We start from the raw sequence: 72,089 nt of genomic DNA on the forward strand, positions 1-72,089 counted from the left end.
ATGACTGAGAACCGAACGTGGGACAAAATGCTGTTGGTCAGGTGGGAGTTACCACGAGGCTCTGAAGGTTTGAAAGTATGCTCGCCCAGAAGAAAAATTTACTGACCTGGGTACTACGTGTTTTTTAATTGCTCCCGAACAAAAATAGAAGTATTTATTTTGAACGTGTTTTTGCAAGGTTTTAGCTTTACAGATTCTGCGCTTATCTAGAACACTCTTAGCTTTCAACTAACTCAGTTTTTCGCTCTTTACTTTTCGATTTTTGCGTGATCTCAGATGCTCTCAATCTGAAATGTGTTTATTGATAGGATGAAAGCGATTTTGAGAAACGGTGGTTTGTAGTGGTTATAGCGCCGTTGAAAGATTGAGGACTGCTAATCTGAAGTTTTGAGCAGTTTTAGTGATATTGTTTTAAATATCAGTTTTATAGTAAATATCAGTCGCAATTGAGCTCAATGGTCAACGGCGCTCCTATCGTAACATGTTTGAGGGGTCCTTTTTTATGCAACCTAGCATAAGATATGCTTTTTGAGACACGCTTTACCATCATATTTTAGCTCCAAATATGCACATTTTTTGCGCTCATTAAGCATGCCGTATAGCAAAAACAAGCAGGTCACAAACTCCATCGTTCAGAAATTTGCTGCAGAAAGAGCAAAAGACAAGCGCAATACGCATAGATAGCGTAAGTGGTGAGACCTATGGCTGTTAAAGGAAGGGCATGGTTTCAAGCTCGAGTCGGTACAAAACAGAAACCTCAAGTTCTTTTAAAACTTCTATTCGTGTAAGTGATTTTCTTGTTATGGTTTTGCGGGCCTGCTAGTGGTCATCCAAAGAATTGGATGGTGTTATTGCGTTTTCGGAAGATCTATGCAGTTCTTGTAGAAATATAAATTCAAAAGAATAGCAATGAACAATAGTGCGCCCTGGCAGTATTTCGAAGTACTGCATTCTAATTTTGGCCTCTGTGTAACATCATTGTAGTGTTATAACTAGTCACAGGGCTCCTTCTTTGTTATCGTAAGGTTGCATAATGTCAGTTTACGTCAACGGTGATTTCTCGTCATAGGAAGCCCAAATTTTAATTATTTTCTGTCTTTTCTAGACGTATATGAAATTTATTCTCATTTTTCAGGTAGAACTCGAAACGTGGTTGAGCAAGATGCATTTTGTGTTTAGGTTTCGTGTAAACCAGAAGATCCACATAGTTGGTCTTGCTCTTTATGGCTCTACTCAGCTGCCCATGGAATACCAAGTCAGCATACAAGTACGTGTTAACTCAACTTACTTCGGAAGTTGTTTACAGTAGATCGCAGGATAGAGGACACTTTTATACCAAATTAATTATGATACAAGAGGAATCAAAAACCGTGTTCTACTTTATTTAGTCATCATTTTTCTAAGCTATCGAAGGCATCAAATAAATTGACAAAATAGAGTATTTAAGGTTTCGTCCCCAAACGTACGCTCAGGTGTTTTTTTAAAAAACTTCTTTTTTGGAAATTTGATGGTTTATGAATTTTTTATTGATTTTTTTCAGTGACTGTTAACGTTAATTGATGATATGAGAAACTCAGTCCTCATTATTTGCATAGAATTTACTTTTTGGCTTGTTAATAGTAAATGTTTCTCGGACCATTTGAGTTTGTAATCGTTTTTCCCCTAGATCACTCATGACGACAGTGGAAAAGTGTGCGGAGACAATGACACAAGTTTCGCTTCTGATGGCTCTTCGAACACTTTCCGAGTCATGTTCAGGGAACCAGTGGAAGTCAGGCCTCACAACTCATACACTGCATCCGCCACCATTGCTGTCAGTATAGTGATAACTGATAACAATCATAACACACAATAAATGGTTTTGATGTATTACTGCGCACTAGACGGCGATCAGGGAAAATCCTATATATTTTTTGCATGTCGTGGGTCACATGTTTAATATGGGTCACCTTTTTGAGCGCACTGAAAGCCATAGCCTTTTTATCAGCGTGGGTTAGAATTAACTTTACTCGAGTCTCTAGTTTTACGATTTTGCCTCTTTTGCCTGACCAGTTGTCTGTTTTAGAGACAATCACAAAAGTTCTAAAATTCTTATAGTTTGTGTTTTTTTCGTTATTTGTTTTTTCTTCTGATTTTGGCCCTTATAAAGAGTTCACGGGTTTATTTTTTTTCAACATTTGCAATGGTTTACCTCACTATCATTGTTGTCCGCGAAAGCCTATAATGCCTAATCTTAAAACATAGGGGAGCGAACAATGCTTAAATTTGCTTGCTCAAAATGAAGGGTTTGACAACGTAATGAATTGTTTAGTTTCTTGTAGATTTGAGATACCCAAATAATGACATGTTAAAGCAATGAAGTAATAGCTTAAATTGTCTGGCCGATTTTCTCATTTTTTGTCGTCTTCGTGTCTCAATCCGGAATTTTTGCACAGCCTTTGGTTACTCAGTCGAATTTTAAACTAAAATGCCTCTATCTGTATGAAATGTAGTTTCTGATGACATTGATTACGTCATTGGGATCTTTTGTTACAACTAAACCGAGGCTGTACCGGTTGCAATTTACAAATAAGCTCCATCATTTTGGTCTCGAGAATCAGGATTCCAATGTTTCGGTCTCCCTCATTACTTGGCAGTTGTCCATTTTCGTGTGTTAATTTACTCGCTCTTAACACTTTTTCCCGACTATGTTTTCAGATTAGCGGTATAAGCGTTCGTGGAAATTGGTTACAGTAAGCAAATTCCATTCAAGTTTGCTTTCGGTTTGGATATATCCGACACTAGTTTTAACGATGAGTGTTTTTGGGGCTAGAGCGAAGAGTATTGACAATATTTCGTCACTAATTTCAACGCCTTAAGTAACGGATCCTCACGCGTCACGCTTTCCACGGTTGCAGTATCCAATAGCTAAGGTTGTTTGAATTAGACCGAACTGAAGAAAGCCTAATTGGTAAGCAATTTCAGAAATGTCCTCGATACTAATTGTGGATTAAGAAAGTTTTTCGACGAGAACAACAGCCATGTAAGTTTCAACTCAATCCGAGGCCATCTTTCCGCTTGTGCAAAAAAGTTTGGGCCAGAGACATTGGAGCCGAAAATACCCTTGTGCAGGCTTAGGGCCACGAGAGCAGTTAAACCTTTGAGTTTGGTCTCAATTAATTGTTAATAAATACCATGAATAAAAGCTTCAGGCTAATTACATGCTCAAAATGGTGGAATTGGGTAACTTTCCGTGAGTGCTAGTTACATAATGTTTGCCGTTTCCACCATATAAGTAACTTATTTCCACGTTTTGAGTAACTAAATTACATGAGAAATGATTATGGTTATTGTCACTCGTTTCCTCAAAACGCCCAATTTTATTAAATTTACCTCTTCGGACATGACACGCAATGATATTTTTTTCGTTTATCGGAAATTTTTCATAGTTGCATATTTTTTCAGTTAGCAAATAAAAATAATTTTTAGTTGTGAATTACATGAAAAGCGTTACACCAGTTATTTTGTCCTTAGTTTTTTATTCTGAGTTTTACACCTGCAAATCGTTCAGGCAGCCATAGACCCCCCTCCCACCTACGACTCCAAGAAGAGTATGGTATTCTGCAGGTTTTTACAAGCTGAGGCAAGTTTGTTCATGACTTGAATTTTAACTTCTTACTCGTCGGCCATTTCCCTGAGTTTTTGAATTTTGACTTCTTTTTCTGATATTTGGACTTTAACAGTAGCTAAGTTTTTAATGTAAAGCAATTAGGAAGTGCTGGTAATTTTCAAGGCGAAGAGGCCATTTTGAGAATTTTTGGTTCCATAAGTTGCTCCTTCTTATCTAATCTACAGACCCCCCTCCCCACCTGCCTACTGAACCCCTACCTACCCCCACCTCTCCTCTGCCTGCCTACCTCCACCCCACCTATCCCCCTCCTCTCGGGGCACCTACCTAAGTTTTTCCGTTTCCGGTATTCTTCGGGCTGTTTTTTAAGCTGAAGCAAGTTTGTTAACGACTTGAATTTCGACTTTTCTATTCGACTATCTACCTCTGTGTTTGAACTTTGGCTTCTGCTTTATAACATTGGATTAAACAGTAGCTTAGTTTTTAATGCATAGCAATTAGGTACTCCTCTTTGTAATTTTCAAGATGATGAGGTCATTTTGAGATTTTTAAAGTCCCCCTTCTTATCTAAACTACAGACCCCAAACCACTTACCGAACCCCCCCCCCCCCCCCCCCGACATACCGCACGCATCTCCCTGCCTACATACCCGATCCCCCTATCTACCTACTTACCCCCCCCATATGCCTTATCTATTTAAGGGCACCTAGCTACCTCTGCTTACAACCCCCACCCCCTCCACCACCTATACATTACCACCCCGCACGGTGCACCCCCGTACCTAACCGCGTTCATAACTAAAAAATGCGTCTAAGATTTTAATTGTTTATTCTTTTTATGGTTCTGAATTAGGTAATGTTAGTTATTATTTCACGAAGGTTCGAGTCGTTTCTGGTATTCTACCGACAATGAACTGATAACGCCTGGAGTCTTCTTAGAGCCTTGCTACTTACTAGTCTTTATGTATGCGATTCAACGGAACTGCTTTGGAGACATAAGTTTATGGTTCTCAGAGTATGACGCCCTCTCTACCTTGCCCACCTACCACCCCACCCCCCCCCCGCTACCTATCAACACAACTTGGACCCCAATCACCACCCCTGTACACCGTTATACTCGTACCACAGTGCGCTCGAAACCGACAAAGCTAGCAATAAACAAAGCCAACAGTTCGACTGTAGTTTGAGATTAATTTGCTCGACGTTAGTCGGTTATGTTTATGTTACGAGACATGCAAATACGTTGGAAATCTATTCAAAGTTCGAGCACAAATTTCAATCCTGTAGATTATTTATTCAATTTTTCGAAGCTGATCTCAGGAATGTATGGGATGATTTTTTATGCAAATTTTTGCTGGACGGTTTTGACTTTTCAGGTGACTTTTACGCCTTTCACTTTTTTGCTTTGCGTGATCTTAATTTCTCTCTCATCCTTTTAAGCAGCTGAACTCACGTGGCGGCAGTTTACTGCAAGAGGTCAAACAAAAAACGCGTCCAAATTGGCGTCATTTTAAAACTTTTTTAGTGGTTGTAGATAGTGGTATATAATAACCTCTCGTGACGCCATTTGAGGCCCGCCTCCTTTCTTATTTTGGTTAGAGCACAACCTCCTCCCCCCCCCCCCCCCCCGACTGAAGTCTGAAGCAGGCTGCAATAGATTCGAGCTCCCACCAGTGGTTCGAGAGCAATTCTTCCGGCGGTTGGCGATTATGTTCTGAGTTGTTTTCCAAATTTCCCAATTAGATCCATTTTTTTAATGAACTTTAAAAGACCACATCATTGAGTTTCTACGGTTCTATTAATTACCCTGAAATGGAAACAGCACATGTTCAAATGTCAATTACTTACTAAGCAGCAGCTTTTTAGCCGAGTATATATATATACCAACACTCGTCACTTTTTTAGCCATATATTTTGGCTAGAATTCAATAGAATTTAATAGCGAAATTCGCGAAAACTTGTTTTAGACCAAATGAAAGTTTTCATGCGGAAAACATATATTCTAGTTTTAATCTAAAACTGCTAGAAAATGATACGTGCAAGGCATTACTAGATTAGGCCAAATGAAAGGCTTCTTCAAAATATTAATGCTCCTTTTCGGTCAAAAATTTGAGTTTTGCTGCATTTCTGACCAGACCAAATATTTTCCAAAACTTGTCTCGTACTTCTGGAATTACTATGGTAGCAGCAAAAAGAGTAATGAGTACCTCTAATGTGGTCCAGTGAGATTTTGCATCTTGAAAAATAGTGTTTATTATGTCCGACCAGTATTGGGATTTTTATATCCATTTTTGGCCTCCAAGCTGCTGTTATCAATATTTCGTAGCGCAACAACTTTTCAAGCAGTGAAAGAACATAACATTTTAATAGCTCGACCATCTTTTTGAAAGTTGAGATAACGAGAATGACAACTGTTTGAAAACTTGACACAATTTTCAACTAATGTGAAAATAACTCCCTAATGACAACCAATCATTGTACGCAACTTTTTGCTACATGCATCAGTGTATTAATGCATGTACGCATGGTGTGTGTCGTTGAAGTAAGGTAGAAAAAACAACAAATTAACATCTGGAAATGAGGGTCATAAATTGAATTGTCTTTTGAGGCTTTAAGAATAATATTTGTTCATGGTTTTCAGGTTTGTTTGTCTTCAACTAATGTCTTAGTACCTACGCGACTCACTAATTTGGATTTAAATGATAATGCAATCTGGCGAGTTGAATCATAACTGTGATTAGCCCTCTTTGATCTTGCCTTGAATAGTTATAGCATTGGCGGAATGGTCTGATCACCGCGAATTGTTTACAATTTTTGGGCAAATGTAGGTGCAATAAATTCAAATTGTGTTTTTAATTGAGGGAATAATTTTTCAATAATTTGTGGTTTAAGACTGTTGGTTGTTACAAGAGAGTATCTTTGCTAGTTTAATGCTTCCCTGATCTGTTGGCCACATGCAGTTTGTAGATTTTCTTTATTCCATCTCTGATCTCTTAATACCACCGTGACTTGACTGGTGGGCAGTGGTGTGAGTTGCCCATTTATTAGTTGCTTAATCCCGTGACAACCCGCACCGGAAGTCAAGCTCCCGACCGTCTCTGCCCCTCGAACATAAAACGGGGAAGACGCAACAGCCAATCATGGCGTGCCTGTCAATTCAGGATACCTCATGTGCACTTTCAGACGAAAGAGGTCCTAGTCGATTCGATAGATAGTTACAGGCTTTCCGCATTAATTATGTATCTTTCATGTAATTACATTTTGGAAAACCAAAATGAATTCAGACTAAAAACTAATTGAATTAAATAAATACTAATCACGATAATGTATATTTAGTCTTAGGGCTCCTAATGAGCTCATTTCAAAGGAACTGCATAATTTTTGCTGTCGAAACTTGAGGGCTAATTATTTGGTTTCTAGGCCAACATCGGTTTCTAGGCCATGTGACTGTTAATCCCCAAATGAGTTTCAGTTTCCCTCTCTCCGATTGTTGATACTAGTGGGGATTAGCTCCCGGGCATTAAATTTGCGCAGCGTGCACTAATTGATTGCAGTTCTGAGGAGGAGGAGTGGTCTAATTTTGTGTATGTAGCTGGTCTAGTTGTGTACCTGTGACGAGACTTTGACAGGTGAAGTTTGATAACTTCTTCCTGTAAAAACCTGTCAACTTGGAAAGCTTTATTACAGCCTCGGAAACTTCTAGTCGAGATAAGCTGTACCGGATACGTCCGGAGAGATCAACTTCTGTCCAAATTTTACGACCAGTCTAGCGAAACTTGGGAACTCAGAATATTGTCTGTGTGTCCACTGTAATTAGATTACCCTGGTCGCTCACAGGCGCTGCAACTTGGAAACAAAAAAAGGGTTTTGTGAATTTTATACTCGAGCTCTTCTACTTGAGTTGAGTTTGAGAAAAATTGATTGTAAAAGAAATTTATGCGAACATTACTGTTGAAGTGATGAAGTTATTGGTGTAGAGTTGACCTTTTTGATGAGACCTTTAATCTTGCAATCCTTAGGAACCGTGAATTTGTGGTCTCAGATTTCTAAGATTTGGTCAGATTTCGTAGCGTTGCTAACAGTTAAGAAAGGAATGCAGCAGAGCAGTTATTTGAATCATATTGTTTTTTTGTACGTTCGTGCGGTTTCACGCTATAGCTATTTTTCAATTGAGCTCTAATGAAGTTTGAAGCGAATATTGTAGTCATATGCGTCTTTGGGTCTTTCCCATCATAGCCCTCCCATGAAGTTATAGCTCCTCATTTTGGTATATTTACCCTGATGGGGGGCTATAGGTTATATGACCACTAAGCTTGGGGGGGCTATAATGGGAAAGACCCGCGTCTTTTTATGCAAATTTTTTGCTTGAACGATTTGACTTCTTGATTGACGTTTTCGCTATAACATTGGGTATTGCGTTATTTAAATTGCTTCTGCTATTCACAATTTTAAGCAACTGAACTGAATTGGCAGCAGTTTATTGACCGTCAAAAGTCCACCGAAGTTTGTTTCCGGTTTAATAGCCGCCCTCATCTTCTCAGCCGGCTATTACAGCGCTCCTATTTTTTTTACAATTCAAAGAATTTGAATTGTATTGGGGCGCTGTCTTTTTTAAGATCTGTTCACACATTTTTATGATTTTTGAAGTCAAATTGGAGTAGTGATTTTGGTCACGCCGAAACAGGAAGTGGAGCGAAAAAGCGAGTGGTTTTGAGGCGTGCAGTTTTTTTGCTCTAAATTTGAAGTAGAAAGAGAAAACGATGTTTGAACAAAAATTCGCTTTCTCGCTAGTGGTTTTTTCTTCACATGCGGCAATTTCACTTTGACTGTTACTGTTTTTTTGATTTTTTGGATCGGATTTTTTTCTAAATGCTTTTTCCCAATCCATTCATAGGCCGTTCTAGGTCTAGCTTTTTGTTTAGTCAATGAAAATTCTTTGAATTGTACGTCAGGACTTGTCCTGCTGTGTTTTTTTTACTTCGTCGAACTTTTTTCGCTTTACCCATTTTACCGCTTTTTCGACATTTTGCGTGAAAACTTTTTGACTTTTCTAGGCTAGTTTCACTCTTCTGTCATTCTGCTCAAAGTCCTTTGTAATATACCTTTATCCGGCTATATTATCGTGTTAAGTTTGTTGAAGTAATGTTTCTCGCTAATTTAATTGACTACTTAGTAGCATAGCTTTTGTTGCCTAAATTATTCTTTTCGCTTGATTAATCATTCAGGGCCTGAGCGGTATTAGTTTTGCTTTGGAGCAGGGCCGACAGCCATAGGATTTGTCACTAAAGGAAAAAGATTTCAATCTAAGACTGAATTACTTGACTGCTGAATTTCAACTTGACAATTTTGGTTCTGTCGCTCTGGTTAATACATTTTAAGACCTGAGGTCCGTATTTATCAAGATTAACTCAATATAAATAGAGCTTCTGGCGCGTGCTGGCACGTGCCAGGCAAATAAGATGAACATAGTGAAGTGTACATTGTAAATATAAATACAGGTTAGCACTGTCACAAATTCCTCTGTTATGGGTAACTGAAATAACAAGAAGATAATTAAATGGTTTTTAGAACAAATATACTTGAAAGTTTACAGGATATTAATTAATTAAATATACATTTTCTCATCTTAATAAGGCAGAAAAATGAAGTCTTTATATGGCCTTGAGATTATAGCAAATATAGTACTAAATAAGGCGATAAGTGAAAATGGGGAAAAGATATATCCATTACTATATAAAACGTACATCCTTTTAAACAGCAGCTGCTCAGCAAAGCAGTTCAAAATGAAGAGATAGAAACGTGATAAACCCATAAAAAGCACATTTTTAGATGCCCGGTACTGGAACTTTGTTCTCATAAGTTTTAGTTACTATCTATAATGCTTATTGGTATTGATACTAGACCCTGTAGCCTCTCACTGAGAGACAGGAGTATGTTCATCTACGAAATGACATCAGAATAAATCGCACTTGAAATTTTTTTTTGTACAAATATCAATTTTTGTTGATATTTTTTTTCTTGCAATCCCAATAAAGTTATGGGAATCAACGGCGGCTATTTTCTGGCAATCTGCTGGGTATGTTTTAAATTTAAATCATTGCAGTTGTCTTTAACGAAAATCATTTGATGCTCTTTAGGGAAGTTATTGCTCTCATCCCCAGATAAAGATTGCTGCTATAAAATTGACCCCGTGCATGTTAGATAGTCTTGGGTCCGTCCAAAATCAGATATGTTGTGTCAAATACCATAACATTGCATGACAAGGAGACATCATTTTTGATCTTGTATTTTAAAGTGCTCTCAAACAAAGTTTTTAGCAGTTATATTAGTCCTGTTGGTCTTTTTTTAATGCGATTTTTGCTTAACCGTTTTTGCGTCTTACCCATTTGACTTTTCGTCCTCAAAAGCGGGATAAACAGAAAGCGCATTTTTTTCTGGTACCTGTCCTTTCATTATTGTTTTTCATTAAACCATTGTTTATTTACACATATTCTTTTAGTTTGTTTTACTTTTTTTGGTTTTAACTTAAGTCACCACTTTCACGTTTGACCTCTGACTTACCTCACTCTTATACCGGAGGCATCATTCGACTATGCGAAATTGCTTTTTGATTTCCTTGCAAGTTGTAGTCGTATTTTGGTTTCAAGCCAATAATTTTGATACGTACTTGGGGACAATTTATTATCATTATTATTACCAATTGAAAAGTTAAAAATTAAATAGGCGATTATTGAAATGGTATTTTGGAGGCGGTTAAGGTCAGGTTTTACTTCGAGTTGGCTCCAGAGTCTATTTTTACTTCGTCTTTTTCGATATAAGAAAGAAAAAATAACGTTCGATATAAGAAAGAACAATAAGAAAGTTAGTTTTTAACTAACTCTTTTATTGCACAATCCATTCCAATTTATAATAGTCTGCCTTCTAATATTAGACTGAAAACAACATGGAAAGCTTCCTTAAAAAAAGAACTGAAAGAATATTTTTGGAATGAATTTTTGAAGGACCCAAAAGTAACTGATGAATGATGACATTGAGAGCATTAGATTTTATTTTTATTTTTAATCTTCATGATGTACATATAAAATTGTTTTATGCTCCCATTGTAGGCCATTTTTTACTATTGTAAGATTAAATTTTTAGTTACGTAATTTAATGATTTTATTATTTAACGTAATGTTATATTCTTAACTTTACATTGCCTCTTTTACCATTTGCATTTTATTCTTATGTGTATCAGAGGAAATTAACAATGTTCCTTTTTTTCTAAGCTACTAGGTATAATTTTGTTTTCTTTCGGTTGTGATCACTACTACAATTTCTCTTATCCTTTCTTGACTCTGCTGGAAAGAGTTTGACCAGCGATTGAATCCCTGAGGCTAAGTAGCGTTACAGAAACAAAATTAATTAAGCTTTTATTGTCAATTCAAGTTTCTATAGAGATTGTTATTTTCCAGGGGGCGGATAGTCATTATGGGACAAAGGGCATGCGGAAAGTGCACATAGACACTCCAGATGGGAAGATCGTGTTCCACTTCCAGCACTCTCCTGGAAACAACAATGGCACTTCAGTCGAGGACGGCCAGATCCCCCAATTCATATTCTACACTTAGCCCTAAACTTTTGTACAATAGAAACAAAGGGCATTCTTAGAGGCTGTGATAACAATGCAGTTGTAAGTTGATTTCGTAAACTTGATCGACACTGTTGAAAAGCTAGGTGAATTTGGATAAGAACGAGGATAACTTTTCCTGATTTTGAGTTCACTCAAAAAAGACAGTAGCAATTGACAAAGTCTTTGTGTAACAATTGAAAAGTCAAGGTGATTTAGAGTTCGGGGCATTTTTTAGTCGGGCGAAGCAGTTTTGAGTTAACCTTGAGGAAAAATTTTAATTTTAAAAAAATCAGATTTACAGTTGAGGTTTTTTGAACGCAAGCTTACCTTAACTTTGCTTTGTGTGTTTTTGAGGTGACTGATGGTTGTTGTGACAATCGCTAAACGAAAGAAGCTGAAATAAAATTACCCTAGGCGTTTCCTTATAATTTCTTTTCTACAATTGTTTCCAAGTATTTGGGCCTTCTCGGTCCTTTCAAATTATCGTCTGGCCGAATTGTACTAATTTTTCGTTTTGCGTCTCTTGTAATTTTTGACGATTGGTCGACATTTTCTCATTTGGATGTGTGGCTCATTCTTTGCACGCTTATTAGCGGCAGAATTCTGGACAAACAGTTTCTCCTCGATGAAGCGAATTTTGCGACAATCTTTCACCCACAGCTTTTACTAGTTTACCTTGTAATGTAATCTCAATTGCAATGCAGAAACTTTAACGTGTTGGATTGATTGAAAGAAAAATAATTGCTTGAGGTTTTGGAACATCGTGGTTTTTTACGACTCGAAGAGGAGTATTGGTTTTCTTAAGGTTTTTTTTACCGGAAGTACTATTTGTTCAGACGGCGTTTTGACCTAAAAGCGAAAGAGAGTAAAAGTGTCTTGTGAACTAATTTTTTTGAGCGAGAGAAGTTTTTTGATCATGCGTTTCTAACAGTGAATGACTTTTCGACTTTGAAAAATGCTTTTTGACAGAATGCCGCATATAGATAACCATTTTTGGCAGTTTTTTCTTCCATTTGGCTCAATTTTTTCAATTAGTTATTTGGTTTTTTGTAGAGATAATTTTCGATTGATGCTACATTAATACATAGCTTTCTGAAATTGATACCATAAAGTTTTATAGAGTCTAATAATTATTAATAGCCGCCCTCATCTTCTCAGCCGGCTATTATAGCGCTCCTATTTTTTTTTACTTCGTCGAAAAAAAAGTGTTTCGCTTTACCTCATTTTGCGTGATATCTTTTTGACTTCTCTAGGCTAGTTTCTCTCTTCTCTCATTCTGCTAAAAGTGATTTTGAACATCACTTGCTCTGCAAAGCAATTCAAAATGAACAGAGTCAGTATAAAAAATTGAAGTCAGAAGTAGAAACGGGATAAACCCATAAAGCCCAATTTTAGATGCCCACTATTTGAACGTCGTTCCTATAAGTCTTAGTTACCATCTCTAATGCTTATTGGTATTGATAGTAGCTCCTGTAGCCTCTCTCTAAGAAACAGAAGTACGTTATGTTCAACTACAAAATGCCATCAAAATTAATCGGACTTAAAAAATGTTTTTGTGCAAAAATCTTTTTTTTTCAATATCTTTTATTCTTTCAATCCCAATCATGCTTATTGGAATCAACGGCGGCTATTTTCCGGCAATCTGCCGGGTATGTTTTTCAAGTTTAATTTGGGCTCATTTCTCCTTTTTGGACATTGGTCCGACTTTTTTTCTGAAAAATCAGTGTATATGGCAACTTTCGTTTGGCAATTCGTGCACTGAACAACTCTTTTTGGAGGGAGGTCTTTTTTGTTTAAAAAGTTGTACACAAGCTAATCCGATTTTTTTGCAATTTTTGTCCAATTTTTCTTTGTTTTTGTTTGTTTTTTGTTTAAATTAGTCGAAAAAGACCTTCTGTGAACAGCCAGTCGTTTAATTTTGTAACTGAAAATAGGTTTTCTTGTTGACGTTTAATCTTCCAGTGAAAATTGTATCTTAATTACAATTTTAATGTTTTTGTATAATTTTAATATTTTGACAATTGTTCTGCAAAGTATTTCAAATTCTGAAATCTCTGTAAAATGTTTTTAATTTTTAAGCGCGGAGAGAAGAAAGAGTGGCTGGCGTTTTGTTCAATTCGTTTTTGAACGCGAGCGAGAAAAATGTGTGACAAAATTTTCGATAAGCGAGCGCAATATTTTGATCACGTGTGGCTTTTTCAAAACATTTTTTTTTAGTTTTAACTCCGATGTTTTCATTCAAATTCGTTTTTAACAATTATGCAAACTATTAGTTTAATAATAGTTTACTATGTGTTTGGAAGCATATTTGACCATCTGAAGCAAATATTTAACTTTTAGATTTAAATTTCAACTTTTTTTACCCTATTGCCTTGTTTTAAGCTTTTCTAGCAATTTTTCGTCATTTTTATAGCATTTGCGGAGTTGTGTGGTTTAAATCTTTTGCTCTGGCAGTTTTGGGCATCTGTCGTTTCGACTGTTAATTAATTTCAAATATTTTTGTTGAAGGAAATTTGGGGCTTAATTCGAGCAAACGTTTTTCTGATTTCTCGGTGGTTTAAAGCTGTTCTCGACTGTTTCGTCTAACCTAACGTTTTTCGCTGTAGTTTTTCTTGGTCTTTTCTTATTCATGAGTTGTTGCTATTATGAGACAACCCATCAATTCTAGACATGACACTTTTCACTAAAATAAATCACTTAGATTTCAATAAATCACTTAGGTTTGATATTTTTCTCATGTTATATGGATGAGTGACTGATCTAGCAGAAGAACCTATAAAAACTTTTTGCCGAACAATGGTTGGGAAGACTCTTCAAAGCTAAACAGGGCACTTCAATTAAATAAATTTAACAATTTTCTCATGTTGTCAGATTATTGGTTCGGAATTTGCATTTAGCATTTGCAGAGAATTTTTTAGAGATTTTTTTTCGGTATTGTCCGTCATCGTCTCATTTTCCTTTCCTCAGATTTGTCTCTATGAACCCATTTCATGACGTTGTGTGCCAATTATTAGTGTTTGGTTGCAATCTACCTGTATTACCTGGTCTTTTACCGTTGTTTTGAGTGGCAGCTAAAATTATTTTTCAGATGCTATATCGGTTCGATTGTCAGTTTTTTTCATAATTTTCCTGTTATTTTTTCTCAAAATGCTCTGTATAATTATGTATAATGTGCATTAGATCAGCGAGGGTGGTCATTTTTTTTCTTCCGCAAGTTGGTTCCGGAATTCTTCCGGCTATGTTTTTAAATTCGTCGTCTCCGTCAATGATTCTTACGACCTGACTTCTTGGAATTGACTTTTCAATGACTGCAGTGACTTGTACTATTTTCTGTTAAAATTTGTATGTGTGACGTTATTTGTTCTGCTTTTAGGTCAATTGTGTGGCTTACCTCGCTCGACAAAATGACTTCTGAACTCACTTTTGGAACTTTAAAATTTATGAACATTTACTAGTTGAATGAAGATCAGTAGTGCGCTTCTAAGTAGTGCCAAACTTATATGCCCTAATTCTTGAAAATTAGTGTTGAGTTTTTCATTTCGAATAAGAACCTTGAAAATTCTCTTTTTTGGGTTTTTTCCTTATACAGCGTTCGTGTCTCTAAAAATGACAGTCCGAATCTAACCAAGAAGTAATGGTCTATTAAATTACTGGTTGTCGATCTGTTATCTTATTTCTTTAGTTGTTTCAGTTCCTGGAAGGCCACAAGCGTCTATCGCGGCTATTTTCCGGCAATATGACGGCTATGTTGAGAGAATAGAGCTTATCGATAACCGTTTTTAGCCATTTTTTGTACATTTGGCTCATTTTTTATAGCTGCGAAGCTGTAAGCTGAGCGAAGCTATATTGCGGTGCTCTTGGTTTTTTTTGTTTCGTCGTCTGACGCTCTTTTTTCGTTTTACATTTGTTCACACAGCAAAGCTGAAAGTCAAATTTTCTGAATGACTTCTCCCTCTCACTAACGGTATTTGCGCGCGTGACGTCATTTCTCACTCGCTTTAGCAAAAGTTTTTAGGTTATTTGCGTGATTAGATTTTGATCATACGTGACTTACCTCACTCAATAAAATGACTTTTGCACTTTAAGTTTGATTTGAATTTGTTCAAGGTCAAGGGAACTCATTTGTGCAGTAAAGGTCCCTAATAAGAGGCTTCTGCGGAATGAATTTTAACAAGCTTTATTAATTTATCGCTGAATGTTTTTTACCTAGTTTTTTGAGCGGCGTCGATTTTTTTTTCAATTTAGATCTGTATCTGTTTCTATCTCTATTATATGGCACGCAGGTCTATGCTTTCGCAGCTATTCCGGCAATCTGCCGGCTATGTTATTGTAATTTGTTTTGATCGATGTCGCAATAATGAATAACTATCGGACATTGCTACCACAAAGTTTTGCAGAGCCTAATGACGTCCTTCAAGTTTAAAATGGGCACGTATTGCTCAATTTTTAGTTATTTTTTTCATTATTTTCATTTTTGGATCATTAAGAGGATCATTAAGGGACGTTCCTTTGACAATTCATGAACACCTTTTTTAAACACGAAGTCTTGTTTTTGAAATTGTACACATACTAATCTGATTTTTGTGGTTTTCGCTCAATTTTTTTTGTTTTGTTTGTTTTTGGTTGTAATTAATAAAAGTTTATTTGTGCGCAGCCAGGGTTGAAATTCATTGAAAATTTATTCTCTAATTACAGTTTCAACAATTTTGACAACTTTTTCGAAAGGTTTTCAATTTTTCAAATCTCTAAGCGTTTTTCTTTTCTTGTTTCGACAGAAGGATGACTCTGTAATTTTTTGTAGCCGTAATTCTTTGTTTTTTTTACAATGTGTTTGTTTGCACATTTTGTTTGGCACATTTTTGTTTTCGTCAATCCAGAATTCTTCTACAATCTTTACACTTTGTTTCTTTGTTAAATACTTGATTGATTTTAGCCTTTTTTAGATTTGTGAGGGAGCAAAGAAACAGAAAGTTCAGGAAGTGAACAAGGGTTGAAAAAATTGTTCCGTGATCAAACGCAAAGAGCGGGAGTGGTTATTTTGTTCCCACCTTCTTTTGAAACAGATCAAGAATTGTGGTGTAAAAAAATTCTCGTTGAGCGAATTAAATTTTTTGTTCACGTTCTTCCTTTTAAAGTTTTTTTTGGTTTAATATTTCATGTAGTCTCTCAGGTTATTGAAGACGGAAGTATTACTATGCAGCTTGTTTTGATATCTTTCTGTTGTCTTTTTAGTTAATAACGGAGATTTAACGCTATTTTGAGGGTGTTTCAACGTGCCTGTAAGCGATGTGTAATAGAAAATAGCGTGTAATAGAAAATAAGTTTATTTTGGACCAAGTTGTCTTCATGAAATTCGACAATAAATTAATTTTGATACAATTTTTCTCATTTTTTCGTTTCTCTCATTTTTGCTCCTTTCAATTTTTCCGGAACATTTTTCCCGAAATACTATGTATTATATGAAGATTGAACTGAATTTTCCTAATTTTAAATTAATTGAGCTAATTTTTTAACTCTTTTGACTTCAGGTTGTTGTGTTGTCTGCTTTCTTGCAATTTTTGAGGAGAAATTAGCTATTTGAAAAGCCAGTTCTGCCGCGGAGTACGACTTCGAGTGGTTTCCGGTATTCTTGTGGCTATGTTTTTAATTCGCTTTGCCTTAGATCGCGTTTTTTGTTTTACATAAGTCACGATTTGTCATGACTTACTTCGCTCACTGTTTCAACTGGATGGATTTTAAATTCTTTCACTCATTGAATTACCCAATGTAGTGGATATGTCAATGTCAAAAGAGCAAAAGTGAAAGAAATGGGATAAACCGATAAAGCTCGGTCATTTAGTCATAGTGCATTTGCTTATCGAAGTTCATTGGAGCCATTGCTAGCTGACAGGAGTTTTAAGCTTAATCGCTTGCACTTTAAAGACTGAATTAAGTATGTTTCTGAAATCTGCCTCAAACTGCTCACCAAATTGCAATAATTTTGACACTTAGAAAATTTTCGATTTTGGATAGCCATTTTAGCGTAGTCGTGGATGTCAAGTTGACCCAATGTTAAGTTAGTTTACGTTTGTCCCAATGCTAAGTTCTTTCCCAGATTTAGCTCTTCAATTTGAAGTTTCTAATGTTCTGATTTTTTCTCCCCGATCAAATGAGAATTTTTGAAGTCAATTCGGTGTTCTAGATGGTTTTCTGATTTTCTTGCTCTGATTTTTTTTTGTGCAAAAGCAGTTACTTAAACTGTAGTTAAACCAATATAGTGGTTCGTTGAGAAATCGCTCGGTTTCGCTTATCTGACCATGTCTTAGACAGAGTGGATCCCTCATTGATTAATGTTGGGCTTCGTTCTGAATCAGCTTCTCTTAGTCTCAACTCTGCACGGTACCTGCAAATCAATTCGTACCTGCAAAAGTATTTCTCTTGTTATGACTTTGCTTCTTTTTTATGTTGTATGAATTACTCTCATCAAGAATTATGAAAAGCAGAAATCAGTGGGCAGCTGTTTAACTCAAAAGAAGTTTTAAAATTGTATTCGCTCATTTCATCTTTATAATGCGATTTTTCGCTTGAGCATTTTTGACAGTTTTTAAAATGCTATCGAACTAAGTATGATGCTATTATTGAAAACGCATTTTTTTGTGCAAAGATTTTCGCATGACGTTTTTGCTTTTCGAGTAACTTTTGCTCCCTTGACTTTTTTGTCTTGCGTAATCTAATATTCTCTCGTATTTACAAGTTTCAGCAGCTGAATTCTAGTGGCTGCTTTTCAGTCTACTTTTTGTAATTTTATTAGTGGTTACAGTGGTATAAAATAATCTCTAAGTACACAATTTGAGCCCCCTTATTGAATTTAGTTACTCCCTTAAACTGAAGGAGACAGTTTTTACTATGTTAGCCGGCTAAGTTAACTCAAATAAGATAAGTTGTTGCAAATTGTGCACTGTCAAAAATAGCTTGCGCACATGGGCCATGAGGCAGAATGGAGCATTTTTTCAAAATATAGTCAGAATTATTTTGCTTTCTCTGGTGCTGGTTGATACCCAAGAGTTGTGATTGTCAATAGCTGCCGTCTTTCTCCATACTGCTATTATTTAAATGGTCTCCTTTTTATTAGCTCGCTCTACCTTTTGATCAAATTTCTCGGTTTAAATCAGGGACAATTTTCACGTTTGACTCATGATTTACCCCAGACCGTTTTGAACTGAAGGGTATTTAAATTCTTTCAACCGTTGAGTTTTGTAATCTAGTGAAAACAGTTAATGTCAAAAGAGCAAAATCAAACGAAGGGCGTTATACAGATGTTCTGGTGATTAAGTCAAAGTGCATTAGGTTATCGATGATCATTGGGGCGATTGCTAGCTGACATGAGTATTAAGCTTAATTGCTTGCAGATTGAAGACTGATTTAAGTATAGTTTTGGAATCTGCCTCAAACTGCACACCAATACTTTTTACACTAAAAAATTATTCAATCTGCTTGTCTCGTTGTTATGTATTTTCCCAGTTACTAGTTTTTCGTCAATAATCTGTAAATACGTTGTCGTAATAATCAGCAATCAGACGTCAGCATAATTTATTTCATAAAAATTTGCCCTGGAGTTTTTCGCGTAGCTCTCGTGTTTTAAAATTGTATTCTTTCATTTCATCTTTTTAATGCGTTTTTTCGCAGGCAGTTTTCTGTCTGAACATTGACCCAGCTAAAGTAGCATATTCGACAATTTCTAAATTGCGCTCGAACTAATTATGATGCAATTATTGTGAAAGCGTTTTTTGTGCAAAAATTTTCTCATGACGTTTTTGCTTTTCGAGTGACTTTTGCTCCCTTGACTTTTTTGTCTTGCGTAATCTAAGGTTCTCTCGTATTAACAATTTTCAGCTGCTGAATTCTAGTGGCTGCTTTTCACTATTACTTTTTGTAATTTTTTAGTGGTTACAGTGGTATGAAATAATCTCTAATGACGCAATTTGAGCACCTTTATTGAATTTAGTTACTCCTTTTAACTGAAATAGACAATTTTTACGGCGTTAGTTGGTTGTGTTTACTCAAATGAGATAAGTTAAGGCAAATTATGCACTGTCAAAAATACACGCGCACAAGAAAAATACATCATAAGTCACAATTTTCACGTTTGACTCGTGACTTACCCTACACCGTTTCTCAACTGAATCGTATTAAAATTCTTTAAATCCTTGAATTACGTAATCTAGTGAATACAGTTAATGTCAACAGAGCAAAATCAAAAGAAGCGGGTTAAGCAGATATTCTTGTGAGTAAGTCAAAGTGCATTAGTTATCGATGTTCATTGGGGTGATTGCTTGCTAAAATTTTAAAGCTTAATAGAGTATATTCTTTCGAATCTTGCCGAAACTGCACGCAAAAATAGAACACTTTTTGCCTCTTAGAAAAAAATCCGTCAATTTCTATTTCTTTTTTTTGTGTTTCAGTCCCGATATGCGTCATGGTGGCTATTTTCCGGCTTTTTGCCGTTTATGTTTAGTTGTTGGCTATCTTGGTACAAATAGCTATTTTTGCTCTATTTGAAAGTTTTTGATCACTCTCAGACGATGGTTTGTAGCAATTATTTTATTCTCGCTGGTCTTAATGCGATTTTGTGCAATACCGACTTTAATCTGATAGTTTTTTTCGCTGACCATTTGACTTTTCGTCCTCAAAAATGGGATACAGATAAAGCCTGGGGGCATTAAGTATCTCAGCTGTTCTCTTAGTTCTAAGGCTGCTTTACGCCTTACTAGTCTGCGATTCGCCGAAACTTCTGACATAAATTCATGGTGTGAAGGGTGGTTGTTAAAATTCATCCACCCCGCCCCCATCCAACCACCCCCCCCACCCGCTTTTTTAAAATTGAAATTGTTATTCGTATTCTGTGACTTTTATGTTAACTCGTGCTACATGGAAACGAGGCCTTTGTTTTAGTAAGGGCAACAAACATGCCTTGCAGATTTGGATATCGACCTCTATTAATTAAATGGCAGCAGTACATGCTCATAATACCAATGACGATGAAACGAAAGAGGACTGCATTAGCAACTGGGACAAAGAATATTTCCACAATTCTGCAATATTGAACTCAAATCGTAGTTTATAAACCATGTAGATACAATTCCTGCGAACTAAGAAAATATTAAACTTTAGTATCAATCTGTTCCTTCCTTGCAGTGTTCAGTTTTGCTCACCTTCCTTCTTTTTGGTCAGAGTAGTTTTCAAAGTATAGTTTTATCAAAATGTTAATTGAATAGATAATATCCGACAAACGGATTTTTGAATGTTTTATTGAGTTTGTGTGTCATTTAATTAGAATGTAAATCTCCTTTTCTTTAATATAATTATTAAATGCCAATTTCAGTTTCTTAATGTAGTCATAATACTAAATCCATTCTCATGCTGATAGTACAAATGGGAATACAGAGTAATGAGAAAAAATGAAAATATAAGCCGTTTGTTCAAATTTTGTCGGCCGGACACTGTGATTTGCTGAAATCCAGCTCTCTTGAGATACTGAAGGGCTCTGATAATATAGCGAATGAAGTAAATAGCCAATAAAGCAGCTGATCATCGCATCGTTACTTAGGATGTGTGGTCGGATTTTGTTCTGCTCGGCCTCTGGGGGGGGGGGACACGTTCCGATGACAGGGGACTGTAAGATACGGTTTGTGGTTATTTAGTTTTGCTCGAGTTTTTGCAACGTTGTAAATAAAGCGCAAAAATGGACTAATCAGAGCTTGATATTGCTTTCAGTTAAAAACATGACGATTTTTTTGACAAAGCGCAGCTAATCTCAAAAAGTTGGTTGAAATTGACAATGTTACAATGAAAATCACAAATTCCGTAAAATTCAACTTTCTTAAATATGGCTCACTTAAATTTCCCTGTGTGATTAATCGCTGCCAAACGAAGTTTGTATCAATTATTTTAGTCCTGCGGTCTTTTTTGTGTCCCGAAGAGTAGTATTGGTATTAATCAGGTCTTTCTTTTGGTGAAGCAAGTTTGTTCAATACTTGAATTTTGACGTTTCTTTTCGAACATTTACCTGTTTCTGACCTTCTGTTTTTGAACATTGTACTTTAACACTAGCTTAGTTTGCAATGTATAGTAATTAGGAACTACAGGTTATATTCAAGGTGAAAAGGTCATTTTGAGAACTTTGGATACCATAGTTTTCCCTCCTACCTATCTAAACAAAAGACCAACCACCTAGCTATCAAACAACCCCCTGACTACCCCTATACCTATCCCCCCCCCCAACTACCTAACCACCAACCCCCAAACTAAATACAAACGATACCAACAAAAATATCTACCCCTAAACCTACCTGACCCCACCTGCCTACCCGCCCACCTACTCCCCCCACACCACCTCCCCACCAACCCCCCACACACACGCACTTAACCTACCTACGCTCCCAAGGCTACGCACATTCCTAACTAAAAGTTATTTGTTTCTATCATATTTTGCTTTCCTTTTTTAATAGCCGCACAGCGATAGCCGGGGCCAATATTGGCCTTCTCTTCGATTTTTTTTTTATTTCGTCAAGATTTTTGTTACGAGCATATGGCGTCACAATCACTTCAAACCTGCTTTTTGTTCATTCGTTCATGCAATGAATTGCGTGCGTGACGTCTTTTTTCTCTCTTATCGGAGCGAATTTCTTGTTCATTCGCGCGATTAAGTTTTTGGTCACGCGTGACTTACCTCTCTCTCAATAATGACTTCGACGCTGATACTGACTTTTCTTTACCTTCAAAGAGATAATGTCAAGTGAGCGCGTGTCACTCTAATTGAATATTATTTGAGAGCAGCCTGTAGAAGCAGCGATAAATTAAACAGATTCTTTATCAAAATATAACATCTCGGCAATTAATAAAAAACTGAGACTGCAGACCTACGAAGCTATTGCGGCTATTTTCTCGCAGTCTGCCAGCTATGTTTTACATTTCTGAAATTGGTAGGGTTAGTTAAGAGTTTTTATTGCGCGATTCTTTGAGTGGTCTCTAAGGGTAATGAGCAGATGACGCCCGGAGGAAGTTAAATCCTCTTAGAGGCTAACGGCTTGCTAGTCTTTAAGTATCCGACTGAACGGAACTTTTAGGTTGCATGTATTTGTGGTGTGAGGGGGTGTTTATCAGATTTTGGTCCCCTCTTCACCTTCCCCTCCAACGCACCCCCCCCGCCCCCACCCCCGGCCAACTAACACACTGAACCCCAATCAACATACCTGCACAGCATTGCACTCGTAAAACAGAGCGCTCGAAACCAACAAAGCTCACAATGTACAAAGCCAACCGGTCACCAGTAGTTCGAGAGCATTTATCCCGACGTTAGTCGGTTATTTTTATTTTACGAGACATGGAAAAACGTTGGAAATCTGCTCAAAAGTTTGAGCTCATTTTTAATTGCTCTCAAACGAAGTTTGTTGCAATTATATTAGTCCTGTCGGTCTTTTTTTTATGCGATTTTTCGCTTGACCAATTTTTCGTCTGACGCTTTTGACTTTTCGTCCTCAAAAACGGGATAAACAGGTAGCGCCCAGCGGGCATTAAGTGCTCTTAGAGCCTTTTAGCTCTGTTTCAGCTCAAACAGTTTTAGAGTCTTATACTTATGGTGTGAACAGCGGTTCTTAGAGGTTGAAGACCCCCCCACCCCCCCACTGCTGACCCCCACTATTGCCCCCCACCGCCCTGTTGCCCCCCCACCCCCCACCCGACTGTCGCCACCCCCATCGGCACCCCTCTTTTCCACCCGTGGCTAGCTGCTGACGAACAACCGCTAGCTAAAAACGCAAATTTATACTAATTTTTACAATTTTTTTCAAGATTTTTGAAAATTTTTGTCAGTTTTTTAAACTTTTTCAGCCCTAGCAGCCCTAGGTGTCAAGGAATCCACTCTAGGATTTGATAATAGGTTATTGAATAGTTTCTAGTGGTAATAGAATGGTTTCAACATTTCAACACTGCGAATTTTTTGCATTTTTTTGATAAATTTTGCAAATTTTTTCAATGTTTTTGAAAGTTTTTGTCGTTTTTTAGGTTTATCCAGCCTCGAGAGCCTAGGAACTTCCTCGAGGGTTTAATAATAGGTTACTATGTAGTTTCTAGAAGTAATGGAATCATTTTCAAGATTTAAACAGCACGAATTTTAGCATTTTTTTGACAAAAATTGCTATATTTTTAAAATTTTTTGACATATATTTTCATTATTCAAGATTATTCAGCCTCAGGGTTCAGACAACCTCCTGAAGGGTTTGATAATACGTTGCTGCATAGTTTCTAGTGGTAATAGAATGTTTTTCAACATTTGAACATCACGATTTTTAGCAATTGTTGGAGAAAACTTGAATTTTTTTTTCAAATTTTTCAAAATTTGTCATTATCTAAGTTCTTCCAGCCCCAAGAAACCTCGTATAGGCTTTGATAATAGGTTACTGAACAATTTTTATTGCGATAGAATGGTTTTGAACTTTTTAATATCAAAAATTTTATCGATTTTTCAATAAAACTTATGATTTTTTCAATTTTTTTTTTTGAAATTTTTGTCATTTTGTTTGCAGTTTTTGAGTCCTTTTTTGAGTTTAACGATTAATACTGGCCAACGAAGCTTTTTAAGTCTTGCAGATGGGTTACATGACAAAAATCCAGAGGCAAAAAATGTTCTTTGAATATTTTCGTCACTGCGAAATGTGGAAAGTTTTCTTCTGAATTTTGCACTTTCAGTTTTTTATATGATTTAGTTACTAACAAGGCTAGAATCTCATGGAAAAAATTTCTAGCTCTCTCTCTTTCTCTCTCTGTGTGTGTTGGTTGGCGTTTCTTTCCTTCTCTTTATCGCTCACGTTTTACCTCGCACTCTCTCTCTCTCTCTCTCTCTCTCTCCTTAACTCTTTTGTTGACTTCAGCGGCTGTTATGTGGCGTGATAATATCGTCTATTACCCTAGCCTCACGCCTCTTCAATCAAGCAAAAGCTAACCTCACTAAACAGTGGCTAGGTGCTGACAACCGCCCGCCGGTCGTTTGAGAGCAATTCGCCCGACGTTAGTCGGTTATATTTCAATCCTGTAGATTGATTACTTTTTTTCAAAGCTGATCTCATGTATGTGTAGGATGAATAGTATTTGACATACCTATTCAATAGTTATTCCAACCGTGAATCTAAAAGTAAGCCGTAGCTGCATTGTGGATTTTTTGGTTTGCTTTCATTTTCGTTTCGCCGTCTGGTGCTCCCTTTTTTGGCGTTGTGAATAATTAGTGGGTTGGTATCTGAATGGGGGTGAGTACGTTTATCATAACTTGGCGCCTCTAGAAACAACTTTTAAGACTAATTTTAAGGGCATTTGATTAAGGATTCACTCTTTTTAATGACATAGTTTCACAAAATAGTTTTTTCTTGACAATTTTTTCCGAAATAATTTTAAACTGCATAGTTCTTAGAAAATGCAATACATCCTCAACACCTCGAACTGAACTCTTCGACTGTTTCTATTCTATCTCTGTTATAAAGCACGCAATACTGATTTGCAGCTATTTCGGCTGTGTACCGGCTATGTTAGGTTTTTCATCAAATGTAGTGTGCCAGCTAACTACAACCAGCTATACCGAATTTACGAGAATGGAAAACTTGAAGAACTACGTTTCTGTAATCAGTTTAGTCTTGTCTCGTGGAAATTATTCCGGCAATAGTCGGTTGTGTTAAACCTGACAGTGGTATGATTTATGATTTTTAGTTTATTCACTTTTAATTACTAAATTTTTATAAGAAAAATTCACTCGTAAAATTATTGCTCCTAACAAAAGAATTTCCCTGAAAAGTATCAGCTATTAAGATTTTTTCTAAAGTTATTCAGGCAGGAACAGTTCCATTAAAAATTCTGACAGGACTGCTCTCCATTTCAACTAGAGGACAATAATTTTGATTAATACTTACTTCTAAACAGTGTTTACCTAAGAAGTATTCTAAGAGCCTTGAAATAAAATTGAGTTCAAGCTTTTCGATCGATGCTAAAGCTAGCTGTTCAAATTATTGAAATTATTTAAGCAGTACCCAGAATTTGCAATGAAACAGATACAAATTTCTCAAGAAATTCAAAAAAAAAACGATTGTTTGAATGAGGTTGATTTCTTAACAACGGATGAACATCTTTGTGCTTTCAGGTTTTTGTGAATTTGGGTTTTGATAATGCAGATGATTCTTTATTTGAGAACTAGCAAATCGCTAAAAAGTTTTGGTGCAATTGCGACTAAATACAGTTTAGGTTTCGGGCAGGCGTGCAAATTGAAAATTGACTGAGTGCTTATCGAATACTTTAAAATTGACCTTGATTTTGGCGTGATTGACATTTCTAGATGTTGAACTGATGTTAAAAAGTGGGCGTTAGCTTTGACAAAGAATTAGGTAATTGTAGGTGGGGTTCGTGGGCAGGCAGGCGGGCCAGATTCTCGCTCTTTGAAAGCATAAAGTCGTTTGAATTGAAAGGTCAGCTGCATTAGTCAACGTGTCGCATTCATAACCTTCGAATCATTTCTGTAAAGCATTTGGTGTCCTAATCGGCTTATTAAGGAAAATTAACAGACAAATTAGGTAAATTCCATAATTCCATTCAGTTTGGTGTCAAAATTTTATATGCTGATCGACTTTTGGGAAAATAAGAGGCGGAACTTGTAAGGTTAGGCTGATTATGATTATTACCTATTTATCTTTAAATTTATTAACTAGTTTGTCTGTTTACTTTCCGCTCAAAGCAGGAATTCTTGCCAACGTCAACTGTCAGGCACTTAATAAAAGTACAACAAAGTTTTTGTGTCTGTAAATCTGTAATTTTGTGGCTAATCTCGCTGGTTATTGTTCAGTTATTAAATGAAATCCATTCTGTGATACGATGTTAAGACATACTATGAGAAGTTGTATAGGTGGGGAGAGTAAGAGGTGGTCATGATTATTAGTATTATAACTAAGTTGTTGATTTAATCTGTTAAGTAGATATAAATAATAACATTTTGTTCGCCGGCCGCACAATCCCCCCTCCGTCGTCTTTCCTTTTTCTCTTCCCAATTTTAATCTGGAGTCACTTCCTTGATTGAGAGAGAGAGGAAAGAGAGAAAGCAGTAGGAGAGAGAGTAGTTAAAGTGGGGTAGACTCAAATACAACAACAACAATAATAACAACAACCACACACCTGGTAGAAGGGACCACGCCTATCCCGTCGCTTCTCAACTGATGCTCCTCTCAATATATCCCACCCTAACCTACCCACCCTCAATCCCTCCCTCCTTTTCCTTCCCAAATAGCCTCCTGCCGACCGACTGCCTAGAGACCCGGCTCTGACTGGCCCACAGCTGATTTGGAAATTCCACCAGACGATAAATATACCTGAAAAATACTTCCAGGTAAGGTTATGTTGTTTTCCACAATCAAGGTAATCGTGTTTTCCTATAAATACCTACTTTTGATTGCGTTTGACATCTGTTTACTGCCCTTGTTTAAACTGAGAGATAAAAATAACAAAAACGGTAAACGGCTTCCCAAATTTAAATAGTTACAGACGTTCAGATTAACTAGTAATTCTTTTGTCGATGTTCCAGAGCTAACTATATGATTTAACGTAAGTCGATAGTGATCGTTTTTAACACTGTAGTCACATCGTTTGTATCTTAATTATAAAAGAATGTTTTTTTCGCCAATTTTTTCAAGAAGACTACACGGCAGAATTGAAGCCTGAGCACTGATTTTGTGTATTGGAGACCATCTCTAATGAAGTCTTCACTGACAAAACGGACTCGTTTTAGACTTGCTAAATAATGGTCATATGACTGTTATGGTGCGTTTATGGCCAGAAAGTTCTTAACCTTGAAATCAAAAGGAAAATTCTAATGGATTTGAAGGAAATTATGAAAACCTGCTTTAACCATTAGCATTTACCTGAAAGCTGCCGAAATGAAAAATAAGTGTGGTGTCGTTTGAAAAATTAGATGAAATTAGAAAATGCCTAAGTTACAATGGGGTTGAATTAGCAAGGTTACAAACATAGTGCACGAGTCTGCTCTGCTAAACTCTATTTGGAAAAATAATTGACCAATTTGGATTATGGTTTTTCGTCTGTATTTTTTCGAGATTAATGGATCAAGCTCCAAGAACGCGAAACCATAGTTTTGTTTTGTGCCTAGCGTCGCTCAGCAGCATCAGTTTTCACAATTTGCTTGACTCAGTAAGAGTTTTTAAGTTGTAGAGGCTGAAGTTTTTCTAAAATATTACATGCTTTGAACTGAAATGAAACATTGAGCTTTGCGTGATTTTAATTGCTCTTCTGCACTTCACAATTTTTAATTGATCTCAAACGAAGTTTGTGACAATTATATTAATCCTGTTGCCCTTTTTGAATGCAATTTTTCGCTTGACCGACTTTTCGTCTGACCAATTTAATTTTTCGTCCTCAAAAACTGGATAAACAGGTATCGCCCAGCGTGCATTAGGTTATCTTAGAGCCTTTCAGCTCACTAGTCTCCAAGTATGTGATTCACAGGAACTGTGTTGGAGACTTATACTAATGGTGTGAAGGGCGGTTCTTAGAGGTTGACCCCCTCCAATCCCCACCCCTGCACATCGTTCAGGCCGTAATGGCCCCGTGAAGCCAAAAATCCCCTCCCACCAATGCTCCCCAAGCACTTGAACTCAATTGGCGACAGCTTACGTAAATAAAAAGTGCCTAAATGAAAATCGTGCACTAATTGGTTCATAGTTAATCCGTAAATCTTACTATTGGCCTGTATAAGCTCTTATAACATCATAAAAACGATTAAAAACCTGAATTTCGAAGAAGGACTTAAAAATATCAGAAGTATGATCAGAGTATATAAAATGAGGAAATGTGCTAATATTCAATCTTTAAGCCGCATTTTTTGTGTACATAAAGTTTGTAGTCATTTTTCGTCCTGCGTATGAACAAATGAATTAAAGACATATGAGCAATGAACTTCCGGAAAATTGTTGCTGATCTAGAGCTTCATCTTCGGCGTGTAAAAACATAATGAAGATAACAAATCTATATCCTGTCAAAAATGCAATTTTGCTCGACGAAAAAAAGTTGATGAGAATAATGGTAGATTTACTCAATATAAATTTACTGATGTTTGATTTTTTGGGAAAATGCTGCCTAGTATAGTCTGTCCTATGAAGTTGAAATAATCAAACCTTCGAAGAAGCCTAAATCAATGCAATTGAGCATCAATGCGGTCATTTTGATGCCAACGTTTTCCCTTTATCTCCATTTCATCTTTTTTATTTAAATCTTTTAAATTCAATCTTGACTTTTGAACTCTGTCCAGTGAGTTTTTGAAACGTTCACTTATTTCAACTTCACGAGGCACGCTATACATTATGGTCTAAATTAAATACAGAAATAAGAAAAAGAATGACATTAGAAAGTTCGGATTTGAATGAAGTAATACGAAACAAACTTAAGAATAAATGCAAATAATTTTCTGTAAGTTTGGTTTTGCGTTCAGATGAGTGTTTGTTTGCTGAAATCTCTGAAAAGGCTTAATCGTGGCTGGATTTGTTTCGAGGCTGAAAAATGAGGCGACTAGAGTTTGGGGTTTGAGGGTGTCTGTCGTTTCCTTTTCCTTCCTCTCTCCTGCTGTTGCAGTTGTCCATTCATGTGACATTTGGACACTTTGATAGGGGAAAGGTAATTGGGCTGGTGGTAGTGGTAATAACTCGACTCTCTTGGGTTCCTGTCCATTTTGATAAGTCAGTTTGGAGAAGTTTTATGTAGCCGAGATTTGGAATCCTAGTCTCTGATATCTACAAAGATTTTGACATTTTGAACAAAATATGCTTAATGCTTTTTACGTGTTTTATAACCTTTTTTGCTATGGTGATAACTTGAAGTTTTAAATTTTTTCTGTGGAAGTTATTGACAAATATCTATTTTGGTTCGATTTGTGAGAAACTTCGAGTCTCGGCTTTCTGAACTTTTCCAAATAGCTGTGCTTCTATCTTCGATTTTTGGGCTGATCGGCGTAATAGGCAGCGCTGGTTGAAGTGGAATTAAGGAATTAAATTGAGAGGCTGCTTTTATCCAGATGGGGATATATTAGCACTTGTTAATTGATAGACGACAGTTAGGCGTCTCTGTACACATGCACCCGTATCACTCTCCTAAACACCTGGTCAGCCACCTGGTTCAACTGCCAATCAAACGTGGGGATTAGAACACCACCGCCAGTATCACTGCTCACTTTAAGCCCCCCGATTGGGTTGTGAGCGATATCTGCTGGAAGGAAACTACAAACATACAAGCAAGTATAAGTAGTACAACGACATGGCTGATCACAATAATGTATGTGTATTGATAAGCCGACGGCTATATTAGGTGTCAGGGCTAATTTTCTGTATACTTACCTGATGTGTGCTGGTCAGATTATTTGAGTGATTGAATAGTTTAACAAGTTGAAGGTGTAGCTAGAACAGGAAAAGTTTGTTGAAAAGAGTTCAGGGAACAAAGTGTTAGCCATAAAAATGCCCCCGACCTCTATCCCTTCGTCCTCCCTTCCCCTAAGCAAGACTTTGAGCCGAAGGTTACGTTTATGCTTAATCTGATAACGATGATGGGTGTCATCAATCTTTTTAACAAAAAAAGAGAAGCGTTGAATTTCCAAAATGATCTAGAAAAATCAAACATGGTAGCATAAATTGTCTCAAAAAGCCAATTGTCAAAAAAGATAGATACTTTATTAAGGAAGAATAGCTTAAATCAACTCAAATCAAAAGAACTCATATCAACAAAAGTATCGTCGGCTAGTTGTGAGGTAGGTCCAAAGGGCATGATACTGGGGGAGAGAGGGGGCGAAAGAGTGTGAGTGATAATTGGGGCTAAATTGAGAAAGTGATCCTAATCCGGTGTGCTAACTTGTCCCGCGTGTTGTTCCTTCCCTCCCCTTCTGGCCCTAAACGGGATCCGCTCCTCACCACATGGAAGGAATTGATCAATTGATTAAAACAATAAAAATATTGTCTCCCCTAATCCCCAACCTGCCCAAAAACGTCAAACATGCCCGGCTCCATTTCCCAAAACGCTCACTTGTCCCAAAGACTTCCACAGCTATCCCTATCCCCAAATCCACTGGAAGCCTCCACTATCCCAATCCGGAGCGGGATTTGGGAGCTTAATTGACAGTTTCACCGGCTTGTTCAACTTAAGAGAGAGTAGTTGAGATAATAATAGGGGGAATTAATGCGGCTATTGTACTGAGGACCTCGTCGGATATCGTTATTACTACTACTACTCCTGCTCCAATCTGAGCTCACTTGGCCCTCCTCTTCCATTCTATCCAGAGCCAGAATAGCCACTCTAACTGACGTCTGGGTACCTGCCTGACCACTAGCCAATGACCTACCAGCATAGCCAGTGATCTCTCATTCCAACCAGTAGCAGAGATTGTATGTACTTTTTATATTAGCTAGAGAGTACTAGAGAGAGCAACTCCTCTGAACAAATGATTGAATGAATGAATGGTTGTTTGCTTGCCTGCAGTCAATAGAGAGAGACGAGATTAGCCTGGAACTGTCTTCCTTATTATTCTTCTCTGTCGGCTAGCTTCCGAACAACTCTGCAGCAGACCAAATCCAAGTCTCCTCTTCTTAACTCTGTTCTATCTACTTTTACTTTGTTTACTATCTTTACCCGGTCAGTGTAACCAACAAGAAATCATTAATTCTGTACAAATCGGTTTTTAAATTTAATAAAAAATGTTTTCCTCATGATTTTTTCGGTTCAATATTGGTTAAAAACAGATCCAGTATTCTGAAAAAATTAATCTGAATTTGCTTATGAAGTTTTGTTACTGTAACAATAATTTAAATTCTCGAGAAGTGTCGGAACCCCTATTATCGACAAGAGAACTACTGCTCCAACAAGTTGTTTGTTTGATCAATTCTATTCTTGATCCTCCATCACGTGTCAACTGAAATCTGATTAACTCCATATAATCCTACCCGAGGCATTAAATACTCATTGCAATAAAGAATCAGTTCAACAACGAAACGCGTTTAGGGCAACAATGACTTATTACGCCCAAAGTGAGCAGTCACCGTTATTAATGCATCATCACCACCACCGAACAAAAATGATCAGTTTTGGCAACATGTTTAACAACCCAACTACACCCAGCAGTGAGTTAGCAAAATGTGGTACTGCTGCCCAATTATTGGCGAGTCCAGACCACCTGTTCAGTCCTAAAAGACTGGATACCCTGGCTGTGTGTGGGGGTGGGAATTACGCGGCCTCTTCTGTCGTTATGCGCAATAGCATCCAATGTCACCCTGACAAAAGTATCGTGTCGCCCGTTTCAGGTAAGATTTTCAAGTGTTTCTCATCCCCACCTAGATGGGCAGGGCATATACAACGATTACGAATAGTAACGCTCTAAATAACAACAAGTAATTCGCAACAGGCAGTCATAAAAAGCATCTGGGAGGGGGGGGGGTAAAGTGTAATAAATATGTTAGGTGCAATCTAGTTTCTTTTTTTGCTCTACATGCAGTTTTTCAAACTTTTCCAATCATATATCGGCCCTCAATCTTCATGCTTATAATTCACAATTGCGTGACTTGTTGACTTTTCTCAATTAATACTTGGTATATTGTGTCGCAGAGAACAGTAGTATGAGTCCTGCACCGTTTGGACCGCCAGCAATCGCCATTCCGAAGAGCACTTTTCTTCACTACAGCAATCACCACCCCCACCACCACACCCAATCTATTCCCAACACAGCTGCTCTTTCTCACCTTCACACCAGTCACACCACTTCACTACATGGTGAGAAGAACCCTTCTAGTCCAACTCCGACACTAATCTTACAAATTAGAGCAAGATTCCTGCAAGTGCGAATCTTGCAAGATCCGAATGCTTATCTTGCAAGAACTTTGCAAGATAGACATCGGGTTGTGTGTTTGTAGACCGTGTGCGTTTGCATCAATTTTTAAATAATAACACAAAAAAAAAAATTCAGCCAAACCACAGGGACAATTAACCGGATCATAGTAAGATTTCAGATATGGCCGTCAAATTATCCAAATTTCGTCTCGGCTGTTATTCAATTCGGTGCCTTCAACTTAGTGATCAATTAGATATCATTTAACACTTTTATTGTTGTATATTTGGGTGGTTAATTTGATGATTAGCGGCTTCGCGAATAATTAGTGTTGCTCCTGAAGCACTTCATGAACAACTGTTATTATTATGTTAACGAAAATGAAAAGTATGACGTTATTTGTTTAAATTTTAATAAATTAACCCAACACAGAATTTCCAAATTTTGTTTTTTGAGCTAAAAAGGACGTAAGGGCGATGGGAATAATTTTTGTGCACATTAATGTTTTCACGGAATAGACAAAACCACTTTCAGAAGAAAGTACGAAAAATCGAAACATTTTAGCAAGTTATTGTTTTCTCAGCGATTAATGCCATCCTTGATGAAAGTATCCTCGCAAAAAATTATTGTACTGTTTGTAAACATCGTTTTTTGTGAGTTTTTTTTGCTGCGATTGCTACTATGTCGAATGCGAATTTGGAAGCTGTTTCAAAAAAATGTCCCCTAGTGAAATCCAGAAATGAATTTCATAAATAAGTCCCAAAATGTATCATCACTCCTAAAAAATTCAGGGAGCAAATTCAAACGATAGATTATAAGTTGTATAGGTTTACTTCTCTCCAGGTGCACGACTACAACAGCAGCAACAACCACTGCCTCCTTTCTCTCAATTGGCTGCATCTGCTGTGAACGCAGCTGCTGCCTCTTCCCTCGCACTCCAGCTGCCCCTCACATCAACACCCACCAGCCCAGGTTTGTAGAAACCCATTAACTCAACAAAAAAAACTATCAACTGTAGTGCTGTTTTCAAATCGAAAGAACTATGAGATGCTTTGGACCAAAAACTGGCAATGAGCTGGGAGTTAAAAGCAATTTCTGAAAAGTTTAACTCAAACAATATGGCAAAAATTTTTTCTTCTTAGCTGTTTTTAATTTTTGCTAGTGTCCTCCCTCCACAGGTTGGGGAAATGTGAGCGCAATTTTCTGCTTCCTATAAACGCATCAAATATGTTTCTTTCGCTCACTTTTTTTAAATATGCCGGAATTACAGACCTAGAAACTGCTGACGTAATTTTCCTAAACTAAAAAGAGCGATAGTTTTTTCCTACAAGTGTTTTGGAATTAAAATTCTGGTGGTTTTCCGCTAAGTTAGGTCGATACTTATCGAAAAGCATCCTTTATTTTCCATTTATTAAAATTTTTCGTTGCCAAATTTTGTACATAGCTAACATTTGTAAAAAAAAATGCATGTTCTTAGCAATAGCAGGACTAGTTTTGGTCTGATACCGGATTTTTGTACTTAAAATTATTGGCATTGTATTGGGGCACTGTCTCTTTGAAATAATTTTGCATTCTCTATATTTTTTATTTTGTTTACCCAACAGAATGATCCACCCATCTTGTTTGTGTGCAAATGAGGCCGAGTAAAGATAATTTAAAGTTGTCAGAGATAAGCTTATGATTTTATAGCTGCGACATTTTTTTTTCTTAAACTTTAACAGATTTCTTGTGTTTTACCTGCATTTGTTGTTCTTATTGCAGCCTCATGATTTAGTCTCGCTAATCGAAGATCGAATTGGTTTCCTTGAGTGCTACCAGTTAAACTATTTAATGCTTTCAGTTGATACCTAATCGTTCTTATGAGTTGAACGTGCGATTTTGTTCTTATTTTTGTCAACTTATAGTTGAGTCTCAGTGAAATTCGTCAACCACTTATATCCAGTAAATTAAACCTGAATCTTCAGCCGTTTTAAGTTTCAATTAATGTATCCGTGTCTTTGATACTACGATGTTTTGCAAAAGCTTTTTTTGATATTTGTTTATTCTTGAGTTTCTTCGTTGTTGTCGTGAAATGTCACCATAACAGCAGCTAGCTTTGTCGTTGAGGTAATGCGCTATACAACATATGTAAGTTTTTGAGTGATAAGCGCTGAGTTTTAAAGTCTTCAACACCGTTACCTGCCAAATATAATTGTCGTTTTTGCCTGTTGTTTGTTCGTTTTTTAGTTTTATATTCTGCATAATAACAGGTCTCCGTACTTTTCTATGGAGTTGTAAATAAATCTATTTAATGATTTCAATTCATAGCCAGCTGTTTTTTTTTTGTTTTAAAACAATTTCTTAACTCATAATTGTATTTCTGTACTTAGTTGTTTTTGTTTTCTTTTTGTAAGCGTGTAACTTGGTATTATTAGTGACAGATCCCATCATTTTTGGTGAACCAAAATTATTTTTTCTATTGTTTGACTGATGTTGTGACCGATGGTGTTCTTGTTGACAATCCGTGTTTTCATCAAGTTTGTGTGCGAATTTTATACTGGTAAATATTTGTGGTTCTTTTTGTTTTTTTATGTAGTCCTAAAGAGTGCTCCTTGATGTTCAAATGAAAACGAGACGACGTATTGTAAAAGTTTCAGTAATAGGACCACAATTGGCTGCATTTTGTTAAAATTTAAGGAGACATTTGGTTGCAAAGAAGTCAATGGATTAAGCTTAGTTTCAGTAGAGACGTCTTATGCTCTTTGAAGTTCAAGCTTTCTGCAGTTTTATATTTTAGCTAATTGTTTTATGACCTTTATAATACGTTTTTTCAAAGAAGTTTTGCAAGTTATGGATAGTTGTCCATCTTTGTGGTTTTTTTGTCATTTTTTCTCATTATCAGATTAATGGTCCCTTTGCTGTAGCAAGAAGGCGTCACCGAATATATTTAATGTTTTTAGTGAAAAGGGTTTTGTTTTAACGGCTTCGACACCGTTTCTTGCACAAATTAAGTGATATTTTAATTTTGTTGCTTTATTTGGCGTTCCTCTTTTAGTTATTCTGCATATTCTTCAAAATGACTATTATCAAAGGCTTGTTATGAACTTTTACAATGATTTCGTCTGATAGGTTCAATTGGTTAAACTTAGTCGATTCCAAAAATAGAACCGTGTATTTGAACTTTGGCTGTTTTGTTCTTCTACTAGAAATGTGTTCTACCTGATAACTACTTGTTGCCTAATTTGCGTAGAACACGGTTCTTCTAGAAAAATTGGATCTTTGCCCATTTGTGCCCCCAGTACGTTATGCACCCCCAACTACAGAGCACCTACCGTTACTTAGTAAATCATTGTAAAAATATAGAAGATGCGTCTGGGGGGTGCAAATAATATGCACCCACTAAACTAGCGGAGCAAACGGGAAACATCCAAAAAAACTATGGATGGAATTCTTTGTTGAATTCAGTTTATAATTCTTTATCGTTTCTCTACTATATTTCAAACTACGGAGTCATCTTGCTGCTCAACTGATTCTATTAAGACCTAAGCGAACAATCTGCTTGTATGTGAACGGTGGCATATCCAGTAATTTTAGATAATTGAACGGAAAGCAGGAGAATTGAAAGCAGGAGAATTGAACGGAAAGCAGGAGATTTGTTCTTTGGTTCTAATGAGCCTTCGAAAATCCTGCAAAATGCATTGACTGATATTTATGAATTGCAATTGTTATGATGAAAAGACGATGATTCCGATTGAATTTAGATAAGTTTGATTTTCGACAAATTGCGAAAACAACGTGCGAGGTTGCATTCCTGAAGTTAATTTCAAATAAATTGAACGATCTTCAATCCCATAAGCGAAAGTATTTGCAGCTGCTAATGTTGTCTACTGTTAATAAGGACCTTTTGTCACAAGTATGATTTGAGTTTTTCAAGATTGAAAATTTACAAAACATTGTTTAAGACGAACTAAAAATGAATTAATGAAAAACAATTTAACCTTTTCGTTCCTCTTTCTTTTGTTTTGATACTGCAATGTTCCATTATTCTTACATCCTACTGTTCTAACCCAACCTTAGTGGGGGAGGAACCATAAGCTCAACTTGGTATTCCTTTCTGTGCAGTCATTTTTGGCCGATCGACGTGTCATCATGCGTTTAGAGTTATGAGTGGTATCATCGGAAAGCCCTTCCAGCACAGAATGTTAAATTATTTGTTTTAAATTTTTTGATTGATTTAGGTTTAAAGTTTTGTGAACGTTGGTGTGATATGAAGTGATTTTGATCACTTCAAGCGTAATTTTTTTTTGCTTTAAAATTTTTGTTGAACAAAAATTGTTGTTTTAATTGATGTATTACAAAAACATTTGGTCCAAATTTGTCTTTTTAGCAGAGGCATAGCAATGTAAAGGCTGATTTCGGTCTCATCGTGGATTTTTACAATCAAAATGATTCGCATTGCTGTTTTTTCCATGACAAGTACAAACAACTTTTATATCACGTTCCTATAATAACGGAGGCCATTTACGTTAAAACGTGGCTCACTGGACATATACTTTGTTTTAAGACAAACTTTGGACATAAACTTTGGGTCATGTTTTTTATGGCTTGGACACTATGTTATCGTATTATCAGATTTGCTTGCACATGCTGCACTTTTTGTAACATTATTCCTTAGTCTCACTAAACACAAGTAAAATTGGCTTCCTAAAGAAGAATAAAAGATTGTTTAAAAAAGTGAATAAATTCCTATAAGAGAGCCTATTTAATGCTTCGAGTCGATACGTACCGGCTGTTATGATTGTAAAACTTTTTTTCAAAAAAAAATCAACCTTGTTTTTGTCAAATTGTAGCTTGATGTCACTATTGACGAGAGAACTTTGTTTTAGTGAAAAGAAATCTAAGCTGTTGAGCGGCTTTCTGTTCAAGCTATTGGTTTTATGGCTAGTTCAAACTACAAGTTTTTGAAAACTTAATCTTTGAATGTTTGTTCATATGTTCAAGTGGTTTTTTGAAGCCTTGTCACATTATCACTAATTTTCACAATAAATTGTTCCCTATTTAGGTAGGAGTGAACGTATTTAAGGCGTTCATTTAATTGAAATTGCTTTTTGTCTCTTTGATACAACCAGTTTTCGTTTAAATGTTTCTGATAATTGGATATTTTTTATATTTAGGATTCATTTTTGAAGTCTTGCCACATTTTCACAATAATTTCAGGTCCAATCAAAAAGTGCCCATATCAAGCTTATATAATGTTCTAAGAAATTCGCTTATGTTTTTAAGGGCTTGAGAAACTTTTTTTTGGGCTTTTTGTTTTTGAATCTTGTATATAAGTCGATCATTTAAATTTGTTGGGTTCAAAAAATTCAATGGACTTTTGAACTTTGAATTCTTTGTTCTTTTTTCAGACATCATGCCTGGTCTCATTAAGGAAGGACCCATCTGCTTTCTACTGAGCGATTGTTGTTTTTTAGTTTGAATTTTACTGGATGAAAACTTTTTGTCGCTAAGTGTTTTTGAGAAATAGATTGAGTTTCTGCCGAAGTTAATGCTTGTTTTTGTTTAATTTTGCATGTAAATTGTTTCGGTTTCTTACTAATGCTAGGTCTGATCAGCTCTCTAATGCGGCAATGCGTTATTTTTTCAATCGTCATTTTTTTTTGAAAATTAGGCAAATTTTTGAAAGTGTCCTGTCTCCACTTTATTTGGTACACAATTAAGTCAATAAGGTTGAGGGGCGGGGTCGAAATATTATGTGCAGATCATTGTTTCAATTGTTCAAGCGCTTTGAGAGGATACCACTTTTATTAAGTTCCGTTCCTCTTGGCCTCTCCGTCGCCAAACCCTTATGTGGGGTGACTAAACACTGATGGGTCGAAGATTTACTTTGGGACCATAGATTTACTTTCGTTACCATAGTCTATGTGTTTTCCGCAAAAAATGCTCTGCAAAAATATTCTTTTTAATCAACCAAACAGAGCTCCGAAAGTATTTGGCCTTAATTCTGATTTTACAGCATTCTGTTGTACTGCTTTATATGTCATATTGTAACCCAATAATCCAAATAGAAGAAAACGCAATGTTAGTTACAGTTTTTGGGAGGAAGCTATTCGAGTGGGCGTGCTACTTCTTAGAGAACAATAATTTAATAGAAATTGGAGAGCAATCAATTTGGTTGAGCAAAAGTTCTTCAGCTTTGAAGGTTTGTTTACGGAGGTTCTCAACAAAAAGTCAAACAAAACTCTAGTTAATGAATAATCTCTTTTTGGAATTTTTTATGCAGAGAAAACTGAAATGTAAACTGCGTTCTATGGTTACAAAATTAGGGTTCCTGTCGTGACAGGTCTTTAACTGATGTGCGAATGATCGGGTTAGCGAATCACTTATTTCTTTTAGTCGTGGCCTGTGGAGTTGGAGCTGGGGCTGGTCTGTCTGTTGTGTCTCCAGCAGCAGCTGCTGCGGCTGCGCTGACTACATGTCCAGAGTGGGCATACAAACCAGAGAGCTGTCCTGGATCCAGACAGATCCAACTCTGGCACTTCCTGCTTGAACTTCTCAATAGTTCTGCCTCCTCTCCTCAAACCGGGTCAGGAGTTCCAGGGTCGCCCGTCAGTGAAAAGAGTTATCGCAATATTATCAGGTTCGTTAACTGTGTATTAACTTATGACAAAGGGTTTGAAGCCGTTGAGAACTGCTATAGACATGAACTAGCGATGAGCGGTATCATTCGGTTGCTAGTCAAGTGAGTTCAAAGCTAATTTTTATCAAACTTTTTTTTCAAGGATGTAAAGAGTATCGAACCCTGTACCCGAGGCTAATTTTTATCAAACTTTTTTTTCAAAGATGTAAAGAGTATCGAACCCTGTACCCGAGGCATGAAATCAACATTAACAATTTAGTCCTGCATCATTAGTCAGCTAATTTGCTCAGTTCATTCATTCCGTTTTCACATTCTCTCAATGTTCACATTCTCTCTATGATGAATAATTGCTGGTGCATTCGACAGGTGGCAAGGTGACATGGGTGAATTTGTGATCAAAGATCCAGACGAGGTAGCCAGACTGTGGGGGGAGAGGAAGTGCAAGCCACAGATGAACTACGACAAGTTATCCAGGGCACTCAGGCTAGTCATCCCGAAAACCGATTATCTCGGCCATTTATACTTTTTCAGCTAAATCTCCAATGCCTCAACTACCGAAGTTCGGTTCGAAAAATTTATGAGAAGCAACCTGAACATCATTTGGTTTCATCATCATCTTAGAAAATATTCTGTTTCGGCTCCCAGCTTAGTGGGCATAAAACTTTTACGCCCTCCGGGCGCACGTGCTTGTTTTAATAGCCGCGAAGCGATAGCGGCTATTATTGGGGACATCGTGGTTTTTTTACAATTCAAAGAATTTTTTACAATTCACAGAATTTGAATTGTAGTGGGGCGCTGTCTTTTTTTAAGATATGTTCACACATTTTCATGATTTTTGAAGTCAAATTGGAGTAGGGATTTTGGTCACGCCGAAACAGGAAGTGGAGCGAAAAAGCGAGTGGTTTTGCGGCGTGAAATTTTTGCGCTCTAAATTTAAAGTAGAGTGAGAAAACGGTTTTTGAACAAAAATTCGCTTTCTCGCTAGTGGTTTTTTGTTCACATGCGGCAATTTCACTTTGATTTTTACTGTTTTTTCGATTTTTTGGTCGGATTTTTTTCTAAATGGTTTTCCCAATCCATTCATAGTCCGTTCTAGGTCTAGTTTTCTGTTAAGTCAATGAAAGTTCTTTGAATTGTACGTCAGGACTTGTCCTGTTCTGTTTTTTTAATTCGTCGTCTCCATCGATTATTCTTACGACCTGACTTCTTGGAATTGACTTTTTCAATGATTTCAGTGACTTCTACTGCTTCGCAGTTACACTTTGTGTACGTGACGTCATTTCTGCTTTTAGGTCAATTGCGTGACTTTCCTCACTAAAAAATGACTTCTGAACTCACTTATGGAACTTTAATTTTTATGAACCTTTATTAGTTAATAGTGTGCATCTAAGTAGTGCCAAACTTATATGCCCTAATACTTGATTATGAGTCTTGAGTTTTTGATTTTGAATATCAATTTTGAAAAGCTCTTTTAGGGCTTTTTCCTTATAGACCGTATGTCATAAAATTGACAGTCCGAATATAACCTAAGAAGTCTAGTGGTCTATTAAAGGACTGGTGTCCGATCTTATTCCTTTGCTTGTTTCAATTCATGGAAGGCCACAAGCGTCTATCGCGGCTATTTTCCGGCAATCTGCCGGCTATGTTTTTAGAAACAGTAATGTGCTATATAAGACATGATTTGTAAGCGGAGATAGATGATAAAAACATTGAGGTTCGAAGCGGATTAGATATCATTTTTGTGAAATAAATATGGATTAATTTGCAATAATGATAACAAGAATCACAAAATAATAACTGTTCATTCTAACGTGGAAACTTCGCTTTTCATTTGCGTGAGAAATTAGCCGAAGGGTTAGTTTGCAAAAATATATGGCATTAATTTTTTTATTGCTGGTTTCAGGTACTACTACAATAAACAAATTCTCAAGAAAATCAAAGGCAAGAGATTCACATACAAATTCAACTTCACAAAAATGGTGCTTCTTTCCCAACAAATGCCCGTGCCCTATCCACCTCCCCCTCCAATCCAGCAATTTACATGTGAACCCTACTCCTTACCCCTCCCAAGACTGGCTAACTTCCCCTCACCTGCTTACAACACCAACTCAAGCGCGAGGTTGATGCCTGACTTCCGCAGTTACAACGTTGCCAGCAATGTTGTTCACGACCAACTGAACTGTACAGACAAGAAGGAAAACATTAAGGAGGAGAATTTGAAAAGTAATCAAAACCTGAAAAACGATCTAAAGAGGAAAATAGAAAGTGAAGTAGTTTCTACAGCTGCCAATAAAGTGCCGAAGCGAACTCTTATGATGAGAGACATATTAGATCTTAAATGAATATTGCATACTACTCGATGAAATTTAACTATATGAAATGATATAAATGGTTTATATAATTAAAATTTTGTAGGCTTACACATCTTGTGTAACTAGACATCTTGTGTACTAGACTCATTAGTAGTAGAAATTGCAGCAATTTGGAGCGAAGCTGGAATTTTTTGATGGGATCAAGATCCAACGCGCTCATGGATGAAGAACGAACTGTGCAAAAATTTCTTGTAATCATGGAAACAGATTAAGCGAAATTGGATCCGCCGTGCAAACCATGTTTCTTCCAGTTATATTTTGGTTATCGCATGTTCCCAATTAATAAGTTCATAATTTGCTCTCGAACGAAACTTTTAGCAATTACATTAGTCCTGTGGTCTTGAATCCGATTTTTTCGCGTTCCCAAATTTTCGTCCAAACAGGTTGAGCCCGGAGTCACTTAAGTGGCAGAGCAGCCCTCTTAGAGCTTGGCGCGGTACTAGTCTCTAAGTATTCACTGTTTTAAGGAGACGCTCATGCTGTGAAGAGTGTTTTTTAATCTAAAAAGTTGGTCACCCATCCCCCACCATACTGCCCCGTCCACCCTCCTGACCTTCCAATTTGGGCCCCTAGTCGTCCAGCCCTCCCAACCCTACCCCTGGCCATGGCTTGATCCCCCGGCAGGATATTACCAAAGCAATTCGCCCAACGTTCTCCAAAAATTGTTGTTTCAAATAAAATATCAGCTGTCAAATTTTTGATGGAATCGCTATTTTCTTATGATGAATAATACTTGAACATCTTGGTTATTCCTGATGAAGAGCATGAAAAATGAAGCCAATTATATTTGATAAAATTTCATGTATCGTTTAAATTATATCGGGAGTTATGATAAGTGTGCTTTAGTTCTAGACCAAAGAAACTTTGTTTATGATAGCGTCAAAAATACGGTAATTTTTTGATGCTATTAAAAATCAATAATTAAAGCCAAAATCTAGAGTATCTTGAAACCTCTCCATCTAGCATGGATAAACTAAGTAAATTACTACCAACACTTAACAGTTTTTCTATTATGGGTTTTTAATATCAGATTCACAATATAGATAAATGTTAACCATGTCGTATTTTGATAAATTAATTATTTCTCTCGAACGGCGTTTCAAGCAAATACTGTCTTGGTGTTAGTCATTTATACGAAAAAAAATGGATTATTGGAATTACATAATTTTTTGCTGAAGCAAGTTTGTTCGTGATTTGGATTTCGGATTATCTTTCCGAACATTTAGCTCTGTTTTTGAATGTTGTTTTCTGTTTTCAAATATTGATCTTATTTTATGTTGCATAGTATTTAGGACCTGCTGGTAATACTCAAGATGGATAGTTAGCCTGAGAACTTTTGATCCCATATAAGTTCCCCTATCGATCTAAACTACAGATCAAACACCTGCCCCTTAACTCCCCTGTCTACCCAACACTTATCTGCCCCCCCCCCACTTATCCCATATACCTATCCACCATACCTACCCTCCATCTACTCCCATCCCCTACACCTTTAACGCCTGAGCGCCTATCTACCCCCAGGATACAACCCCTGCCCCAATCAGCATACGTACCCCCACCTACCATCCAACCCCCACCTACCTTCCAACCCCCAGCTACCCCCCCCCCCCACCATTTACCCCCTCCAACTACCTATCTTTCCGCCCCTCACACATGCACCTACCCATATTTCCAACTAAAAGTTGATTACTTCTAGCCATATGTTGCTAGAGACAATCTAACCCTACCTTCTAAAATAGGTAGGGTGAGCCAAGAGTATTTCTGCACGATTCTTTGAGTCGCTTCCGTTAGTTTACTGGCTATGCAATTTTTTTTTCTGGACAGTTTGAATTTTCGAGTGACTTTTAGGTTCTGGATTTTTTGATTTCGCGCGATCTATTTTATTTTTGTCTCATTTACAAGTGTCAGCTGCTGAGCTCAAGTGACAGTAGTTCACTGCTAAAGGTCAAATTAAATAAGCGCCGAAGTTTGCATTTTTTCTTTTATTTGTGGTTATAGTGTTATATAACAACATCCATTGACGTTGTCATACATCATAAATTAATTTAGTGCAGTAAATTTATTATACGATGTACTTAATTTAATTTAGTGTACTTATTCCTGAAGGGCATGTGTATAAGTCAATGTTATTTCACATGCTAGTCTGTTATTCCCATCTCCCGTAGCGGGAAATTATTGTTCATATTTGTTGTGACTTCTGTAATACCAGTTGCCTTAATACTCACTCTTTTAGTTTTGCACTTCGCGAACAGTTGCCTAATTTAACTTATTCTTCATTAACTGTCTTACTAATCAAGTAAAGTAGACAAGTAATTACCAAGCGATTCGCTAAGCGGATTCATTTAGAAATTGTGTAAAGCGCACTCGTCGCGCAAATAGGATATAAAACATAATCGTCACTCGCGACTCAAGATTAAGTACGCAATCTCATTTGCGTACGACATGGCGCAGCCAGCAACTCAGAAGCGGACCTCACTCGGCATTGAGCCATTTTGGGATAAACCTAGTGCAGGCCCTCCGTTGAAATGGGAAAAGTGGCAGATGCAGGCCAAGTTAGCTTTTCTTGCGAAGGAAAACATTACACTAGACACTTTGTTGGAACCAAAACCCAAAACAGTACAACTACCACTTGAACCTATCTATGAGGATACGATAACAGGATCATCGGCACAATCGGAGAGGGAAAGATTGGCGAGGAACGCTCAATCAAAAATGAACTGGGAGAATCGGTGTCAGAGACAACTGGAGATAGGAGTAATGTGTGGAGATAAACCATGGGCACAGGCTGATCGAAAGACTGTGTCAATGCTATATCTCAGTTTGGGCACCGAAGGACGTCGAATTGTTTGTAGCAGAAACCCACACCTCAAGATGGACAATCTAACAACAGCAGAACTTTGGACAATCATGGAATCAGCATTTATTCGTCAGCGCAATATCACATTTGATAGGTACGTACTTCTCACTACAAAACAGACAAGAGGAATACCTATCGAACATTTCTTTGGAAAATTGAAAGAACTTTCTGAAAATTGTGAACTCTGGAGTCAAGAAGATACTCTTATCAGAGATTTATTTATTGCGAACATGTTAGAACCGGAAATCCAAAGGGAATTGCTGCGAGAAACTCTAGAACCAGCTCAGGCATTACGTTTGGCCATAAATATGGAATTAGGTCAAAGAAATCAACTACAAATTACAAACTCGCAACCTGCTCCACAGGTTAACGCAGTAATTTCTCAACGACCTTCTCGACCACCGAGTCAACGGCCAACTACATCTAGTTTTACTCGACCACCAAATCAACTCTGCAGAAACTGTGGTTTAACTTGGTCAGCAAATCATAAAGTCAAGTGTATTGAGAGAGCCAAGACTTGCAATAACTGTGGTTTACAAAATCATTTTTCGCGAGTGTGCAGGAAACTGAAGTCATCATCAAATAAACCCATCCGATCTAATGTTAACTCTGTTGAAGAAACTTCAACTGATCAGACGGTAAATGCCATACATAATATGAATTATAAGCCACAATGCGAATCAGATTACGATAGCTCAGATGATAATATGGTCGCCAGCATCGCAAGTAACGCAATACAGATTGAACCAAAGAACACCGTCTTGCAAATTGGTAATACATTGATTCAGGCAGTGTATGCAGTATTTTACCCAAGTCTCTTGCTTCGGAAATAGTGGAAAATTCTCCCCTTGCTCGATGGTTGATGATAGCCCCTCCCCAGGAACTGAAAACATTTTCAAACGAACCCATAAACGTGACGGGTATGATACAGGCACCAATTGCGAGCAATGGATGGCGACTTGAAGAAGCTGAATTTGTGGTGGTCCGTGACGGGCTAAATCCACTAGTTGGTAGAGACTTGTTTGACGCTCTCGGATTCTCAGTAACGCAAACCCCAAAATATGAAGGTAGTATGATCAACACTATCACATCCCAATGTCCATTTAAACACGTATTGCAAAACAATTTCTTCAACTTATTACACGTATTGGTCGCTCAAAAATACACATTGTTAAATCTAAATTTCATAGAAATTTTCAACCAAAACATCAAAAGGGCAGAAGAGTACCCATTAATTTACAAGAACGAGTAAATAATGAAATTAAAAAATTTCTTGAAGAAGGACATATAGAAAAATTGAATAACTGTTCTGATCAATATTTTATTTCACCTATTGTAATCACAGTTAAACGAGATCAAACAATAAAGTTAGCATTGGATTCCAAAACTCTTAATAAATCAATACACAAGAATAAATATCAGACGCCAAATATTGAAACACTTATGGATTCCATATCACAAATAATAACAAACTACAAAACAGAACCAGCGGATAAAATATACTTCTCTGCTATAGATCTTAAATATGCATACAGCCAACTAAATCTTCACCCTGAAACTGCTAAACACTGTAGTTTCAATATTGTAAGTCGTGACATGACAGGCACATATAGTATCAAAACGGGATTTTATGGTCTTACTGACATGCCTGCCGAGTTTCAGAAAGCAATGGATTACACTTTGATTGGCCTCAAAAATACATTTTGTTTTTTAAACGACATCTTAATTGTAAGTAAAGGTTCTGAAGATGATCACTTACAACTTGTATTAGATTGTCTTAAGAAACTGGACGCGGATAATATCCGAATTAACCTTCCTAAATGCCATTTTGCGAAGCAAAAAATTTCCTGGTTAGGATATAATATAACTCAATCTGGGATATCATCACTCGAATCTAAAACATCCTCTATTATGTCATTACAACCACCTAATACACTTAAAAAATTACGTTCATTTCTCGGTTCAGTCCACTATATTAGTAAATTTATTCCCAATTTAGCTCAACTCTGCCATCCTTTAAGACCTCTTCTTCGTAAGTCAACTAAATACATTTGGACTGACGCTCACACTCTACATTTTAATGCCATTAAAAACTCGCATAGCAAATCATACAGAAAACATTCACTATAACCCCCAACTCGAAACACGAATCAAATGTGATGCTTCTCGCTCCGGATTGGGAGCAGCACTAGAACAACTAACAGTTGATGGTTGGAAGCCGATCTCTTTTGCATCAAGATGTTTAAATAGTAGTGAAGAACGTTATAGTATTAACGAACTCGAACTTCTAGGAGTGGTATGGTCCATAGAATATTTTAAAAATTATTTGTATGGTAAAAAGTTTACTATTATCACTGATCATCGCGCATTACTTTCTATTTTAAAAGAACATCGATCAAATAAAAGTTACAATAGTAGGTTATCACGATGGGTTGATCGTCTTTTGCCTTATCAATTCTCAATAGAGCATCTGCCCGGCGCGAAGATGGGACTAGTTGATTACATCTCTCGAAATCCATATCAACCAGCAAAAAGTGTTTCAAAATATGATGAGGAATTTTTAGTCGCAACATTATCAAGCATACACTCTGATGCTCAATTACTTCAACAAAAACACAACATTTTAGCTCATTCACTTAATAAATTATATATTGATATTGATGGTGAAAATAAAAATTCCACCACTAATACTGAACAAGTTTTAAATATAGATTATGTCAAACCAAATCCTCAAACAAAAGTTAACGAATTATTCGCTCCGCGAAACAATAGTTTAAAATTATTCTCAAAGCAAAATTCTAACTTTGACATAAAATCCGCTCATTGTGTACGCTTAACAAATGTTAGTTCAAATCTCGCGGCGCGAAAATACAACTCTAACGTAACCTCACTTAAATTCAATAAACAGTAGAGTGAACACGCCTCGCGCGTACACTTAACTCAAAATATTAAATCACTCGCGGATCAAAAGTATAACCCGATTTTTAATCCCACTAATAGTATTAATTGTACTAGTGCACATGATCAGCGAGTACATTCAACTCAAAATGAATCAGTATTCGCACATACAAATCCTACTTCAAAAGTAAACACCTACAAATTAATTAAAACCAATTCTGATCTCGCATCGCGAGTACCCTTTTCATGTAACAAATTAACACTCGCAAGGCATAGTACTTTATTAAATACTCAAAAGATTAGATTGCATTCTTCAGATGTCTCTTTTGCAAAGCAAGTTACTAAATACCAAATTCATTCTAAATTTGCGTCACATAGTCTACCAATTACAATTAAACCTCAATTAAACAAATTGAGTCTCAAATGCTCGTAGAAACAGGAAAAGCGTCACTCGCTTACCAAAATACTTCTAAATTTGCTTTAATAAGTCATTCTCACATGTCAATCAAAAATCAGTCTCAAATTCCTACCTTATTTAGTAATCCAAACTCAAATACTTTAAATAACTCATGTGCTCAATTAACAAACAACAAACAAGTGCTTTTTGCCCAAACTCAACCTGAAATTCAGTTGTCTTCCTCTTTGTCAATCAACTTAATTGAAAAAACTCAACTCTCATCAACAATGAGTCAACAAGCTTCATCTCTAAAGTGAAAATCCATCTCATCCCGAAAAACAAGAGCTTCGCCCCACGTATCATTTACGGATAATGCAACAACAAGCACGCCATGCAGATCATCATCTCACTCTAATCTAAGCACCCCACTCACGGATAGCCCTCAAGTGGTGTCCTTTGAGAAAGTGGTGGGCAAGGTGTTCAACAAAGGGCTAATCGCATCCCTAACAAGCAAGGATGCAGTTCTGGAGGAGGTTCGGGATTGCATAATCAGGGGAGATGAAGAACGATTAAAGGCCCTCAACCCGTATCTCCATAGATATTGGCGGGACCTTCATGTGAATAGCGGATGTGTTTGTATGGACGAGAAGGCTTACACTAGCCATACCGAACGCACTCAAAGATGCACTCATTGAAGATTTGCATGCGAGTCACCCAGGTAGCTGGGGGATGGTATGTATGGCTCAGCACTGCTGGTGGCCATACATGAATCGTGATTTGCTCGTCAAAGCAATAGAGTGCAAATCTTGCACTACTATCGGTAAAAATTTAAAATCTGTTATTCCTGCAAAACAATTTAAAGCACATACACCATGTATAGTTCCCAACCAAGAAATACAAATAGATTTTGCAGGACCTATTAATAACGAAAAAAAACATGAAATATACATTTTAACATGTATTGATAGATTTTCAAAATATCCTTCTGCAGAATTAGTTGATAATGCAAATGCATCGAATGTAATAAAATTTTTAGATATTTATATACAAATTCATGGAGTTCCTCGTTCCTTAAGAATAGACCAAGCTGGTTGTCTTATAGGTAACCAAGTAAAAAATTTTTGTATGAAAATTAATATCACATTAATACCAGCTCCGGCGAATAACCATCGTGCAATAGGACTAGTTGAAAGACTTATTGGTACTATTAAACAACGCTTAGCATGTATAAAAGAAGCAAATAAAGAATTAGATTCGTTCACCATTAAAGCAGCATTAAAATCATTTATGTACCAGCTTCGCATATGTAAACATAAAACAACTAAGCTTTCGCCATTCGAATCTCACTTTGGGCGCAAAGCCAATACACCGCTTAGTAACATAAGTACTCAACCAAAGTCATCTGATCTAAGTTATGAAAAAATTTTGAATCATTATTTAGATGAAGAAACAGTAACTCCTAATGAAATGTTGCCGGAGGACCACTGGAGTAACAGCCGTAGCGACGATGAAATCGAGCGCAACATGTGCAAGGCAACAAAGGACCCTACCACACGTGAACGTCTAGCAACAGACAACGAATCCCGTTTCCTTCGCACCACAAAAGCGCATCGTCCACTACCTCTAAAAGAACACGCCGTACAGTTGAACATTGCTCGGAAGAAACATCTGCATGAAAGATCCAAGAAAAATCGTGATGGACTATATGAGGTGTTGGCTCCAGGATCTGTGGTACAAAAGACCGATCAATATACTTCTGTCAGTCGCGAACCGGGGAAAGTGGAAGTAACAGTGCGCAATAGTGACATTGCCAAATTTGGTACTCGGGAAGAACGGAAAACGAAATTAACAGAATATATTAACCGTCGAGGACCCCGCACGCATGAGAAGACAACTGAGGCTAAGATACTCAGCCACATAAAAGAATCCACGCGCATACAAAAGGGAGATTGGAAGATGAAGCATCGCAAGCGAGAAACTGGAAGCGGTGTCTCATCAAAAAAAACAAACATTGCTCGTGCAATGCGGGTACGTATGCCCAAAATTCCGGAAAACTTCGCTCCCCAAGTATTACCCGAAATTCCCGAGGCTGTTCCCGAACATCAAATCATAACTGGAGAAGTATTGATCGCACCCCCTCCTACAAATAACCAACCAGAATTAATCTTGCCATCTACATCGGCTCCAGCAATAGCATTACAACAAATACCGATAAGAGCAACGAAACGGACTAGAAAAAGTCCTAAATACTATGGATACGATAAAGAAGACTCGTTTGGTGAATCTACTAATTCGTGCCCCCCGAACTTTGCTCCACCCCGCAGGAAACGACGCGTAGGAGATATTGAATCGATACAACCTTCAGTTGTACAAACAATTGTAGACACAGCATCGCGGGTTGAACCCATAGAAAATGACTTCCCATCGCTTATCATATGACAGGTATCACCAACAGATCCTCGTATACGACCAGCGGATCACAGTACATCAAATGAGCTCATAATTGATGAAGAAGACTTGTGAAAACTTGGTACTCGGGAAGAACAGAAAACGAAATTAACAGAAAATATTAACCGTCGAGGACCCCGCACGCATGAGAAAACAACTGAGGCTAAGACACTTAGTCACATAAAAGAGTCCACGCGCATACAAAAGGGAGATCGGAAGATGAAGCATCACATGCGAGAAACTGGAAGCGGTGTCTCATCAAAAAAATCAAACATTGCTCGTGCAATGCGGTTACGTATGCCCAAAATTCCGGAAAATTTCGCTCCCCAAGTATTACCCGAAATTCCCGAAATAATTAGAACTTGATACATTATTATTTATGACTAGCCATGATAACCAGTACATATATTGTTGATACTATTTAACCGGTGAATAAGTATTAATATTATTCATATTGTTATTAATATTTTATTTTACGCAATTTTAATTTTCATTGAAGCGGGAGAAATGTTATACATCATAAATTAATTTAGTGCAGTAAATTTATTATACGAGGTACTTAATTTAATTTAGTGTACTTATTCCTGAAGGGCATGTGTATAAGTCAATGTTGTTTCGCATGCTAGTCTGTTATTCCCATCTCCCGTAGCGGGAAATTATTGTTCATATTTGTTGTGACTTCTGTAATACCAGTTGCCTTAATACTCACTCTTTTAGTTTTGCACTTCGCGAACAGTTGCCTAATTTAATTTATTCTTCATTAACTGTCTTACTAATCAAGTAAAGTAGACAAGTAATTACCAAGCGATTCGCTAAGCAGATTCATTTAGAAATTGTGTAAAGCGCACTCGCCGCGCAAGTTAGGATGTAAAACATAATCGTCACTCGCGACTCAAGATTAAGTACGCAATCTCACTTGCGTACGACAGACGTCATTTGAAGCCACTTTATCGAATTTAGTTAAACCCGCAGTCTAAAGCAGGCTGCAACAGATTCAAGCTCCGTCTATTCGTTCGAGAGCCATTCTTCTGACGTTAGTCGGTCATGTTTGGGAAAGTTGTGGTAGCAGTCCAATTTATTGATTAAAGTTTCCTTGTTCCGACCTACTGTCAGTGGGTGGACTATATGCTCAACTGTTTCTTTTGTAGATTCAATTTTGATTTATCATGTAAAAACGTCAAAAACGATTTATCGACATATAAAAAAATCGACATTTACAGTTCATGTAAAAACGTCAGAAGTAATTAAATTTTAATACATTAACATTGAACTAGTATCTATGGAATTAAGTACTTTGGAATGAAAACATTGAAATAAATTTGAAGAGCTAGCGAGTTTCAATTTAATAATTTTTTATGTTCTCCTTAAAATGAAATTAGATTAAAAAGTTTCATCTTATTTTTTTGTTTTCAGAATTACCAATCTCTCGTATACAAAGTGTAAACTAATGAGAGCTTAGAAAAATTCAAGGATGCTTAAATTTAAGTGTTTTTCATTCCAAACGTTATTTGTATAATCAGATAATTGAAACAAAGATCAAAAGCAACAATTTTTGAATGCACGATTAATTGATTTTAATTCAATGATCAAATTGATCAAAAGATTAAGTACGCAATCTCATTTGCGTACGACATGGCGCAGCCAGCAACTCAGAAGCAGACCTCACTCGGCATTGAGCCATTTTGGGATAAACCTAGTGCAGATCCTCCGTTGAAATGGGAAAAGTGGCAGATGCAGGCCAAGTTAGCTTTTCTTGCGAAGGAAAACATTACACTAGACACTTTGTTGGAACCAAAACCCAAAACAGTACAACTACCACTTGAACCTATCTATGAGGATACGATAACAGGATCATCGGCACAATCGGAGAGGGAAAGATTGGCGGGGACCGCTCAATCAAAAATGAACTGGGAGAATCGGTGTCAGAGAGAACTGGAGATAGGAGTAATGTGTGGAGATAAACCATGGGCACAGGCTGATCGAAAGACTGTGTCAATGCTATATCTCAGTTTGGGCACCGAAGGACGTCGAATCGTTTGTAGCAGAAACCCACACCTCAAGATGGACAATCTAACAACAGCAGAACTTTGGACAATCATGGAATCAGCATTTATTCGTCAGCGCAATATCACATTTGATAGGTAAATACTTCTCAGTACAAAACAGACAAGAGGAATACCTATCGAACATTTCTTTGGAAAATTGAAAAAACTTTCTGAAAATTGTGAACTCTGGAGTCAAGAAGATACTCCTATCAGAGATTTATTTATTGCGAATATGTTAGATCCGGAAATCCAAAGGGAATTGCTGCGAGAAACTCTAGAACCAGCTCAAGCATTACGTTTGGCCATAAATATGGAATTAGGTCAAAGAAATCAACTACAAATTACAAACTCGCAACCTGCTCCACAGGTTAACGCAGTAATTTCTCAACGACCTTCTCGACCACCGAGTCAACGGCCAACTACATCTAGTTTTACTCGACCACCAAATCAACTCTGCAGAAACTGTGGTTTAACTTGGTCAGCAAATCATAAAGTCAAGTGTATTGCGAGAGCCAAGACTTGCAATAACTGTGGTTTACAAAATCATTTTTCGCGAGTGTGCAGGAAACTGAAGTCATCATCAAATAAACCCATCCGATCTAATGTTAACTCTGTTGAAGAAACTTCAACTGATCAGACGGTAAATGCCATACATAATATGAATTATAAGCCACAATGCGAATCAGATTACGATAGCTCAGATGATAATATGGTCGCCAGCATCGCAAGTAACGCAATACAGATTGAACCAAAGAACACCATCTTGCAAATTGGTAATACATTGATTCAGGCAGTGTATGCAGTATTTTACCCGAGTCTCTTGCTTCGGAAATAGTGGAAAATTCTCCCCTTGCTCGATGGTTGATGATAGCGCCTCCCCAGGAACTGAAAACATTTTCAAACGAACCCATAAACGTGACGGGTATGATACAGGCACCAATTGCGAGCAATGGATGGCGACTTGAAGAAGCTGAATTTGTGGTGGTCCGTGACGGGCTAAAACCACTAGTTGGTAGAGACTTGTTTGACCCTCTCGGAATCTCAGTAACTCAAACCCCAAAATATGAAGGTAGTATGATCAACACTATCACATCCCAATGTCCATTTAAACACGTATTGCAAAACAATTTCTTCAACTTATTACACGTATTGGTCGCTCAAAAATACACATTGTTAAATCTAAATTCCATAGAAATTTTCAACCAAAACATCAAAAGGGCAGAAGAGTACCCATTAATTTACAAGAACGAGTAAATAATGAAATTAAAAAACTTCTTGAAGAAGGACATATAGAAAAATTGAATAACTGTTCTGATCAATATTTTATTTCACCTATTGTAATCACAGTTAAACGAGATCAAACAATAAAGTTAGCATTGGATTCCAAAACTCTTAATAAATCAATACACAAGAATAAATATCAGACGCCAAATATTGAAACACTTATGGATTCCATATCACAAATAATAACAAACTACAAAACAGAACCAGCGGATAAAATATACTTCTCTGCTATAGATCTTAAATATGCATACAGCCAACTAAATCTTCACCCTGAAACTGCTAAACACTGTAGTTTCAATATTGTAAGTCGTGACATGACAGGCACATATAGTATCAAAACGGGATTTTATGGTCTTACTGACATGCCTGCCGAGTTTCAGAAAGCAATGGATTACACTTTGATTGGCCTCAAAAATACATTTTGTTTTTTAAACGACATCTTAATTGTAAGTAAAGGTTCTGAAGATGATCACTTACAACTTGTATTAGATTGTCTTAAGAAACTGGACGCGGATAATATCCGAATTAACCTTCCTAAATGCCATTTTGCGAAGCAAAAAATTTCCTGGTTAGGATATAATATAACTCAATCTGGGATATCACCACTCGAATCTAAAACATCCTCTATTACGTCATTACAACCACCTAATACACTTAAAAAATTACGTTCATTTCTCGGTTCAGTCCACTGTATTAGTAAATTTATTCCCAATTTAGCTCAACTCTGCCGTCCTTTAAGACCTCTTCTTCGTAAGTCAACTAAATACATTTGGACTGACGCTCACACCCTACATTTTAATGCCATTAAAAACTCGCATAGCAAATCATACAGAAAACATTCACTATAACCCCCAACTCGAAACACGAATCAAATGTGATGCTTCTCGCTCCGGATTGGGAGCAGCACTAGAACAACTAACAGTTGATGGTTGGAAGCCGATCTCTTTTGCATCAAGATGTTTAAATAGTAGTGAAGAACGTTATAGTAATAACGAACTCGAACTTCTAGGAGTGGTATGGTCCATAGAATATTTTAAAAATTATTTGTATGGTAAAAGGTTTACTATTATCACTGATCATCGCGCATTACTTTCTATTTTAAAAGAACATCGATCAAATAAAAGTTACAATAGTAGGTTATCACGATGGGTTGATCGTCTTTTGCCTTATCAATTCTCAATAGAGCATCTGCCCGGCGCGAAGATGGGACTAGTTGATTACATCTCTCGAAATCCATATCAACCAGCAAAAAGTGTTTCAAAATATGATGAGGAATTTTTAGTCGCAACATTATCAAGCATACACTCTGATGCTCAATTACTTCAACAAAAACACAACATTTTAGCTCATTCACTTAATAAATTATATATTGATATTGATGGTGAAAATAAAAATTCCACCACTAATACTGAACAAGTTTTAAATATAGATTATGTCAAACCAAATCCTCAAACAAAAGTTAACGAATTATTCGCTCCGCGAAACAATAGTTTAAAATTTTTCTCAAAGCAAAATTCTAACTTTGACATAAAATCCGCTCATTGTGTACGCTTAACAAATGTTAGTTCAAATCTCGCGGCGCGAAAATACAAGTCTAACGTAACCTCACTTAAATTCAATAATCAGTAGAGTGAACACGCCTCGCGCGTACACTTAACTCAAAATATTAAATCACTCGCGGATCAAAAGTATAACCCGATTTTTAATCCCACTAATAGTATTAATTGTACTAGTGCACATGATCAGCGAGTACATTCAACTCAAAATGAATCAGTATTCGCACATACAAATCCTACTTCAAAAGTAAACACCTACAAATTAATTAAAACCAATTCTGATCTCGCATCGCGAGTACCCTTTTCATGTAACAAATTAACACTCGCAAGGCATAGTACTTTATTAAATACTCAAAAGATTAGATTGCATTCTTCAGATGTCTCTTTTGCAAAGCAAGTTACTAAATACCAAATTCATTCTAAATTTGCGTCACATAGTCTACCAATTACAATTAAACCTCAATTAAACAAATTGAGTCTCAAATGCTCGTAGAAACAGGAAAAGCGTCACTCGCTTACCAAAATACTTCTAAATTTGCTTTAATAAGTCATTCTCACATGTCAATCAAAAATCAGTCTCAAATTCCTACCTTATTTAGTAATCCAAACTCAAATACTTTAAATAACTCATGTGCTCAATTAACAAACAACAAACAAGTGCTTTTTGCCCAAACTCAACCTGAAATTCAGTTGTCTTCCTCTTTGTCAATCAACTTAATTGAAAAAACTCAACTCTCATCAACAATGAGTCAACAAGCTTCATCTCTAAAGTGAAAATCCATCTCATCCCGAAAAACAAGAGCTTCGCCCCACGTATCATTTACGGATAATGCAACAACAAGCACGCCATGCAGATCATCATCTCACTCTAATCTAAGCACCCCACTCACGGATAGCCCTCAAGTGGTGTCCTTTGAGAAAGTGGTGGGCAAGGTGTTCAACAAAGGGCTAATCGCATCCCTAACAAGCAAGGATGCAGTTCTGGAGGAGGTTCGGGATTGCATAATCAGGGGAGATGAAGAACGATTAAAGGCCCTCAACCCGTATCTCCATAGATATTGGCGGGACCTTCATGTGAATAGCGGATGTGTTTGTATGGACGAGAAGGCTTACACTAGCCATACCGAACGCACTCAAAAATGCACTCATTGAAGATTTGCATGCGAGTCACCCAGGTAGCTGGGGGATGGTATGTATGGCTCAGCACTGCTGGTGGCCATACATGAATCGTGATTTGCTCGTCAAAGCAATAGAGTGCAAATCTTGCACTACTATCGGTAAAAATTTAAAAACTGTTATTCCTTCAAAACAATTCAAAGCACATACACCATGTATAGTTCCCAACCAAGAAATACAAATAGATTTTGCAGGACCTATTAATAACGAAAAAAAAACATGAAATATACATTTTAACATGTATTGATAGATTTTCAAAATATCCTTCTGCAGAATTAGTTGATAATGCAAATCCATCGAATGTAATAAAATTTTTAGATAATTATATACAAATTCATGGAGTTCCTCGTTCCTTAAGAATAGACCAAGCTGGTTGTCTTATAGGTAACCAAGTAAAAAATTTTTGTATGAAAATTAATATCACATTAATACCAGCTCCGGCGAAAAACCATCGTGCAATAGGACTAGTTGAAAGACTTATTGGTACTATTAAACAACGCTTAGCATGTATAAAAGAAGCAAATAAAGAATTAGATTCGTTCACCATTAAAGCAGCATTAAAATCATTTATGTACCAGCTTCGCATATGTAAACATAAAACAACTAAGCTTTCGCCATTCGAATCTCACTTTGGGCGCAAAGCCAATACACCGCTTAGTAACATAAGTACTCAACCAAAGTCATCTGATCTAAGTTATGAAAAAATTTTGAATCATTATTTAGATGAAGAAACAGTAACTCCTAATGAATTGTTGCCGGAGGACCACTGGAGTAACAGCCGTAGCGACGATGAAATCGAGCGCAACATGTGCAAGGCAACAAAGGACCCTACCACACGTGAACGTCTAGCAACAGACAACGAATCCCGTTTCCTTCGCACCACAAAAGCGCATCGTCCACTACCTCTAAAAGAACACGCCGTACAGTTGAACTTTGCTCGGAAGAAACATCTGCATGAAAGATCCAAGAAAAATCGTGATGGACTATATGAGGTGTTGGCTCCAGGATCTGTGGTACAAAAGACCGATCAATATACTTCTGTCAGTCGCGAACCGGGGAAAGTGGAAGTAACAGTGCGCAATAGTGACATTGCCAAATATGGTACTCGGGAAGAACGGAAAACGAAATTAACAGAATATATTAACCGTCGAGGACCCCGCACGCATGAGAAGACAACTGAGGCTAAGATACTCAGACACATAAAAGAATCCACGCGCATACAAAAGGGAGATTGGAAGATGAAGCATCGCAAGCGAGAAACTGGAAGCGGTGTCTCATCAAAAAAATCAAACATTGCTCGTGCAATGCGGGTACGTATGCCCAAAATTCCGGAAAACTTCGCTCCCCAAGTATTACCCGAAATTCCCGAGGCTGTTCCCGAACATCAAATCATAACTGGAGAAGTATTGATCGCACCCCCTCCTACAAATAACCAACCAGAATTAATCTTGCCATCTACATCGGCTCCAGCAATAGCATTACAACAAATACCGATAAGAGCAACGAAACGGACTAGAAAAAGTCCTAAATACTATGGATACGATAAAGAAGACTCGTTTGGTGAATCTACTAATTCGTGCCCCCCGAACTTTGCTCCACCCCGCAGGAAACGACGCGTAGGAGATATTTAATCGATACAACCTTCAGTTGTACAAACAATTGTAGACACAGCATCGCGGGTTGAACCCATAGAAAATGACTTCCCATCGCTTATCATAGGACAGGTATCACCAACTGATCCTCGTATACGACCAGCGGATCACAGTACATCAAATGAGCTCATAATTGATGAAGAAGACTTGTGAAAACTTGGTACTCGGGAAGAACAGAAAACGAAATTAACAGAATATATTAACCGTCGAGGACCCCGCACGCATGAGAAAACAACTGAGGCTAAAACACTTAGCCACATAAAAGAGTCCACGCGCATACAAAAGGGAGATCGGAAGATGAAGCATCGCATGCGAGAAACTGGAAGCGGTGTCTCATCAAAAAAATTAAACATTGCTCGTGCAATGCGGTTACGTATGCCCAAAATTCCGGAAAATTTCGCTCCCCAAGTATTACCCGAAATTCCCGAAATAATTAGAACTTGATACATTATTATTTATGACTAGCCATGATAACCAGTACATATATTGTTGATACTATTTAACCGGTGAATAAGTATTAATATTATTCATATTGTTATTAATATTTTATTTTACGCAATTTTAATTTTCATTGAAGCGGGAGAAATGTTATACATCATAAATTAATTTAGTGCAGTAAATTTATTATACGAGGTACTTAATTTAATTTAGTGTACTTATTCCTGAAGGGCATGTGTATAAGTCAATGTTGTTTCGCATGCTAGTCTGTTATTCCCATCTCCCGTAGCGGGAAATTATTGTTCATATTTGTTGTGACTTCTGTAATACCAGTTGCCTTAATACTCACTCTTTTAGTTTTGCACTTCGCGAACAGTTGCCTAATTTAATTTATTCTTCATTAACTGTCTTACTAATCAAGTAAAGTAGACAAGTAATTACCAAGCGATTCGCTAAGCGGATTCATTTAGAAATTGTGTAAAGCGCACTCGCCGCGCAAGTTAGGATGTAAAACATAATCGTCACTCGCGACTCAAGATTAAGTACGCAATCTCACTTGCGTACGAAAGACGTCATTTGAAGCCACTTTATCGAATTTAGTTAAACCCGCAGACTAAAGCAGGCTGCAACAGATTCAAGCTCCGTCTATTCGTTCGAGAGCCATTCTTCTGACGTTAGTCGGTCATGTTTGGGAAAGTTGTGGTAGCAGTCCAATTTATTGATTAAAGTTTCCTTGTTCCGACCTACTGTCAGTGGGTGGACTATATGCTCAACTGTTTCTTTTGTAGATTCAATTTTGATTTATCATGTAAAAACGTCAAAAACGATTTATCGACATATAAAAAAATCGACATTTACAGTTCATGTAAAAACGTCAGAAGTAATTAAATTTTAATACATTAACTTTGAACTAGTATCTATGGAATTAAGTACTTTGGAATGAAAACATTGAAATAAATTTGAAGAGCTAGCGAGTTTCAATTTAATAATTTTTTATGTTCTCCTTAAAATGAAATTAGATTAAAAAGTTTCATCTTATTTTTTTGTTTTCAGAATTACCAATCTCTCGTATACAAAGTGTAAACTAATGAGAGCTTAGAAAAATTCAAGGATGCTTAAATTTAAGTGTTTTTCATTCCAAACGTTATTTGTATAATCAGATAATTGAAACAAAGATCAAAAGCAACAATTTTTGAATGCACGATTAATTGATTTTAATTCAATGATCAAATTGATCAAAAAGATTAAGTACGCAATCTCATTTGCGTACGACATGGCGCAGCCAGCAACTCAGAAGCAGACCTCACTCGGCATTGAGCCATTTTGGGATAAACCTAGTGCAGACCCTCCGTTGAAATGGGAAAAGTGGCAGATGCAGGCCAAGTTAGCTTTTCTTGCGAAGGAAAACATTACACTAGACACTTTGTTGGAACCAAAACCCTAAACAGTACAACTACCACTTGAACCTATCTATGAGGATACGATAACAGGATCATCGGCACAATCGGAGAGGGAAAGATTGGCGGGGACCGCTCAATCAAAAATGAACTGGGAGAATCGGTGTCAGAGACAACTGGAGATAGGAGTAATGTGTGGAGATAAACCATGGGCACAGGCTGATCGAAAGACTGTGTCAATGCTATATCTCAGTTTGGGCACCGAAGGACGTCGAATCGTTTGTAGCAGAAACCCACACCTCAAGATGGACAATCTAACAACAGCAGAACTTTGGACAATCATGGAATCAGCATTTATTCGTCAGCGCAATATCACATTTGATAGGTACGTACTTCTCAGTACAAAACAGACAAGAGGAATACCTATCGAACATTTCTTTGGAAAATTGAAAGAACTTTCTGAAAATTGTGAACTCTGGAGTCAAGAAGATACTCCTATCAGAGATTTATTTATTGCGATTATGTTAGATCCGGAAATCCAAAGGGAATTGCTGCGAGAAACTCTAGAACCAGCTCAGGCATTACGTTTGGCCATAAATATGGAATTAGGTCAAAGAAATCAACTACAAATTACAAACTCGCAACCTGCTCTACAGGTTAACGCAGTAATTTCTCAACGACCTTCTCGACCACCGAGTCAACGGCCAACTACATCTAGTTTTACTCGACCACCAAATCAACTCTGCAGAAACTGTGGTTTAACTTGGTCAGCAAATCATAAAGTCAAGTGTATTGCGAGAGCCAAGACTTGCAATAACTGTGGTTTACAAAATCATTTTTCGCGAGTGTGCAGGAAACTGAAGTCATCATCAAATAAACCCATCCGATCTAATGTTAACTCTGTTGAAGAAACTTCAACTGATCAGACGGTAAATGCCATACATAATATGAATTATAAGCCACAATGCGAATCAGATTACGATAGCTCAGATGATAATATGGTCGCCAGCATCGCAAGTAACGCAATACAGATTGAACCAAAGAACACCATCTTGCAAATTGGTAATACATTGATTCAGGCAGTGTATGCAGTATTTTACCCGAGTCTCTTGCTTCGGAAATAGTGGAAAATTCTCCCCTTGCTCGATGGTTGATGATAGCGCCTCCCCAGGAACTGAAAACATTTTCAAACGAACCCATAAACGTGACGGGTATGATACAGGCACCAATTGCGAGCAATGGATGGCGACTTGAAGAAGCTGAATTTGTGGTGGTCCGTGACGGGCTAAAACCACTAGTTGGTAGAGACTTGTTTGACGCTCTCGGAATCTCAGTAACTCAAACCCCAAAATATGAAGGTAGTATGATCAACACTATCACATCCCAATGTCCATTTAAACACGTATTGCAAAACAATTTCTTCAACTTATTACACGTATTGGTCGCTCAAAAATACACATTGTTAAATCTAAATTCCACAGAAATTTTCAACCAAGACATCAAAAGGGCAGAAGAGTACCCATTAATTTACAAGAACGAGTAAATAATGAAATTAAAAAACTTCTTGAAGAAGGACATATAGAAAAATTGAATAACTGTTCTGATCAATATTTTATTTCACCTATTGTAATCACAGTTAAACGAGATCAAACAATAAAGTTAGCATTGGATTCCAAAACTCTTAATAAATCAATACACAAGAATAAATATCAGACGCCAAATATTGAAACACTTATGGATTCCATATCACAAATAATAACAAACTACAAAACAGAACCAGCGGATAAAATATACTTCTCTACTATAGATCTTAAATATGCATACAGCCAACTAAATCTTCACCCTGAAACTGCTAAACACTGTAGTTTCAATATTGTAAGTCGTGACATGACAGGCACATATAGTATCAAAACGGGATTTTATGGTCTTACTGACATGCCTGCCGAGTTTCAGAAGGCAATGGATTACACTTTGATTGGCCTCAAAAATACATTTTGTTTTTTAAACGACATCTTAATTGTAAGTAAAGGTTCTGAAGATGATCACTTACAACTTGTATTAGATTGTCTTAAGAAACTGGACGCGGATAATATCCGAATTAACCTTCCTAAATGCCATTTTGCGAAGCAAAAAATTTCCTGGTTAGGATATAATATAACTCAATCTGGGATATCACCACTCGAATCTAAAACATCCTCTATTATGTCATTACAACCACCTAATACACTTAAAAAATTATGTTCATTTCTCGGTTCAGTCCACTATATTAGTAAATTTATTCCCAATTTAGCTCAACTCTGCCATCCTTTAAGACCTCTTCTTCGTAAGTCAACTAAATACATTTGGACTGACGCTCACACCCTACATTTTAATGCCATTAAAAACTCGCATAGCAAATCATACAGAAAACATTCACTATAACCCCCAACTCGAAACACGAATCAAATGTGATGCTTCTCGCTCCGGATTGGGAGCAGCACTAGAACAACTAACAGTTGATGGTTGGAAGCCGATCTCTTTTGCATCAAGATGTTTAAATAGTAGTGAAGAACGTTATAGTATTAACGAACTCGAACTTCTAGGAGTGGTATGGTCCATAGAATATTTTTATGGTAAAAAGTTTACTATTATCACTGATCATCGCGCATTACTTTCTATTTTAAAAGAACATCGATAAAATAAAATTTACAATAGTAGGTTATCACGATGGGTTGATCGTCTTTTGCCTTATCAATTCTCAATAGAGCATCTGCCCGGCGCGAAGATGGGACTAGTTGATTACATCTCTCGAAATCCATATCAACCAGCAAAAAGTGTCTATGTCGAACACTGCTAAACGCCTTTTTATTGTTTGTTTTAACCGTTCGACCATGCCTGTTCCTCTGTGGTCACCAGCTGGTGCTAGAATTAATTTTATGTTTTTGTTTTAACAGAATAATTCAAATTCTTTTGCTTTGAATGCTTCTGCTTGATCGCATCTTACTGAGCGTGGTATGCCGTGAAGTTCGCAGTAACTTTTTATATAATCTTTTGCTGTGTTTGTATCACAGTTTTTGTATGTTTCTGCGTGGGCAAATCGTGATAGTCTATCTACAGTTACTAGGATATAGTTATTTTGTGTGCTATTTTAAAATGGAATGGATTTCCTTGCTTTCGTTCTGTTAATTGACTTAGTGTGCCTAAATTTTTTCTTGGAATTAGGGTTTTTAAATTTTTACCTCTGTCGATGCAATGTTTGCAACTTTATGCTTGCGCCACTTTTTTGCTGTGAATGTGGGGATACCACACAAGACGGGCCAATGCGAGCATTCCCGCTTGTCCTGGATGTTTGCTGTGTATTGTTTGTAATACTAGGCGACGTAATTTTGAGGAAATTACCAATCTGTTGTCGAATAACAGACAACCAGTTTGTGTTACCGAAAGTTCTCGACGTATCTTATAAAATATTGCTTTCTCCAGCGATAACCAATCTCTTTTGGTAACCAAGTCAATTATGAGACCTAAGACCTCTTTGGAATGTTCAGCTAAGAATTCTTCGTTAAATACCCTCATCAATTTTTGTCTATATTCTGTGGTCGGTAATTCATCAATTGCTGTAAACAATTCAGCATGTTTGTGGTGTTGTATAGTTGAAAGGCCTTTGACTTTGTTTGATTCTATACCTGTTTGCGTGCTTATGTCTCTAGACTGTTTATCTTTGGATGATTGTATATCCATATTGGATACTTTTTTGTTTGGGGCTCGTTTTCTCTTTTTGATTTGTATTTCGAATGTGTTTATACTTAAATTTTGTCTTGCAGTAATGGCAATTAATTGTGGATTTTCGAATGAAGCAAAATTTTGAGCAGTAAGAGGCAACTTATTCTTGAGTGTGTTAAGGCAAAAGTCGTGTTCTTTACTAAGCGTGTTTTGTTTATCGTGTGTGAAGTCTTTTTCTTCTATTTGCTTTCTCTCCAATAAGTGATAATGATAACCAGTTAGTTTTACAGTGTTGGTTGGTTCAATTATGTGTTTTAATCATGCGTGTTTTATTTCATGTATAGTATTTATGACAAACTTTTCGTCATCTTCGCTTTCAGGTGTAGGTGTTCCGGAAGCGTTTCTGCGTAAATAATCTGCAAATCCAATGTTTTTTCTAGTATATGTTCAATAGTGAAATTAAATGGCAGTAATCTGTCTACCCATCTGGATAATCTACTTTGGTATGTTTTATTTCCTCTGTTATTTTTCGATGCTGATAATAGTGCTTGGTGGTCTGTTTGTAGTGTGAATTTGTTTCCGTACAAGTAATACTTGAAGTGTTCTAGTGCCAATACAATTGCTAATAATTCCAATTTGTGCTGTGTCTTTCCTCTTGTTTGTTCAAGAATCTACTTGCACATGCTACTGGTTTCCATGTGGAGTTGTGTTCCTGTTCTAGGCATGCTCCTAGTCCCTTTCTACTTGCATCGCGTTTTACTCTTGTTTCATTGTTGATGTCAAAATGTTTGTTTTCAGTGTTGTTGTTTATTTGTCTTTTGATTTGTTCAAATGCTGTAGTATGGTGATCTTTCCAGTCTAGTTTGTTCTGTGATTTTGTATTGTTTTTTGATAATAGTGGACGTAGTAGTTCTGATAATTCTGCAAGTTTGCGTGTGAATTTTATTATGTGGTGTATGCAACCCATGAATGATCTGAGTTGTTTGAGTGTATTTGGTGTTTCTAATTTGTTTATTGAGTCGCATTTCTTTTTGATGTGAGTTATGCCAGTTGGAGTTGCTAAGTTCTCTTTGTCCCGTTGGTACAGTGTTTTGTATATTTCTCTTTCGTGGTCGGCTGGATTTCCTTTTGTTATTACCAATATGCCATCTAATAATGCAAATTTCTTCTGGCAATTTTGTAATGTTACATCTATTGTTTTTTGAAAGATTGCGGGCATGTCTGTTAGCCCATAAAGACCGTTTAGGAATCTGTATGTTCCTGTTGCTTTTCTTCCTAGTATTTTGAAATTGCAGTGGTTTTGTAGTTTTGGTTCTAATGGTATTTGACTGTATTCGTATTTTAGGCCTATTTTTGAGAAATAGAATCTTCCATTTTGTGTACTCCTCTCGGAGATGTAGGTTGCTACTGCATCTATGCTTTGCATTTGATATTTGTTTTTATTGATTGCATCATTCAATTCTTTTGAATGTAATGCTATTTTGGCACTTTTGTTTTTTTCAATCTTATTACTGCTGGGTTAATGAAATATTCATCTGAACATTTTTCAAATCTCATTATTTGCTCATCTTCAGTTAGATTTCTTAGTTTTTTTTCTACTCGTTCTAAAAGGTGTAGGGATATTCTTCTGCCTTCGTGTTGTGTGGGTTTGAAATTTTTTTCGAATGTTGATTTTGCCATGGGGTTTTTTGATATGCCTAATCTAGTGCATAAGTGTGGATATTTTTTAAATATCCATCTGATTATGTTTGGCTTGATCGTTTTGTCTGATATTAACCCAATGGTATTACCAGTTGGTTTTGAAGCTGTTAGATGGCCTCCAAGTTTGTGTAGAATATCTCTTCCCATTACGTTTTGCGGAAGATTTTTAACGCGTAGATTTTTGCAGTTTGTTGCTGCCAACGATCCTGATTTGAGATTTAAGTTCAGTACTCCTTTTATTTGGATATCTTGATTATTGAAGCACTTGCACTTTGTTTTTTCCGTAAAGTTTGTAACTTTGTATCAGGATATTTGGCTGCTATTTCTTTCGCAGTGGATTCTTGCATGAATGATCTTGGGGATCCTGTATCGGCTAACCATTCGATTTCCGAAATCCGATATTTTATTTTGACCCAGAATTCCTCGCTTATGTCTTTGTTTACTGAAACGTTGGTAACTTCCCTGAAACCAGTTGGTCGTACGATGTTGATGGATGACCAGTCTTCCATGAGTTTTTTAATGTACAATGCTGCTTTTCCATCTACCATTTCCTCTTCTTGTTCTTCTTCTTCTTCTTCTTCTTCTTCTTCTTCTTCTTCTTCTTCTTGTTCTTCCTGAATGTGGCGGATTCTGCGTGTTTTTTGAAATTGTTGGGTAGTGTTTATTTTTTCTTGTCGGGGTGTGAATGGTTTTCTCCTTTTGGGCATGGGTGCTTTGCATAAAGATGTGTAGTGTCCTGTTTTCTTGCATATTTGGCATGTGAAATTTTGGGCTTCGCACATGTTGAGGTGATTTCTAATGAATGGTTGGCCGCACTTGAAACATGGTTCTATTTTGGCTGATGTTGGTGTTGGTATTATTGGTTGTTTGAATTGTCTTTGTTGTGTTGTGTTACGTGGGTTGTTCCTGAGATTTGATACATTTGACCAGTTTTTGTTGCTTGTGTGAGCCTTTAATATCTCCTTTTGGTTAGCTTGGCCTCTCTCTATTTATGGCAAAGTTTAACACTTGTTGTGGTGCCCGAACCTCGGACAAAAAGTCCAATTGGATGGATGCGTTTGTCATGTTTGAGATGAATAAATCTTTCACTAGATCCTCTTCCAGGTCTTTAAATTTGCACATCGCCCCTGCTTCACGAATTCTGCCGTAGAATGTTTCAAGTGATTCATGTGGATGTTGCATGGATTTGAAAAATTTGAATCTGTCGAATGTGGTGTTCTGTGGAATTGTGAAGGTGATGTTAAGTTCGTGTACGAGTTCATGTGTGGTGCATTTTTTTCTATTTATGTGTGTGGGTTCTTCTGGTGGCATGTTCTTCTTGCTTCTGCTCCGAGTGATAGATATATGAGGTTTTTAGTCTTTGTATCTGCCTCATCCCACGGTATCCTGTCAACTAACGCTCCTGTTCTTTCTATGACTTTACACTCATTCTCGAAATCAACTCTTCGTATTTCGTTTCGTTGTTCTGTGTGCTAGCTTCTTCGTCAGTTTCACTATCTAACTATTCTTCATATGTGGGGAGTGTAGGGTAGAATAAATCAGTTGGCTGTGGTTTTAATTTTAGTAGTTTGTCTACTTCTATGTTGTCGCGTGCCATTATCGCCATTTTTAATGTAGAAAACCATTGTTTCCACTCTATTAGGATTGTTGCTCCCGATTCCTTGAATGGGTTCACTCCTAATGGAGTTTTTTCTGACTGCGCCATGTGAAATAACGTTTCCGAGAAGACTACTTGACGTGTTATTTGAGGATATAGTGGTGAGTGTATTGGATTGGTCCAAACCAAATGGTTGGAGGAGTCTATGTTATTGTTATGTAAAGCTGTATGATTCTGAGTATGTGTTAGGGGTGTATTTATATGTCTCGGAGTAACTTGATGATCAAAACTAGTTTGTGCAGGAAAGTTTATTGAGCCACGAGGCGACTGAATCATATCTTAATTCTCTCTCGTCTGCACTTCTCTATAAGGTGTCAATAACACTTCAACGCTATAACGTTCTAACAGACAGGTTGCATAGCAATACGCTCCAGTTGGTTAACAATATGTACAGAGACAGTAAATAGATAGCATAGAAGATTAAGAGTTTATAGATAGATATGATAGTTCTTTGTTGCTGATACTGAGTTCTATTGACTCCTGTATCACACTCCCTCCGCTGTATGAAACTCTTTCTCAAAGTGTTTCTTGTAACTCCGAATTAGCTCCGAGATATCATCTAAGTCTGGTGATACTGGTGGGATTTTGTGTTGTTGTGAAGTTGTGCTGCTCATTAGTGAGTATAGTAATGTGGGATCGTTTGATGGTGAGTGTTGTTGAGTTGTGTCCTTTGTGTTTTGTTCCAGTATCTGTTTGTGTTTGTATCTGCTGGAATTATGGAAATGATGTTTGCTTGATCGAGTCGCATTCTCTCTCGTTCCCTTTCAATCGCATTGATTTGTTCATTGTTGTCTTTTGTGTTTTTCGTTGCTTCTGATGTTTGATTGTCCAGAAATACTACTTTTGGAGTATCTTGTTTTGCAGAGTCCGGTTTATTTGCTTTGATTTTGTTCACAGCTTTATCAATTTTTGGTGTCGGCTTGTGTGAAATGAAAATTTGTTGTTCGGTTGTATTTTCATTTCCAATTGGTGGGCTATCGGGTGAGGTAATCATGAATAGAGTGGGATCGCTTGTTGCTACTATGTTTTGGGTGGTGCTTGAATCAGTGTAGATATCGAAATGTCTTGTGTTTTCAGACTCTTGTGCTTTCTAAGGAGTCGGAGTGGTTTGGGTTCTATCTACCTGGACATAATGTGAAGTTATACAATTTGACCGAGAGTGACTTGTACAAGGAGGACAAATTGGGACTGAAATATCTGAATAATGAGAAGCGACTTCACTTCGAGACAATCGATGCACAGCATTTGCACATTACAGATGATGAGATGCGAAAATTAATATCAAAGTATTTGAAATGAGAGCATCAGTTTATTATTGTAATAAAAAATTATATCGTGTTTCCATTTTTTTTTCGGAGGTATGATTTAAAAACCTTGAAATTTGAAGCCTGATGTCAAAAGTATTTGAAACTAGACCATCAAATTATTGTTATTATTATTATTACTATTATTATTATTATTATTATTATTATTATTATTATTATTATTATTATTATTATTATTATTATTAATATTAATATTATTACTATTATTATTATTATTATTATTATTATTATTATTATTATTATTTTTACTATTATTAATATTATTATTATTATTAGTATTATTATTATTATTATTATTATTATTATTATTATTATTATTATTATTATTACTAATATTATTATTTTTATTATTATTATTATTAATTTTATTATTATTACTATTAATATTATTATTATTATTATTATTATTATTATTATTATTATTTTTTGTTATTATTATTATTATTATTATTATTATTATTATTATTATTATTATTATTATTATCATTATTTTTATCATTATTATTATTATTTTTATTAGTATTATTTTAATTATTATTATTTTTATTACTATTATTATTTTTTTTTCAGTTTCTGAAGACGTAAATCAATTTTTCAAAACCAAAGTTTTATTCAGAAAGTTGCACTTAGTTAATTTCCTTTTTAATAGCCGCGTCAGCAATTCCAGGTGGCTATTATTGCGCTCCAAATTTTTTATTGTCTAATAGATTTTTGTTTCGTCTTACCCTGACTTCTTGGAATTGACTTTTTCAGTAACTTCAGTGACTTCTACTGCTTTGCAGTTATAATTTGTGTTCGTGAAGTCTTTTTTGCTTTTAGGTCAATTGCGTGACTTACCTCACTCAAAAAATGACTTCTGAACTCACTTATGGATCTTTAAATTTTATGAACATTTACAAATTAAAGGTCAATAGTGTGCATCTAAGTAGTGCCAAATTTATATGCCCTAATTCCTGAGTAACGGAGTCTTGAGTTTTAATATGAACTATTAATTTTGAAAAAGCTCCATTAGGGCTTTTTCCTTTTAGTGCAAATTTGTCTCATAAAAATGACACTCCGAATCTAACCCAAAAAATAGTGGTCTATTAAAAAGCTGGTGGTCGATCTGTCAATCTCATTTCTTTAGTTGTTTCAATTATGGTAGGCGGCTATTATGGTGGCATGGTAGGCCACAAACGTTTATGGCGGCTATTTTCCGGCAATCTGCCGGCAATGTTCTGTTCTTTTCGTTCTGATATCTTATTCAAATTCATCCTTTTTGTTTCATGCTAACATGAAGCAAACCAAACTTTACTTGAGTATAGATCCAGAACCAATTGTAGCTATAACTATAAACTTGTCTACTTTAGAGCCACGAAACACCCTGGAAAACTGCCAGCAAGAGTATCTCACCAATACTTGCTTTTATTTGGTTTGACTATACTTTTATTGACTTTTCTAAGGTCCACTGGTATCAAGTTCTTGGCCTGAGTGCATCAATTTAAAGCTGTTTTGCACTAGATTCAGTGACGTTCTTTTTTCATGATATACATTGTGAAATATTGCATATTTCTGAATTACTAATTGTTATTTATTATTTGGTTCGTGCTTATCTGTTTTTGAGGACAATTTCATCTCGGAGATCAATGAATAAATAACAATTCTCAGTCAATATTAGACTTCATAGTTGCTTCCTCTGAATTCGTTTAACAGTGAAGTCACACAATGCAATCTTTATTAATAAATTATATCGTTTCGCTTTGGTTTGCGGTTTTCTTCTGGTTTTCAATAGATTTAACGGAAATCTTCATAATATCTTAATAACTTTGTTTTATTTGACGCTTTTGCAGCTTTAGTATATTGATCTTCTTTAATTGTTTTAATATATATTTAGAAACCAATTGGGCGGTAATTTTACGTTTTGTGCTCCCCAAAAGCGTTGGAAAAACGAAATTTGCAAACAGAAATTCAGAGTTCTTGATTACTTGTGACAACATTTTGAGACTAAATGCAAACAAATAGTTGTGTAGTTTCTAAGAAAGTGTTTTATAGGGCTGAATAAATTGATGTGAAAATCATTGTCACTATGCAACCAATAAATTTGCAGTAGGTTGACACATTTTTAAGTAGCTTTCGGCTAGTAGGAAAGACTTCAAATGACCTATAAAAGCACGCGCGATCTTTCCAGGATATCGAAAACATTAGTGTAGTTTTTGCGATATCCAAGATATTGTGTGGACTTGCAAAAGAAGTCGCATGAATCTAAGGTCTTACTCGTTTTTGGTGTGGATTTTACGGGTCCGAGCGATCGGTTTTGCGTTTACTGTATCTTCTTTTTTGTTGCAAAAAATGCTTTTTTTATTTTAGTCTTTTGAATTCAAATGCTGCTGAGAATCATTACTAGTATGCGTGTCTTCTGGTCAAGCTTTTTCGAACCAAATTTCAACTGAGTCGTTTTTTTCCACATCATTATAAATTTAGCAACAATTGTTTTCCAGTTCTCAATGTTTGCTCCAAACTTTTGTTTTCCACCAACACTCCTATATTTTTTGTACAAGCTTAGATGTTTTAAAACGAAATTGAGAGGCAACTATCTGATTTGTCATTGTTACTGATGTTTTCAAATATTGTAAAGTCGTGGATTGAGCTCAAACTTCTTTGGCGAAGTGAAATTAAATTAAGTTGCAAAAATTTATTATGAATAGCTTTCGCTATGTTCTTATGAGAGAAACACAGAAGTTGGCAAATAACAATAATCGAGTAGCATAATTACTGTGTAATAATCTGGTTGTAAAATTTTTGTGCAAAGCTGCGGGCAGAATAATTTTGTAAAATAAAAGAAATGACAGATTTCGACTGTTGCTCATGACCTAATGTTTTGGAAAACCATCAGGAGAAAAAGGTTACCGTTAAACCCTAAAAATCCACCTCGGTCGCCTTTTCAAAAAATTGTAGAAAAATGTCTTGAAATGTAAAATGGCTCTCAGAATTTTCTCGCATTTTTCAAATATGGTCATATGACTCTCATGATTTGTTTTAGTTTCAGTGATGCTCGTTCAACTTTTGTAATTCTTATGCGAACAGGTATTAAATGTGACATTTACAGAAATGTGAAGTCAACTGTAAATGAACAAAAATGTGCAAACAATGGGTTCAATTAATAGAACACATCATTTGTAATTTTTCCAAAGATTGAAATTCAGTCTACTCTTTCAACAAAATTGGGTTTTACTGAGTCCAAACGCCGAAAAATCTGTATAACACTTGGATGAAAGATTGTCTCGAGAACAGGACTGCTTGGGTTAATTGGCATGGCATAATAAAAAGTTTCGTCATAGCGCCCAGCGGAACACGGTGACAAACCCCGGTATTTGGAAGAACTGGTGAACTCTCTGAAACAAAGCGCCTGAAGGATTGAGGCCACTCTGCACAAGCAAATCCACGGAAGCCAAAAATTTTCAGTCAATCAATGAGAACAAATACTTTAATTGTCCAAAATCAAAATAGCTAGTGAGCAAGAAAATAGAAGGCCAGTATCAAAATTGCTGAATATTTGAAGCTTTATCCAGTCTCATGGATAGCACAGAAGTAAACAGAAGTAATTGCCATTGAGGATTCTCCTGAAAAAGCAAAACAATTTGCAGAAGCTGCAAAAGTGGATCATGGTCCAGTTGAAGATCCACAGGAGCAAATTTCAGGCTAAGACGAAACAATTGGCGAGTGATTGCATCTTTTGATTTTTTTCCGACAATACTCAAGTTTCCTCTAACATGGCTTAATAGAGTTTTACAATTGTTGGAAATTGCTGGAAAAGGTACCCCAATATGAAGCATGTTTTGTTTTTGATCTACCCCTTTTTTCAATGAAGAGGTCTTTTCAATCTAAGTGGTTGAGAACTCAGATTTGTAAGGTATCAGAGGCATTCAAGAGTCCTACAACAAAATACGGTAGTGTCGTGATGCATAGAAGAGGTTTGTAGAAGTTCCTTTTCTGCCACCTCTTTTGTTTTTTTTTGTGTGTGACTGGATACATGGTCTGTTCAGTAATTGATGAAATTTTGCAGGATAAACATCAAAATTAACAATTTCGCAGGACGAACTATTTAGATGGGCAAAGAAGATGTCAGGATTCTCGATCACATAAAATTACTGGGATACGCCGATAATGTGCATTACTTTGTTTCTAAGCACACCATTAAGGATGAGTTTAATGAAGTGCTTTTCTCGGCCCGGAAGGTTATCAGTAGTGGATAAAACAAGGGAACCGACCAGCCAACCGTTTTGTCCCCTTTCCCCACACGCTTTCCGCTTGTAGGAAAATGGGCCAAATCGCGCGTCTAATCGGTTCCCTTGTTTTATCCACTACATATATCCAGCCCTATATATACACATTACGTGCTCAAATTTGTTTACAAAAGATGCACATAGCCAGTATAATTTATGTATTTCACACGCAAATATCCAAAAGTTCTCAAAGTTAGTTTTAAGCCTAAT

At 36.6% G+C, this 72,089-nt stretch overlaps 2 protein-coding genes across 3 annotated transcripts in view; both read left to right on the forward strand.

Moving 5' to 3' along the window:
- Positions 1–20,681, forward strand: part of LOC142344646 (BTB/POZ domain-containing protein 1-like) — a 27,281-nt gene extending 6,600 nt beyond the window's left edge. The window contains exons 2-5 of the mRNA XM_075396461.1: positions 1,180–1,267; positions 1,667–1,813; positions 11,061–11,278; positions 20,150–20,681. Coding sequence (XP_075252576.1) covers positions 1,180–1,267; positions 1,667–1,813; positions 11,061–11,216 — 391 coding nt within the window. The 3' untranslated portion in view covers positions 11,217–11,278; positions 20,150–20,681. The remainder of the gene's footprint in view (positions 1–1,179; positions 1,268–1,666; positions 1,814–11,060; positions 11,279–20,149) is intronic.
- Positions 20,682–26,263: 5,582 nt separating this feature from the next.
- On the forward strand, positions 26,264–41,058 carry LOC142344046 (uncharacterized). Of its 2 annotated transcripts, XM_075395517.1 has the most exons (7): positions 26,264–26,612; positions 31,277–31,575; positions 31,877–32,041; positions 32,940–33,068; positions 38,472–38,715; positions 39,082–39,198; positions 40,619–41,058. In XM_075395517.1, the coding sequence occupies exons 2-7, from the start codon at positions 31,284–31,286 to the stop codon at positions 41,055–41,057; spliced, it is 1,386 nt and encodes a 461-aa protein (XP_075251632.1). In that variant the 5' UTR covers positions 26,264–26,612; positions 31,277–31,283; the 3' UTR covers position 41,058. The 2 variants fall into 2 exon arrangements, with proteins under 2 accessions (XP_075251632.1, XP_075251631.1); XM_075395516.1 differs by lacking the exon at positions 26,264–26,612 and having other exon boundaries at positions 29,991–31,575.
- The last annotated feature ends 31,031 nt before the right edge of the window (positions 41,059–72,089 follow it).

This window comes from Convolutriloba macropyga, chromosome 8, assembly GCF_964194025.1.
Source record: "Convolutriloba macropyga chromosome 8, txConMacr16.3, whole genome shotgun sequence".
NCBI lineage: Eukaryota > Metazoa > Xenacoelomorpha > Acoela > Convolutidae > Convolutriloba > Convolutriloba macropyga.

Coding starts and splice junctions, on each gene's coding strand:
- LOC142344046 (XM_075395517.1), top strand. CDS start 31,284: ATGACTTATTACGCCCAAAGTGAGCAGTCACCGTTATTAATGCATCAT. Junction 33,069..38,471: donor ATCAACACCCACCAGCCCAG/GTTTGTAGAAAC, acceptor TATTTCTTTTAG/TCGTGGCCTGTGGAGTTGGA. Junction 38,716..39,081: donor AGTTATCGCAATATTATCAG/GTTCGTTAACTG, acceptor TGCATTCGACAG/GTGGCAAGGTGACATGGGTG.